This window comes from Rana temporaria, chromosome 1 (genome assembly GCF_905171775.1).
Source record: "Rana temporaria chromosome 1, aRanTem1.1, whole genome shotgun sequence".
Classification (NCBI taxonomy): Eukaryota; Metazoa; Chordata; class Amphibia; order Anura; family Ranidae; genus Rana; species Rana temporaria.
In genome coordinates this window covers 482,177,195-482,249,283 of record NC_053489.1, presented here as the reverse complement: position 1 = coordinate 482,249,283, position 72,089 = coordinate 482,177,195, and the positions used below count along the sequence as shown (strand labels likewise).

Genomic DNA, 72,089 nt, shown 5'->3' with positions numbered 1-72,089 from the left:
AAACTTGTTTTAAATTTAACCGATGGATTCCTAACCGATGGGAAAAAAACAATCGTTAGTAGGCACAACCATCGGTTAAAAATCCACGCATGCTCAGAATCAAGTCGACGCATGCTTGGAAGCATTGAACTTAATTTTTTTCAGCACGTCCTGTTTTACGTCACCGCGTTCTGACACGATCGGATTTTTAACTAAAACAGTCCATCGGTCCGTTCTCATCGGATGGACCGATCATGTGTACGCGGCATAAGTCGTGTCTACCTCCTAATATCTTAATATCAAAAAATAGCCACTAGGTCAGCAACTAGGTCTATTCAAAGATGATTTTACATAAATAATTATTAATGTTTTTATTTGATGGAATGCTAATCTATATGATTAATGCTTTTAAATTGGGCATTGAGTGTAAAAGTGTAATAAGATTTAGAGAAAAAGTCATATTTTCTGGTGGTAATGAGCAGTAAAAGCAAGATAGGCCTATATATATGGGGGCGAGAATGCCCTAACATTTCAGTGTTGTAAGTGTGCGTCATGTCCTAATGAGATTTATTCATATGCTGTATATACTAATTAAATATTTTCACTATCTAACATGGCAACAGGGCAAAAATAGTTATCCTTTAGGAATGTAAACTGTGAGTAACAAATCATATTATTTATCTTATAATGTTATATGAAACTTAGTATTTCAATGTTTTTGTCATAATAAAAAAGGTTAATATTATTTTTAATTAATAAAGCAGATATTTTGTTTGATATTAGATATTAGCTTTACCTTTTTTGTTTATTATTTATGTTTATCTGACATATGAGCTGCAGCAGTGTTTTTATTATTTCTTTATTTTTATTTTTTATATTTTATTTTTTATTTTTCAGTTTTTGTATAGTCTCAGCACTATTCACTTGTCTTTGGACCTGCGCAGTATTTTTTTGTATACATATTAGATACCCTTCCATAAAAATATAGTAAAGACATAGGTCATCGGTAAACTAGCTCAGTTTTTAAAGGGACTGAGAAGCCCCATGCAGTCTTAGGAAATTGACATTTTCCTGGTTGTAGCCTCCATCTTGACTACTTAGTCAGCCCTTAGACCTTGGAAAATATATTCATCTGGTAAAATAAGAATTACTGTTCCAAAGGTTTGTTCGAGGTCGGTGACATGCAAAGTGGTACATCTTGACCATCGGCACGAAACCCAGGCAAATAGGTTATGCAAAAAGCGAATGGGAATAGCAGCAAAAAATCTCTTTTGGAAGATACCCATTTCAGCCCCTGAGGATTTGGCTGCCCAAAGACCGGGCCATTTTTTGCGATTCGGCACTTCATCTCTTTAACTGATAATTACGTGGTCGTGTGACGTGGCACCCAAACAAAATTGACGTCCTTTTTTTCCCACAAAGAGAGCGTTCTTTTGGTGGTATTTGATCACCTTTGCGGTTTTTATTTTTTGCACTATAAACAAAAGAAGAGCGTCAATTTTGAAAAAAAAATCATATTTTTTACCTTTTGCTATATTAAATATCGCCCAAAAATATATATATAAAAAAAATCTATTTCTCAGTTTAGGCCGATATGTATTCTTTTACATATTTTTGGGTAAAAAATCACAATAAGTGTATATTGATTGGTTTGCAAGAAAGCTTCTACAAAATAGGGGATAGTTTTATGGCATTTTTATTATTATTTTTTTATTAATAATGGCGGCGATCAGTGATTTATATTGTGACTGCGATATTATTGCGGACAGATCGGACACTTTTGACACAATTTTGGGACCCTTGTCATAAATACAACGATCGGTGCTATAAAAATGCACTGATTACTGTGTAAATGACACTGGCAGAGAAGGGGTTAAACACGGAGGGGCGATGAAGGGGTTAAGTGTGTCCTAGGGAGTGATTCTAACTTTGGGGGGGGGGGGCTGGGCTACAAGTGATATGACAGTGATCACTGCTCCCGATGACAGGGAGCAGTAAATAACTGTCCTGTTACATAGGCATCTCCCAGTTCTGCCTCTCCATGACATGATCGCAGGACACCAGCGGACATCGAGTCCACGGGTCCCGCGGGCACGGTCACGGAGCATGCGGCGGGCACGCGCGTGCGCCCGTGAGGTGGCAAATTCAAAGCAACCTACAGGTATGTTGCCTAAACCATGTTGTAGCACAGTCCTTGCGATTGTGGTCTTTATGCAAATGTAAATATAATTTCTGAATTCCCACCATCATTTCTCTGTGAACCTTTCTTTGTGGCTGCTTTTTCTAACCCTGATAGATTTAATTGGTGTGTTTTTTTAATTCTTTGACAGCCCCCACAACCCTCCATGCTGATTCTAACTGTATCCTTTTTTTGCAAATACAACAATACCAAGCCCCTAGGCAAGAATACTTTTTTCTTCAACCTTCCCCACTTCCCGTACCTCTGTCCTCTGCCCTACTGACTATGAACTTATATGCAAAAAGACCTTCCTGGTTCCCTCCTGTGGGGCCTATTTAAACTCCCAGCACTGACAGGAAGTGGTTCCTCTATTGCTGACAGTACGCCACTGTCAGCTGGGCTTTCAGACTCACCTGATCTAAGCTCCAGCTTCCTGAACTGGATCTCCAGGACTCCTTGTTCGCTACAGCTCACAGCAACCAGGTCCAGGCTCCCAGGATGCTCATCCATGCCCAGCTATCTGCAACCGCAAGTACTCTGCTATAGGAACCCATTACTATGCACTGATCTCCATACTTGCCGCCTTGCTTCCAAGTTCATGTTCACTGCTATGCTATCAATTAATACGGAGTTCTGCTTAAGTCTCAAATTACAGCTCTCATGTCAATGTTCACTTCTACAGATACCAGCTCTCATGCAGGGCTGGACTGGGACAAAAATTTGGCCCTGGACTTCATCCAGACCGGCCCACTGACAGGTTTCTCAAATGTGGGTGGCCGGACAGGGAGAGGAGGTGAACGCTGCGGGGAGGGAGAGGAGGTGAGCGCTGCGGGGAGGGAGAGGAGATGAACGTTGCGGGGAGGGAGAGGATGTGAACGCTGCGGGGAGGAAGAGGAGGTGAATGCTGCGGAGAGGGAGAGGACGTGAACGCTGCGGGGAAGGAGAGGAGGTGAGCGCTGCGGGGAGGGAGAGGACGTGAACACTGCGGGGAGGGGGAGGGGGTGAGCGCTGCGGGGAGGGAGAGGAGGTGAATGTTGCGGAGAGGGAGAGGACATGAACGCTGCGGGGAAGGAGAGGAGGTGAGCGCTGCGGGGAGGGAGAGGACGTGAACACTGCGGGGAGGGAGAGGAGGTGAGCGCTGCGGAGAGGGAGAGGAGATGAACGCTGCGGGGAGGGAGAGGAGGTGAACAATGCGGAGAGAGACAGGAGGTGAACGCTGCGGAGAGAGACAGGAGGTGAACGCTGCGGGGGGAGAGGAGGGGGGAAGGAGAGGGGCTGAATGCTGCAGGGGGAGAGGAGGTGAACGCTGCAGGGAGGGAGAGGAGGTGAATGCTGCAAGGAGGGAAAGGAGATGAGCGCTGTGGGGAAGGGGAGACAGAGGAGCAGAGGGGGCGGCGGTCCGCTGTCACTGAAGCCGGCCCACTGAGCCATCGGCCCACCGGGAAACTCCCTGTAGTCCAGATGGCCAGTCCATCCCTGCTCTCATGTCAATGTTCACTGCTACAGATACCAGCTCTCATGTTAATGTTCACTGCTACAGATACCAGCTCTCATGTTAATGTTCTTTACTAACCCCTAGTGTGCAGTCCCAGTACTGCAGCTATACTTATCCTTATACCATTAATACCAAGATTTACTTTTATGTTGCTTATGCTGGAATAAGCACTATTTACTTTACTGAGGCTGTGATGATAGAACCCAAACTCTTAACTGAGTTAAGAGTGAAACCTGGGTTCGAACCTGAGAAGTCTCCGCAGTTGCGATCCATAAACCTGAATCTAGTTTGGCGTATTGTTACAGTTATATCCAGTTATATTACTATTTTTCTAGCTTTGAGGGTTGTATAACATACAGTTTAATTATTATATTTTATTTTGGTTTTCTTGAACTTATTTGTTCTGGTTGGCCATGTATATAATTCTTCTTATGCCGTTATCTGGATTTTATTGTTCATGCATAAAGTAATAGCTTTACTATTGTATCTTTTTCAATAAACAGTTTGCAAACAAAATCTCTTTTGTGATTCTTTTTGTTTTCTTTAGGGCCCCTTCATACCTTTCAGTGCAGGGCATAGTGGTAGTGCGCATGTTAACGTGTTGTGGTACCATTCATTTTGAATGGCACCCCAATGCAGAAAGGCAATGCAGCTTCAGTTCACATCCAATGAAGTCAACAACAACAGATGGTAATGCACTACTGTGTTTTATAGTGCGCTGTGTTGCCAACAATGGTGCATGTCCTTTTTTGGGACTTTTTGGTGCTCTGCCAGCATATATTTATTTGAATGAGCTGCATTAACACAATGAACATTAATGCCATGACCATATTTGGTCAATTACATCACCAACGATCACCAGTCCTTTTGTTTACATTTAGTTGCTGGATTGGGAAATGTTCTTTGTAGTGGGGCATTTATATGGGGACAAGGTGCTTTGCCTGGAGCCTAGCAAAGTACCCCCCTCATGTAAGGCATGTTGTCAGGTATGGTTCAAGAGGTGCACAATTGCTGCCCCCTCCTTCCAGGCCAGCTAGGTTGCATGCTCAGATATAGATCTGGTATGGATTTTCAGTGGATCCCACACTTAAAATATGGATTTTGGGGAAAACCTGTGTAGCAGGCATGTTGTCATGGACCAATGAAAGACTATTTTCATGCAATTTCTCCTTTTGGCCACAAGATGGAGATATGGAGATGCTGACTTGTCCTGACAGAAAACTCAGACAGAGAGGACACTGGGAAAAAGGGGACTTTCAGTAAGAGCTGGGGAGGCTGAGGTGTTTTCAGAGGGAGAGAGAATCTAGGAGCCCAGGTAAAGAAAAGGCTCTGACATGACAGTGCAGAGACAGTGAGGAGAGAACAACTGTGCCCAAGATTGTCAGCCAGAGAAAGACAGAGTTTGAGTTGTCAGAAATCCACAGCCATTTGGGGAATCTCCTAAGTCTGTAGTGAGATAACGGGGCCAGTGTGGAGAGAGGACGGAAGCTACTACAGTGTGGGGAAGCAGTTCTGGATTGTGGAGAGACAGAGCCACTTCCGGGATGCTGTCTTTGCCGTGCTGCCTGCCAGAGTTACCCTAAGCAACCTAAGTCAGTTGATGGCCTGATCAGAGGGGCAACTAAATAGTGTTACCGGGACTGGTGAGCAGGCTTTGCGGCCAATACTTGCTACCACTGCTAGTGAATAAAGTCAGTAGGAGATACTTAACCAGTGACCCCATAGCTCTAATACTGCCTGCAGCCTTACTGACGGCTGCAACATGCGCCAACATGCTTCAACGAAACTTATGATTAAGGATTGCCCCTAGTTGTAACTACCTTGAAGTGCTATCTGCAGGCCAGTTTAAAGGGGTACTATACCTCTGTCTATTCATTTGAGTGCTACTCAAAACCTAGTGTGGATTTACCCTTGTTGCATTTAAAGTTTATATGCATTGTTTATTGCTAACCTGCCCACTGAGTGTGTTCAATTTGGTTTAACTGTTACGCTATAATAGTCAATCAATAGATTAAGCGCATTTATCACTAAAGAGATGTGTGTGTGTGTATTTATTGCCATATGCCATAGCCAGGCAAAGGGTATTTCTTAGTCAACCAGGTGTACAAGGGGGGCTGAGGTTGTTCTTGGAGTCAAGGCGTAAAACAGAGAACCCAAAATTTAACCAGAGGCTCCTTCGTGGGTGGCACTAGATGAATGTCATTTTTTTGCTCTTTTCTTGAACAGCATCATTGGTTGTTATGGTGCACCATAACAGTAAATGACTGTGCATCCTAGCAATCAATGATGCCATCAGTTGTTGTGGCACAGTCAACAAATTAGTGGGGGCAGATGCACAACCCCATGGCAAAAAGTTACCATATTTATTTGTGGTTGTAATCCCCCCACTAAATGTATGACTACTTCCTGCAGCAACGGAAGCACCGTGCTCGTCTGCCGGCCGTCAGATGGTGCTGTGTCCAGTGCCCGGCAGACGAGCGCGGTGCTCGTGGATGTATGTCACCGCTAATTGCTACTAAATGTGAGTTTTTATATTGTTTTTACCAATAAATTTGTTCCCATTACAGGGTTACGCGATGTGTCTCCCAGCTCTTCCTCATTTCACTGCCACTCTTTGAGGAACTATTCACCGCTAACGTGAGGCAAGGAGACAAGGAGGGACAGGAAAGGACACGCAGGATTCTATTGCGAGCTCGGTGCTCGTGGAGATATATCCATCATTCTTTTACTCTGAGTGAGTGCTTTGGTGTTTTATCCATTTGAGCTACCAGTGGGGTTGTAGAGTTACGCTATATACCCTCCTATTGTCTCTCCACATGTGTATACCTGGAATCGGGTCCTCTAACTGCACTCTCAGGCATATCGTACCATCTGGTGTATATGTAGCTGTGGATTATTAGGCTGTCTAAGCAACAGCTGTGAGGTGAGCTGCTAAGAGCCACAAGAGGTGTTTGTTGCACACTGAAGTTTCCTCATCCTTCAACACTTGGCTTTGGGATCACTACCTAGAGACTTTTTTTTCCATTCATTCATTTACTCACTCTTAATATTTTTTGCATATTTCTGCACATGTGTGTTTTTCATGCCACTTTTTGCTTATAGATTCTTGTATATGTAAGAATTTATATATATTTTGCTTTTCACTGCATCGTGATTTATGATTCATGTTATTTTATTTCACACATCCACTTGGGTATAGATCTGAGTCATTTGGATCATCAAGTGGTCTTTTGAGGTTATTTCTTTCTTTTTTGTCCCGCATTTAGTGCACTACAGTCATATTACTCCCCTTTCCCTTGTCCCTTCCCCCTTGCCACACAGCGCAGACACCACCACCTTTTCCAGTGGATGATTGTACCTCATATGTGTGTATAATGTTTGCCATTGTGGAGTGCATTCCAGCCGTCAGATAAGCTCTCTGTTTCGCCTCTCCCACTGGGCATCTTCAGAAGCTGGGGGCGCTCATGACTGGCTCTCTTTTAACTTCTATACCCCACGCACTACACCCAAACCTCCTACTCCTCTCTTTCCCATTACTATGCATTAACGTCACATCCTGTTTCTGCCAGAAGTGTTACTGCTTTCTATGATGTTGTTGCTTTCCGTTCTTGCAGGAAGTGGCGCGGTCGCCATATTTGTCCTCTTTTCTCCTGTGTAATGTGATGTTTACATTTTGTTACACCCTTGGTAATCAGAACATTCCTCATATACGCTAACATTACAACATACAGTAATTGTTCTATAGCGCCTAAAATAACAATAAAATTGTTCTTATGTGTAGTACCTTCAATATTCACAATAATACATTAAGCATATATATATACACACATACATAAATACAAGTAAAAGCAAAAATAATAACAAGCCCATATAAAATATGCATATTCATTAAAATATCAAATACGGTATATAAAAAAATTGGTAATAAAACAGTTTATGTTTAGGTCCACGTTTAACCCTAAGGGTGCCATCATATGTAACTGATATATACATTTTGTTTCATTTTGTGAGGTGGCTTTTTTCATATTTGTACCCAACCAGTGGCTTTCTACTCTATCTATTCCACAAATTATGAATTTTGTTGGATCCCTAATGTGGTACCTTCTAAAATGATTAGAAAGGCTATGGTTGTGGAAGCCTTTTTTAATGTTGTTCTCTGGTGGTTCTACCCACCTATTGCAGTCAACACTCAGGCCGGGTACTAACGAGCAAACATGTACGATGAAACCGGTCCGTCGGACCGTTTTCACCGTACATGTCTGCCAGAGGGCTTCTGTATGATGGCTGTACTAACCATCGTACAGAAGTCCGCGCGTAAACAATACGCGGGGCGTGTCCGCGTCGTCGCCGCGACAATGACGCAGCGACGTGGGCGGGCCTGCCATTTAAAGGCTTCCACGCATGCGTCAAAGTCATTTGACGCATGCGAGGGACGGCGGGCGCTCGGACATGTACGGTAGGTCTGTACTGACGACCGTACATGTCCGAGCGGGCAGGATTCCAGCCGACGGTTTTAAAACACGTCCAGGAATATTTGTCTGCTGGGAAAAGGCCCGGCGGGCAAATGTTTGCTGGAATTCGGCCCGCTCGCGCCTACACACGACCGAACATGTATGCTGAAACTGGTCCGCGGACCAGTTTCAGCATACATGTTTGGTCGTGTGTACGGGGCCTCACACTCCAAAAGATATGTGAAGTATGTACTCCCACACGTGATGAACCTCGCTATTTCCTACATCTTCCCTGTGGTATTAGACTGAATTGCGTTGTCTTTCATTTGCCTCTCTTGCAGGTTTTACATGTTAGACCTTTTCCTCACCTGAAAACCCCCACCTGGTCCAAAAAAAGTGACAATTTTTATGGGTGGGCCAGGGATACTTTTTGAAATTGTATCCCTTAGTATAGTTGAACATCTGTACATTTATTTAGGTAATTTAGATAATTCTGTACAGAATGTTATATCCAACTCTTCATTCATTTTTTTGGGGGGGATTAATAATTCTTCTCTATCCATAGTATTAACTTATTTCAGGACTTTTTGTAAATGTGGGTGCTTATATTCTCTTTCTGCAAGCCTATTTACCAGCATATTCGATTGTTCTTCATAATCTTCCAGTCGGTCAAATTTTTCTTTTATTCTCATAAGTTGTCCTTTAGGTATGCCTGTTATCCATTTCAGATGGTGCCCAGCCACTGGATGTAGGAATATAACTCTTCATATCAGTGTTTTTAATGTAGGTTTGTGTATACCGTATTTTCCGGCGCATAAGATGACTTTTTGGATGCAAAAAAATGCATCCAAAGTCGGGGGTCGTCTTATACACTGGTGACAGTCTCCGTCTGCTGTGAGCGTCCATGATTTGAAAGCTGCGCCTTCTCCTCAGACTGTCCTGTGATAGGCGGAACTCAAATTTTCCCAGCAGTGCCTCTGTTCTGTGTTCCTCCTATCACGGATGCCTTCTCATCCTCTTATACACCGGTGACAGTCTCCGTCTGCTGTGAGCGTCCATGATTTGAAAGCTACGCCTTCTCCTCAGACTGTCCTGTGATAGGCGGAACTAAAATTTTCCCAGCAGTGCCTCTGTTCTGTGTTCCTCCTATCACGGATGCCTTCTCATCCTCGGACGAGAGGACGTCCGTGATAGGCGAAACTCTGAACAGAGGCCATGCTGGGAAAATTTGTGTTCCGCCTATCACAGGACACTGAGAAGAAGGCGCGGCTTTAAAAATCATGGACGCCCGCAGCAGACGGAGACTGTCACCGGCCTGGAAGCCAGAATCTGCAAAACGTTAGTGATGGCACAGTGGGGGAAACTGATGGCACAGTGGGGGAAAGTGATGGCACAGTGGGGGGCAAGTGATGGCACAGTGGGGGCAAGTGATGACACAGTGGGGGCAAGTGGTGGCACAGTGGGGGGCAAGTGATGGCACAGTGGGGGCAAGTAATGGCACAGTGGGGGCAAGTGATGGCACAGTGGGGGCATGTAATGTAATGGCACAGTGAGGCATGTAATGTAATGTAATGGCACAGTGAGATTTGAAAAAATCCTGTTTCTGTCAGCGGTTGTTCTAGCTACCCCTCAGCTTCCAGAAAGACTAGTAGGAAGGGTATAGTCTTATATGGCGAGTATATCCCAAAACCAAAATTTTTCCTGGAAACTTAAGGGGTCGTCTTATACGCCCAGTCGTCTTATACGTCGGCAAATATGGTACATTATTTCTCCTTGTTGAATTTTTTTTAAATCTAGATAATTCACTTTTTCTCTGCTATAACTAGCAGTGAAGGAAATATTGTATTTTGTTTATGTTGATGTGTTGGAGAAATTTATTTAGTGTTTCTTGTTCCCTGTCATACCAACAATATATCTCCTTTGAGTTTTTAATGTGTTTTACCAAAAATTTCTTCTGATTCCCACTTCGTCATGCATATGCTGGCAACCATGGGGGCATATTTGGCCCCCATGGCTACACCTTTCATTTGTTTGTATAACTGTTTGGCATGTTTAATTGGTGGCTGGCGCCGGAATGCGTTCCGCGCTGGAACGTCATCGCCCGGCGCCGCATGCGTTCCAGCCTGGAACGCGGAAGTGCCGAGCGCCATCAGCACGCTATACGGCAGACATGCCTCTTAACCTTAAATAGAACGGCGTGTTATACACACGCCATTCTATTATTGTCAGCTGTAGCTCGGCCACGCTACAAACACCGGTGCCATCACTCCCCACGCTGCATATTAACCCAGGCTGCAACTCCATGGCTATCTAGCTACTACCTTAACTGCATCCAGACTGCCATTGCTGGGGACAACCTACGAGATCTTCCTTGCTGACAAGGTACACTACGGAATCCCTTGCTGCTACACTCAAGCCCTACAAATGGATAAGTAGCAATTGTTTGCCTCTCTTATGCAATTATTTGTTGCCATCACAATTCCTATTTACTACGTGCTTGGGGTTCGGTACTGATAATCACTTGCATTCAGAAGTGCATTGGAATCTTCACGTGTATTGTATACTTTTAAACGCTAGGGTTTGGTCGCATATTGTAATACGTCCAGCCTTAGTAGCTCAATACATTCCCTTATGTGAGAGAGAGAGAGAGAGAGATGATGTAGAGAACCCCCAAACTCCTGTTCTCTGATTGGAGTGACGCCTGGGGTCCAATACTGAATTCTCACATAGGGAAGTGCATTGCTAACCGCAGTTGTGGTTCACTCCCTTTCACCAGAGCTGTTACAGAATAATAGAACCTTATCATGAACCCAGCGGAACTTGCAAACTATGTTGTCACCCTTACTCAAAAGGTAGACGCTCTAGCTCAAACTGTACAAAATCTACAAGCAGAAAATCAGGCTTGCAAGATTTAGTTGCTCAGACTGCAAATGTGCCTCGTTTCCCTCCTGAATCTAAGGTCAATCCACCTGCTCCTTTTTCTGGTGATCGAAAGACCTATAGAGAATTCATTAATGCATGTAAGTTAATGTTTGAACTTCTCCTTCGCACCTTCCCCAATGATAGGATCAAGGTGCTTACCCGTATCTCCTATTTAATTGGAGAACCTCGTGCTTGGGCAAATACCTACCTGAAAAAAGAGGATCCAATCCTAAATTCTTGTCCACAATTTTTGTCTAAAAAAAAACTATGTCTTTGCTATATGATGACTTTAATAAGCAACTCACTGCTGAAAATGCGATTAGGAATCTCAAACAAGGTAGACGACCAGTTGAGGACTGCATAGCGGAATTCCAGAGGTGGGCCATTGAGACTGAGTGCAATGATGTCACACTGCGTAACCAGGATACAGGCGCATGTGGTAACTTCATCGATTCAGGTCTTGTTTCTTCAGAAAAAAATCCACACTTGAAGAAATCATCTCCTCTTTCTGTGAGTTTTATCGATGGAGCAACTTCTGCATCTGGGCCTATCTTATACCAAACTCAACCTCTATTGACTTGTGGAGATAATCACAGTGAATTTTTGACCTATGATGTTACTTCGTCTCCTCTCTTCACTGTTGTATTGGGTCTACCATGGCTTAAGCTGCATATGCCTACCTTTCTCTGGGATCAAGGAACTGTACTTCTGCATTCACCGTACTGTAAAATGACTTGTTATCAAGTTGCTCCACTGCTTTATCTTGCTCCGCAGTATCGTGAGTTTACTGATGTATTTAGTGAGAAGAATGCGGAGACATTGACTCCTCATAGTATACATGACTGTCTCAGTGAATTATTGCCAGTTTCCCCTATACCTACAGGTAGGATTTACTCTCTTTCCCAACCTGAACTTCAACATTTAAAGAAATATTTACAGGATAACCTAAAAAAAGGGTTTTATTAAACCCTATACTTCTCCTGCCAGTGCTGGTATGTTTTTTTGTCACAAACAAAGATGGTAGTCTCAGACCTATAATAAATTATCGTGCTCTGAATAAAGTCACAGTAAAGAATCATTACCCTCTTCCACTCATTCCTGAATTGATTGAAAGATTACAGGCTTCTAGCATCTTTACTAAACTTGATCTCAGTGGTGCTTGCAATTTGATTCGTATTAAGTCAGGTGATGAATGGAAGACCGCCTTCCGCACACGTTATGGACTCTTCGAAAATACCGTTATGCCCTTTGGTTTGTGTAATGCACCAGCAACTTTCCAAAGCTTTGTCAATGATATTTTCAGAGACCTTCTCGACATATGCGTTGTCTTGTATCTGGATGACATACTTATTTACTGAGATGACTTTTTTTTTTTTTTTTTTTTTTTTCTTTTTTTTTTTCACGTCAGACTCTGCTCACATATAGCGGAGAGGCTAGCTCACGGTTCGCCCGCCCTTAGCGTCTCTCTTGCGGCTTCGCATCATTCGTGGGTTTTTTTTTTTTTCCTTTTCTTATGATTAAGTTCCTTTCCTTTTTTTTTTTTTTTTTTTTTTTTTTTTTTTTTTTGCCATTACAGGTTTAACATTTTTAAACTGTTAATTAATCTTTCCCCGCTTAACAAGTCTGACTGCATTCCTTGCTAGTATAACATTATTAGTCCCAACCCTTTTTTTTTTTTTTTTTTCCCCCCCGCCCCCCCCCCCCCCCCCCCCCCCCCCCCCCCCCCCAGATCTGTGTGCCATGTAATCTTCTTTATGCTTTCTCAGCTATCTGCTTCTATCATTCCCTGGGCAAACTTTTCTGAGGATTTGAATACTTTCCATTTTTCCCAAACCACCCTGTATTTGTCCTCTTCGCCTGTCTCTCTGCAGGCCAGATACTCCATCTCTTCTATATATTCCACCCTTTCTATCCACTCTTTAATTGATGGCCTCTTTGGATGTAGCCAATTTTTTGGGATCAGAGCCTTAGCTGCATTTAATAACACTGGGACCAGAGTTGTTCCATATTGTTTTTTTGTTTTTTCAGTTCCATGAAACAGACAGGGCAGCGGGCTACATAGAATCGTCTCCCCTGTTATTTCTACAATATATTTCAAGATTTCTTTCCAATATTCCTGGATTCTCGGGCAGTCCCACCATATATGTAGAGTTGTTCCTTTTTGTTTACAGTTTCTCCAGCATAGCTCTGAATTTCTTGGATGAATCTTACTCATTCTTGATGGGGTCAGGTGCCATCGCACCATACATTTATAGTTTGCTTCTATGGTGGTAATGTCCGCTGCATGATTGTATACTGCACCTATCATTTGTGTTTTATCAATTTTTTTACCGATATCGCTTTCCCATTTTTCTAAGAAAGGCAGTGTGTCTTGAGTCTCGAGTTCTGTTAATATCCCATATGCCTTTGATATTCCATGTGTCAGGGGCTTATCCATGCTGCATATTTTTTCTATTGGGTATAGTGTCTTATCTTCCCTAATTGGTTGTGGTAGTGTGCTCACAAAGTGTTTTAACTGCAAATACTCCCATTCACTCATATTTTGTTCCTTTTCCCCTATTTTTATCTCTTGTCTTAGTTTAATTTTCCCACGTGTAACAATATCTTTTAATTTTTTCTCCCCTAGGTGCTTTCCAAAACGTGTTCCATTTCCTGGTGGAAAAAAATTTGTGCCTGCTAATGGGGTTAATGGAGAGTTATACTCCCATTTTTCCCGTCTAAATATTGTGTCCCATATTCTAAATACGTTCCTTGTTATATTATGTGTGTTCGTGCTCAATTCCCTCATTTTCGGTGGTATCCATATATTTCTATTTAATTGTGTCCTACTTAATATTTCTTCCATACGTACCCATTTTTTTTTTGTGTATGCGTTTGTCCATTCTACCAACCTTGCTAAGTTTACAGCAAAATAATATCTTTTTATATCGGGGAGCCCCAACCCCCCTCCTTTTTTTTTCATGCTCAGCAGTGGATAGCTTAATCTAGCCTTTTTTCCTGCCCATATATATTTCAAAATTACTGTTTTAATTACTTTAAAGAAGCTTTGCGGTATTTTTATTGGGAGCATTTGAAGTTTGTATGTTATCTTTGGTAATATCATCATTTTGAACGCATTAATCTTGCCTATCCAGGAGATATGTTTTTTTGCTAGGTTTTTCAGGTCTTGGTTAATGTCGTTGATTAAGGGGACAAAATTGGCCGAATAGAGTTTTTCAACTGTAGATGTAATTTTTATACCCAGGTACGTTATAGCTTCTTTTTCCCATGTAAATGGAAACTCTTTCTGAAGTTCTTCTGCTTCTTTTTTATCTATCCCTAAATTCAAAATTACTGTTTTTATCGGGTTTATTTTAAAGTTTGAGAGTTCACCGTATCTTTTTATTTCCTTTATGACATTAGGGAGGGAGACTCTCGGTTTGGTCAAGTATAGGAGTATGTCGTCTGCATACGCCGCCACCTTGTGTTCTTCATCTCCCACCCTCACCCCTCCTATCCCCGGGTTTTCCCGGATTTTTGCTAACAACGGTTCCAGGGCTATTACATATAGGAGAGGCGAGAGCGGGCAACCCTGTCTGGTTCCGTTTTCCATGTTAAACACAGACGACATACTCCCATTGACCTTCACCCTTGCCGTCGGGTGACTATACAAGTTCTTTACCCATTTCATGAACCTTGGTCCCAGGCCTATATTTTGTAAGGTTTCCATCATAAACCCCCAGTCGACTCTGTCAAATGCTTTTTCGGCATCTAAGGACATGAGTACGACTGGGGGCTTCTTTTTTGGATCTTGTTGTAACAGTAACAGAGTCCTTATGCTATTATCTCTTCCTTCTCTGCCCGCTACAAAGCCCGCCTGATCTGGGTTTATTAATTGCGGCATTAAACTTTTTATCCTAGTTGCTAATATTTTCGCGTATACTTTCAGATCTGCATTTAACAATGCTATTGGTCGATAGCTGGAGCACAACGTTCCATCTTTTCCCGTTTTAGGGATAATAGAAATATTTGCCAATAGAGATTCTTTTCTTATTTCCTCTTCCTCTCCTATTTTGTTAAAATAGTTGCACATCTCTGGGATCAAAAGTTCTTTAAATGTTTTGTAATATTTAATCGGCAAACCATCGGGGCCTGGGCTCTTACCACACGGTGTTTCCCGGAAGGCTCTGTGTACCTCATCTTGAGTTATTGGGGCCTCTAAGGATTCAATGTCGTTTTGGGAGATTTTAGGTAATTTCACTTCTTCTAAGTATTCCCTGATTTTCCTTTTTCTCATCCTTTCTTGCTCTTGGGTTTCATTAGTTCTTATTGAATATAATGAGCTATAAAAAGTCCGGAAGGACTCCGCGATTTCGGACGTCTTATATTTCATAAGGCCATCTTGGTTTTTTATTTTTTCTATGTAGTTTTTTTTTTTTTTTTCCCTAGATATTCTAGCTAAAAGTTTCCCTGGTTTGTTCCCCCATTTATACCTCTCCTTTCTAACATTTTTAAATATGTCTCTTGTTTCAACCTTCATAAGATCTCTAAGCTGGGTCCTCTTTACAACAATTTCTTGGTATATTTCATTTTCTCCTCGCTCCTTATGCATTTGTTCCAGTTCAAATAGCTCAGTTGTTAATTTTTTCATGTTTAATTTTCTTATCTTTTTCTTCCCTGCTCCTATTGAGATTAGTTTCCCTCTGATGTATGCCTTATGGGCCTCCCATACAGTAGCTACCCTTACTTCAGGTGTGTTATTGAGGGTGAAATATTGCTCCAAATCCGTTCTCACTATGTTGTTTACCTCTATATCCTCTATAAGTTCTTCGTTTAAGTTCCATGATCCTTTTCTTTGCTCTGTCTCTTTGAATCTAATTTCCACTGTTACAGGAGCATGGTCTGAAATTGTGGTTACCCCTATTGAAGTTTTAACTACCTCTTCCAGTAACTCGTGGTCTACCATTATATAGTCCAGTCTTGAGTATGTTCCGTGGACGGGAGAAAAGTAGGTATAGTCCCTTTTATTTGGATGTGTAATCCTCCAAGGATCTATTAAACAGTAGTCATGCATTTTTTTTCTTAATATTCTAAACTGTTTAATATTTCGCCTCTGAGCCCCGGATGTACTATCCAGTTGATAGTCCATTGAGAGGTTGAAGTCTCCTGCTAGTATTATATGTCCTGATTTAAAGTCCATTAAAGCGTTCAAGATCCCCCTCAGATATTTGTATGGTTGGTTATTTGGGCAGTATATATTTGCTAACGTGTATTTTTTTCCTTGGAGTACTCCTTTTAGGAACAGATAACGACCGTCCGGGTCTACCTTCCTATCTTCTACTGTAAAAGAGATATTATTCCCTATTCCTATGGCAACCCCCTTAGCTCTTTTCTTTGGGGAGTCCCCATAATACCAAATGGGAACTGCCCGAGAATACAGTCTAACATTAGAATCCAACGTTATGTGTGTCTCTTGCAGAAAAACGATTTCAGCGGAATACCTTTCAATTTCTCTTAATACCATATGCCTTTTTTCAGGGCAACTAAGACCTCTTACATTATATGTTAAAAAATTTATGTTTGTCATATTTTTTTTTTTTTTTCCCTTTTCTGTCTTTCTCGGATATATATGTTCTATCCTGCTACATGACACACAGATCTGAGTCCCTTTCCCCCCCCCTTCCCGATCCTCCCCTCTCCCTTCCCACCCAAACTCCTCCTCCCCCTCCCTTCTCCCTCCCCCCCCCCCTCCCCTCCCCTCGTATCTTGCCCCCTTGTTCTTCATTTGGGGCTTTCTCCCCCCCACCCCCTCCCCCCCCTTCCCCCCATTCGATCCCTGACCTTCTGGTCATTTAGAGCTTTTTCTATTTGGCGCTCCTGGCGCTCTTTTGCTCCTCAGGCTGAGGTGGAGTTCTATTTTAGCCCGGTCTCCTATCTCCCTATACTGGGGAAGTGGTGAAGAAGCGCTTTCTGGGTCTCCCCCGTCCCCCTTCCCACTCCGATGGCTTACTAGGTGAAGGGGTGCTCTCCGGGTCTCCCCTCTCCCCCATCCCCTGCTAGTTGCTTACTATCTTAGCCCCTCCCGTCCCCCCCCCCGCCCTCCCCCCTCTCCCCCCCCTCTTCTCCGACAGTCGAGATCATTATTAATTTTTTGGTATTGGGATGCCTAAGCTATTACAAAATTCTGGTATTTCCTCGATGAACCTCAGTCTTGCCGAAGTCCCGTTTTTCCTCCCTATCAAACATGCTGGGAATCCCCAGTTGTACTGAATGTCTTGCTCTTGTAGGATCCCCAACAATGGTTTTAAACTTCTTCTTCTTTTTAACGTCTCTTGGGACAGGTCTTGGTAAATTTGGATATTATGTTGATCATATTCCAATGGCGACTTCCCTCTCAGGTTTCTCCAAAGTTGGTTTTTCTCTTCCCAACTTTCAAATCGCACAATAATGTCTCTTGGATAATCCTGTGATCTCTCTCTGGCTCGTCTTATCCTATGCGCTCGTTCTATTCTAAGGGGGGTCGTTATTTCTCTTTCTAATATTGGGTTACAAATTTTCCTTATTATTTCTGGCAAGTCCTCAGTTTGTGCGGTATCAGGAACTCCGCGTATTCTAATGTTCTTCCTTCTATCTCTATTCTCCTGATCTTCTACTTTATACGCCTGTTCTCGTTGATTAATTTTTAATGCTTTTATTTCATCTTCTAGTTTTTTAACTGAGGTTACATTTGAGTCGACTTTTTTCTCTACTTCTTCAACTCTTTCCAATATATGCCCCATATTTTTCTCCATTCTTTCCATTTGCGATTTGATTGATCTTTCTAGGGCAGCAAACATTCCCTCCATTTCCATTTTTGTTGGTAGGAGTGTCATATCCTGGGTTTCTTCCTTATTTCCCTGTTCTAATTCACTCTCTCCATCATGGTCAGATCTAGTCTCTAAGAATGTTTCTGAGAGTGTTTCTAAGTCGGCCAGTGTGTTGGTAGCCCCTTTTTTCTTGTCTCTCTTCTTATCTTTTTCTACCTGGCTTCCTCTACCCGTTAGTAGTTTTTCAACGGGCTGGTTATCTCCGTTTGTCCCATGTGTCACAAATTTACACATCGGGCCTGGGCTTTGACTTAACCGGGGAACCTTTGGGATTGCCCCCCCTTTCGCTCCCCTTCCCCTTGTGGTCATCTTACAACCCTCTTGGTTTTACAGTAATCTTGTTTACAACCGCTCTTTACTGTGCCCGTGTTGCGCCCACGATATGCCAACCAGAGGTTTATAGACGTTTTATAGTAATTTCGTTTTGGGCCAGGGGGGCATACCAGTCTATGTGAACCCCCTTTCTCTCTCTAATAGAGGGGAGAAAAAAAAAAAAAAAAAAAGGGGGGGGGGAGAGGACAGGGGAGAAAAAAACAGAGCTCCGAGAGGTTTTTCTGTTTTTTTTTTTTTTCTTTTTTTGAGGTTACAGAGCTGGCAGGGAGTTTTGGGGGTAATAGCCCAAGAGGATCCTACTGGGTCCGTCACTTGAATAAGTCTCGCGTCTACACAGCACTTTTCTACTGAGTTGAGCTACACATTTTATTTATTTATATATTTTTTTTTTTTTTTTTAAATAAACTCTTTTTTTATCTCAGTGTATTTCCTTCAGTGAGGTATTGCTGTGAGCAATGAGGCTTACATCCGGCTGACAGGCTTTTCGAGCGCGTTTCTCAAAAAAAAAAAAAAAAAAAAAAAAATTCCTGGGTGCCACATAAATATATATCCAATATGCCATTTAGCTGTTCAAGTTGCCTATAACATTTACTCGCGAGCACCCACTACTGCCTGTTTATTCTGTCTGGAGCTTTCTCAAAGTATAATATAAATTGATTAACCAAGTGTCCCAGCGCTCAAATATCCAAATGTCCGCGTTATCGGAATAAAAAATAGAAATGGAAAATTAACAAGGGAGGTGACCTCCGACAGACAAATATAGTTTATCCACCCTGGTAGTTATCTTACTAAGCACATGTCGCTTATGTCACCAATTTCTTATCTTCATCCCAATCTCATATGAAACATTACCACCTCTATTGCAGGTATCTCATTAATATTAGTTCATGTGAGAAGCGTTGTACTCACCGCTTTGATGAATATGGTGTGCTCACAGGTCCATTGATTTTGAAAAAACCTTGGAGAAACGATTGGTGTAACATTTTTAAATCTTACCCGCTTATTGGAGATCTTCTTGGAGCCAGCTCCTTACTTACACGCTTCTCTTTCTTTTAATTTACTTTGGGATACTTGAGCTATGAGGTGCTGGGTCTCTTTCCTGTCAACCACTGCTCCCCATGTGGGGGCCCACATGCCGCGGTCCACCGCGACTTAGTACAGCTGCACGCGCACCCCAGGGAATGGGGGGGGGGGGCCGCCGGGCGCACGAGCTGCTCTGCTCTCACGAAGGGCTCGGTTCACCTCGCTTCCCTCCCTGCAGCCCCTCCCGCTCTGTGTGTTCTGTGTGTTTGGGCTTTACGAGCGCCGTCCTCACCGCTCTGCGCTGCAAGCCTCAATCACCGCAACACAGGAAGAGCCGTACACGCCGTCCACGCTGCAGGCCAGGAGAATCTCAGGCAGCCGGGATCCGAAAGAAGGGGGTGAGTTTACAGCGCAGGGACAGCATCTCTGAGCCTGAGCCGCGGGGGGGAGGTGGTCAAGCGGGGAGAGGTCCGGGCCCCTCGCTTCCCTTCACGGCTCCACGGTCAGCGCAGGGCTGGAGAGCGAGGGCTCCCGTCTAGCAACTCCTCCACTCCGACCGCGCCATTCCTAGACTCCTCCCTCTCCGACCATCACTGTTTCTACTGAGATGACTTGATGCAACATTGTAAACATGACCTATGCGTTGTCGTGTATCTGGATGACATACTTATTTACTGAGATGACTTGATGCAACATTGGAAACATGTCAGATGGGTGCTTGCAAGACTCAGAGCTCATTCCTTATACGCCAAACTTGAGAAGTGTGTCTTTGAACAAACCACTATTTCCTTCCTTGGCTTTGTCATTTCTCCAAAAGGTATGCAGATGGATCAGTCCAAAGTGACTTGCAATTTGAATTGGCCTACACCTACTTGCAGAAAGGCCATCAGAGTTTTTTGGGCTTCACTAACTTCTACAGAAAGTTCATAAAAATGTTTTCCTTTCTGGTGAAGCCTCTTACCCAACTTACCAGCTCATTGGTAAAATTCACCTGGTCAAAAGCTGCCCAGATGGCCTTTCAACAATTAAAACATTGTTTTACTACTGCTCCAATTCTGCAACTTCCTAATTCAAATTATCACTTTGTATTGGAAGTTGATGCCTCACAAAGTGCTCTAGGCGCAATACTTTCTCAACGTTCTGCTCCCTATTCACCACTTCATCCTGTTGCATTTCTCTCAAAGACCTTAAATCCAGCTGAATGTAACTACCCTATTGGAGAAAAATAATTGCTTGCAATTAAATGCGCCTTAGAGAATTGGCGACACTTACTAGGAGGATCAACACATCCCTTAATGATTTATACTGATCATCGTAACCTACAATACCTCAAGTCTAACAAAACCCTTTCCTCTAGACAGCTACGCTGGATTCTCTTTTTTCATAGATTTGATTTTTTGATCACCTACCGGCTAGGTGCAAAAAATGGAAAAGCCAATTCTCTTTCTATTGAATGGACTTGCCCCAAAATTATTGCCACCTCCTCTCGCTGGTGTGTGAGGTGTGTCATTCAGTGCATAAGATGTTAGGCCTCTTTCCATTGAAGATTCCCCAAATGTGTGTTTTCTTTTGTTTTCCTGCCATTTGTATACCAAACCTTGTGTATAATCATCGGAGTCTCTATGACATTTTTTGTTCTTTTTCTTTTGAGTGTCTTTATCCAATTTGGTAATGTTTTCTTGTACTTTATATGTTGCATTTTTTTCTTTGTATTCTGTTGATTACTGGGTTAAGTTGTTCTTTGAGTGTTTGTATTTTTGCTTCTAGTAGTCTTAGATTGGTTTTCCTTCTAGAGATAATTAGTCCCAGAAGGTTTTTTTCACTTACATTGAAAAAAATATACCATTCATCCCTGATGTCTTGGCTATCTAATCCATCATTAGGGGCTACATCCCAATGGATCCTCTTAGGGGTAATACTATCCTTGACATATTGCTTTAATGTGGTAATATCCCACCAGGTTCTTACTTGTTTGTCCAATGTATGTTTTAATTGTTTTAAATTATAAACATCTGAGTTAGAGATATTCTGTGATCACTCTTTTATTACTAACAAAATCAAATAATTCCATTGCTGCTGGCTATAGATTGTTTAAATCGCATAAACCATAGGGCTGGTATTTTCATTATTTTATCAGACTATTTACTGTAGACTGTTCATTTGGTGAGGGGTGGTGGTGAAATATGAACCCCATCTCTAGCCATGAATATACAAAATAATTATATTTCTGTCCCACAACACACAAAGGGGGAACTTGATCTTTCTCTTGCAGTTTTATTATTGCTTACAGGTCTCCTTGCCACCACATTGTCCCTGGACAGTGAAAGGATAAAAAGCACACCGATGGGCTCATCTCAGTCAGTCTGCTCTCTCTCCTTCTATGAGCACTACAGCACAACTAATTGGCTCATTGTGCTGCTTTTTTTCTCCTCTCTGAGTTCAGGAGTACAGACTGTACAGTTGACTGCAATAGGCTAATATCAAGTTAAATGTAGGTACTTAGGGCCAGATTCACAAAGCACTTATGCCGGCGTATCTAGAGATGCGCGGCGTAATTAAAAAATGCGCCGTGCGTATCTATGCGCCGTATCCTCAAAACGACGTAAAAGGATTACATCGGCGCATCTTGGAGCGCAAAATACGCTAGACACCCCATTGATTTGCTAGTCAAATATGCAAATGAGGGAGATACATCGATCCACAAAAGTACGCATGTGCAGCGCAGGCTACGCCCTGTGCGCATCTGCTGTTTTCCCGGCGGAAAGTTACACCTTATAAAAGCTGCCTTAACTATACACCAGACGTGTGCAGGTCAGCTAAAGCAACACCATTAGGGACGAGCTGAGCACACACACTTGCAGGACAACAATCTGTATGCCAACATGCCAGGGGCATCCATGGTCATAGCTATACTAGTGAATTTAGAGGCGCGCAGAAGGAGGAGGGAACGGAGGAGGAGAAGGAGGGCACATGAGAGGATATACCGCACATGCCTAGATGTCTTTGGCATGCCTGCTTCTGAGGTGTATCGCACCTTCAGATTCAGCCCTGAAGCCATCATGGAATTAACCACAACCCTGAAAGATGACATCACCAGCCCAACACACCGCTCACAAGCACTGGAGCCACTGGTCAAGGTCATAGCAACACTGCATTTCCTGGCCACTGACTCTTTTCAGCGTACAAGTGGAGTGGTGGCTGGGATGTCACAATCCTCCATTAGCAGATGTGTGCACCAGGTTATCCCTGCAATCCTGAGACGCATGGCCAACCAAATCATCAAACCCACCCAGGAGGACCTGCGGATGAAGACAATGACAGATTTCTATAGAATTGCCAGATTCCCACGCACCGTGGGGGCCATTGATTGCACACATGTGGCACTACAGCCCCCCCATGAGACAGAGCACATGTACCGCAATCGGAAGCATTGGCATTCCAATGCTTCCGATTGCGGTACATGTGCTCTGTCATCAATGTACAGGTGATAGCCGATGCCCAATACCTCATATGGCATGTCCGTGCCAAACACCCAGGGTCCAGCCATGACAGCTACATATACCGTCACAGCCACATCCCAAGAGAATTTGAACAGAACGTGTACAAGGACAGCTGGCTGGTTGGTGAGTGACATGAGTGTCAGGCATGACTGTCCCCCCCATGATGCAGACATCACGAGGGGCACATGCATGACTAACATCCTCCTGTCTTTTCCCTTCCAGGTGACTCTGCATATGCACTTGGACCCCATCTCATGACTCCATCCCGGAACCCCCAAACCCCAGGAGAGGAAAACAACAATGCTGCACACATACGTACCCGTGGAGTGGTGGAACGCACCTTTGGCCTCCTGAAGTCCCGTTTCCGATGCCTGGATAAGTCTGGGGGTACCCTGTTGTATTCCCCAAACTTTGTGTGCCAGATCATCGGGGCATGTTGCATGCTGCACAACTTCGCAGTGAGAAGGGGCCTGGAGATTGACATATGTGATGACCTGACCCCCGAACCAGACAATCCCCCCCTGACCGAGGGTACCCTGTCTTCTGAGGGAAGAGCAGCCAGGAGACATCTCGCAGAAGGCATCTTTGCACAGTAAACCCACACATTAATCATGGCACGATGAGAATGCACGCATGCACACCACTGTGGTCCCTAGCACACACACCCCACATCCTCATCGAATTGGATTAGACCGAAGTACACCGCACGGTACTAGGGAGCAGCAACCCCCCGCCAAGGCTCCAATTATGTCACTGTACATTCATACACCATTCACATGGACCTGGGATCACTTCTCCCTGGTCCTGGGGAACCATACTCCACTAAACTGAGGGTGACACCCCTTTTCTGGCAGGAATGTCACCCCCACATTCTTACATCATTCACACACATAAAACAAATCATAATCACAGTACAAATCCCTAAAAAATAATAAAAAAATAAATCAAAAGCACATCCAAAATTACCGACGGCGTGAGCTACGCCTTGGCCGGGCAGGGGAGACTCATGGGGGGGAGCAGGGGAAGGAGGAGCCTCCCCTGGTGTCTGTCCACCTGCTGGCTTGCCCTCCAAGGCCACGGCTATTCTGGTCAGGCCCACAGTGAGGGCTGCCGTATTGGCCTGGACAGCCTGGGTATTGTCCTGGATAGCCTGGGTCAGGGCATTCACCATGAGGGCCATGCCTGCTGTGGCGGTCTGCAGGTCACAAAAGCAGGTGATGATCGCCAATGAGTTGGTGCCCACATCATTGACGGAGTCTTTTATGGAGCCCAGGCTGTCCTCCATCTGGGCCAAAGTCCGGGTGACCTGACCCAGATGGTGGGTCTGACGGGCCTGGTCCCTCTGCAGATTTGCAGGCAGAAAGTCTGCCACCCCCTGGTCTTCTGGGTGGCCTTCCTGCCTGCAGATGAGGCTTGGGGCCTGGGAGGAGGGGAGCCCCCTGGGGGGGAGCCCTGTTGGGGGAGGAGTGGGAGTGGCTCCCCCTGATGGAGGCCTGACTGCTGCCAGCCACAGGGGGAGCCTCATCCAAAAGGCGAAGTACCTCACTGGCAATGGTGACCTCCTCCTCCTCAACCTCCTCCTCCTCAACCTCCCCCCCTCATCCTCCTCCCCCTAAACCTCCTCAGGAGGTGAGGTGTGGCCACTCCCCTGCCCTGAGGACTCCTGCCTTTCTTGGGGCTCTTCAGCAGCCTGTTGTCCGGGGGATGGAGCAGACTGGCCAGATGGCCCAGCACTCTCCATACACAGGTTGGAGGATCCACACACTTGGCACATATTCCCTTCCCCTCCACACATGCTACTCGCCAGATAGAAAAAAAAACACTTACCTATCCTCACGGCCTCATCGGAGTCAAAGCCAGGCAGGCCCACCACTTGCTGGCTGTGGAAGCACTGGGCCACTGCACGCTCCTCATCAGTCCACCTGATGGTGCAAGGTGGTCCACCTCCAGTGCCCCTGGCATGCGCATTAATCTTGGCCAGCTTATCACGGACCATGCTCCTCAGATCATTGATCTTCTTTGCGATCCCAGTGACAGTCCTTGTCTCCCCCCCCCGCATTGATCTCATCAGTAATCTCCTGAAGGATCGCCTTCTTCCTGGCCGGGTGGTGTCCCGGCTCTCAGGGCCATGTAAAAATCGCCCATATCGGGTGATGGCCCTAGCAAGTATTTGCTTCTCACGAACCGAGAAGTTGAGCTTTCTCCTCTTTGTTGCCATCTCACCCAACACTCAGCACCAAACAGACACAAAAATCAGACAGAACAAACAGACACAAAAAGACACAGAACAAACATACAAACACAAAAAGACAAAGAAAAAACAAACACAAAAAGACACAGAACAAACAGAGACAAAAATCAGACAGCAAAAAACAAAAACCACAAACAGACAGCTAATACAGACTCCAAAAACCACACAGAAAAAACAGTCACAAAAAACACTCAGAAAAAAAAACACCTAATACAAACTCCTCTAACACTCTCCAATAAATCTTTACTACAACACTCCTACACAAACCAACACACAGCCACAGACAACAGAACAAAAGCACCTCGCTTTCAGGAAGGGGAACACAGGGATGTACTTTTGCAATGGAAGGGCGTATGTCTGGGCCTATTTATACACAGGGCGTATCTCACTAAGTACGCCGGGCCTAGTTCCTATCTCACTGATTGCGCCGGGCCGAGTTCTGAGCATGCCCAGTGAGGTGCATATTCATTCGCGCATGCGCAGTACGGCCGGCCCTTCATTTGCATGGGGTTACGGCTCATTTCAATGGAGCACGCCCACTTCCTTCCCACTTTCAATTACCCCGCCTTACGCCTCGAAATTTACGTTACGCTGGCGCAAATTTGGGCGCATACTGTGGATACGGTACTTGCGTCACGAAATTGAACCGGCGTAACGTAACAGAGATGCGCTACGCCGATCTAAATATTCACCGCTCTACGTGAATCTGGCCCTTACTCTTCATGCATTTAAAAAATAAAATGAATTATGCTTTATTGATTGCAGAACCAAATTAATGCGTACCTTTTATAGCTAGCCCAGGACCACAACGAATGATATAGAGGTGGTGAGCAGCAAGAGCTCGGGGGACCCCCAGTCCCAATCTCCTCTGTGCAATGTGAACCCAGAAGCACAGAGCTCTGAGAGGTCTGGTTTCAGAGCTGTCAAAATCCCGGCTACAAAACAGAGAGAGCAACAGATCAAGCACAGTCTGTACTTGATTATCTGGAACACAGAGCAGGGGAACCTGTCACCTGCACAATGTTATTACATAGGGGGCTTGTTAGCTCCCTTGTGAAATCAATAAAGTTAAGACAAAAATGTAAAAAGCTAAGACAATTGAAATATGGAAAAATAAAAAATAAAAGCTCCCCCATCACTCAATGCACACACATACAAACACATTCATATAGTACACGCTTGTATGTGAACAATTGTACCACACATATGATATATCGCCAGAGAATGCAGACAGCAATAATTCTAAGTCCTTTATTTATGGTTAACTTTAAACTAATGAGCTGCAAATGCAGTTAAAGTGTAACTTATTGATAATTTAAGTAACATAATTTGTCAACATTTCATGGGCACATAGTTACATTACACATACTGGGTAACTATTTACTTGACACTACTTCCTTTTTTATTTTGTACCAAAAATTGGTGATTAAATTGTGTTTGCGTGCCCTAAAGTTAATTTTAGTTTCTTTAGCCAAGAAAATATAGACTTAATAAACCATTGTGCAAATATTGTGAAACATTAAAAATTGCAATCACCATCTTTTATTCCATAAGTTCAGTTCATTCACAAAACCTATATTGTTCATGAGTTTTAAGTAATTTATAGAACCAAAAAAATCTAATTTTATGTGTGTGAAAATTGAAACAGGAAGGTGATTATTAATCCCAAGGAAAATTTGGAAATAGTGATCCTAGGATCCCTGCTTTTTATATTCTACTTGAAGTCTACAAATTCATGATGGGTTCAATATAAGGACTCCAGCAAATGAAGCCTTTTTAACCACTTCAGCCCTGAGCCTGTTTTTCAGACTCTGGGCCATATTCTCGTAGATCGGCGCATATTTACTCAGGTGTAGCGCATCATAGATGCGCTACGCCGGCTTAACTTGGAGAGAGCTCTCCCATATTCCCTTACCACATGCGTCCTACGTTGCGCTCGCGGAGCTGAAATGTGTCGGCGTAAGTAGGCGCAAGTGACGGTAGGAGGGATGTGGGCGTGAAGAATGCTAATGAACCGTGACCCCATGCAAATGATGTCCAGACCGAACGGAGCATGCGCCGGACGTGCCCCGCGCTCTGCGCATGCGCAAAACAACAGTTGGGCCGGCCCAGTGCATAAAAACGTCACCACATGCGCCCAACAAGTGCAAAGTTACTCCATTTTCATTCTGTTGGTGGTGTGATATTTTGGATTGTGAACTTTGCAATGCCTGGACCCAGGAAGGAAAGGAGAAAGAAAAATTTCTCCCAAGATGAGAGGGCCATCATAGTCTCTGCCATGGAGTAGACATGTGCAGTTTTTTAAGTTACGAATACGTTTTCCGTTATTTTTCGTTATTTTCGTTGATTCGGTAACCAACGAATGAACGAACGGCTTAGCTAAAATTATAACGAATAACGATATTTCCCTAGTTAACGAATATGGAAAACAACGAATATACGAAACTGTTAAATGTAAAAAAGCAGAAACAACGAAAGAAAAAATGAACGAAAACACAGAATTAACGAAAACACCGAACACCCCCCATAAAATCATAATTACGAAAAAATAAACGAAAATGCAAACTTACTATTACTAATAGTCGAATAACGAAATGAAAACAACTAAAATGCCGAACAAAGAATAAAATACGAAAATCGAATCTAACGAAAAATAACTTACGAATCTTCGTAAAACGTAAATGAAAACAACGAATTTTAATAAATAAGGTAATTTCAGTTTCGTTTCTCCTAAAATACTTCTGGACATTGACCAATAGCCACTAAGCCCTGTCCCTTCCCCTGAAGAGGTTTGTTCCTTCCCCCAATGAGCTTCTTTCTCATTATCTAGTGGCTCCTTGACCTTGTGTCTTTTTCTAGGCTAGACTGCATTTCATTCCATCCAGAGTCCAGATAGGGTGTCTTTGGGTAGGTTGCACCGGTTTTGTGGATCTTAGAGCTAATTTGTAGTTGTTATAGAGAACTTCTTAAGCATACTCTAGATTCTCATTCCTAGATTTGTAATTGTAAATATCTCTGACATATTTTAGTTTTCTCCTACGTCAGACTGCATTCTAGACAGGGTGTGTGTGGTGTTGGATTTGTGACTCAGTGACTCACTCATTGGTGACACTTAGAAATTATACATTTATACTTATTATGCAGTGCTCACTGATTACTATTCATTTTTTCTCATATTTTCTGCAGTTATTTTTTCCCCTTTTGTGAGACAGTGTAGGACTGTGTTTTATTATCTTGCCTATATATTTTTTTTACTTTAGCATAGCCACCAGTGCCATTATAGTCTAGTACTAGGCCAGCCCAGGCAGCAGCCAGTACTCTACTAAGATATAAATGGTGGTGGTAGAAGTTGATTAGTAGAGCTTTGTTGCATTTTAATCCTGACCAATTGTGTAAGGCCTGATAAATCAACAATCATACTCCGTCCTCAATACCTTTATTTTTCAGAATACATTATCATTTGTATTTTTTTCTGAAAAAAAACACAATAATAATATTTCTAATATAAAAATTTTTTGTACTTTTCCCACTTATTCTCACATTCTCACCATGAGGAAAGCAACAGAGGAAAAAGTTGAGTGTGACACAGCAACAACAACTTCTGAATATAGGCCAACTGTAACCCCAGATGTTTTTTACAAGACATGCCGGTCACGGGCAGTTCCTGCAAAGGTTGTTGCTAGTGTCCATAATTTTAGGCAGCCAAAACTTGAAATTTTACAGCTTGAGGAGGAGCAAATTGCTCAGCCTCCAGATGTAAAAACAGCACACAATATATTGGAAACAGATAATAGCAGCATCTTTTTTCATTCTCATAGTTCAGTATCTAATCCTAATCCAAGTAGGCACCTGGCAGAACAGGATGCTGCTAAAGTAGAATTACCTGAGAGTCTGACCCTTGAAGGCCTTGACCTTGAAGGAATTGATTTAGATTTTAATATAGAGGATAATGCACAACTTGTAAACCAAATTCATGAGGATATTATATCTATGAGTCCTTACTCCTCTGCCCCTGAGTCCCCTCTGTTATTTCCCGACTCCTCACCTTCAAAAAAAAAATTGCCTGCACCATTACAAACCTCTTCAGGCTTAGTTGTTTTGCCTAAATGTCTTTCATATCCAAGTAGTGCAACTGCCACCATTGTTAGTCCACCAAATTCCTCCAAAGACACGGAAGCTGCACATACCCATCAGCCAGAGGCAATTGTAAAACAATCCTCACCGGCCACTGGGAACCGCAGATCAAAAATATGGGAACATTTTGTTACTGTTGGTGACGGGCGCATGGTGAAATGCAAATTATGTGGCAGGGAAGTGAGCCGTGGGAGAGACATAGCCCATTTAACCAATGCCGGGATGAATTACCATTTCCGTGCACACCATACACCGGTGCTGCTGAGAGAAGAAAGTGGAGTTGCAGCTCCACCTAGTAAAAAGAGAGGAAGCAGCAACACTACTGCTGCCATTAACCCCAAAAGGCTCAACAAGGGGCAGGAAGATGAAGGGACTTCTTGTGTAGTTGACACATGTCGCCCCATTCCTTTACAGCAGCCCACGCTGCAACAATTTCCCAGTTTCCAATCAAGGGGTATGTCTCGTCAACAGTCCCTTAAAATCACCCGTCTGATTGGGGAACTTATAGCAGTTGGGGGAGCACCCTTTAATATAGTTGAAGGACATACATTTAAAAACCTCATGAAGGTGGTTGCACCTCACTATGTTCTCCCCTGCCGTACTACCTTTAGTAGGAAAATTGTACCCTCTTTATATAATTCCTGTGTTGGATTACTGAAAGAGGAGCTGGGCAGAGCAGCTGGCCAGTCTGTCCATTTTACTACAGACTTGTGGAGCGCTCCCAGTGGGCAACATGCCTTTTTGTCATTGACGGCTCACTGGTGGCAGCCCAAGGAGTCACAACCAAACAAACCAAAAGCAGGAATGAGAAGCACAGGTGCTAAGGCAGCAGAACCTCCTGAGCATGGGCAACGCACATTCTTGTTGCATGCTGAAGTCATGGACGACCAGCACACTGCTGTAAATATTTTACGTGCACTTCAGAAAATGGTGGCGCAGTGGCTTGGGGAGGAGTCAGGCACACGGGCAAAGATGGGCTTTATAGTCACTGATGCTGCAGCAAACATGCTCAAGGCAGTGCGAGATGGCAGATTTGTTGGCATTCGTTGCTCTGCACACGCCCTGCATCTCGTTGTGAAGTCTGCTTTGGACGATGAAAGTGAAACATCAAAATTGTCTGCTATCTTAGACAGTTGTAGAAAAATAGCAGCCCATTTTCATCGTAGTGTGAAAGACAGTCACATACTCAGACTTGAGCAGAGTAAGGCTTGCGTTCCACAGCACCGCTTGAAGGTAGATGTAGCCACCCGTTGGAACTCCACTTTGGAGATGCTCGAACGTATCATGGAACAGCAAAAGCCAATACACGCCATGTCAAATGAACATGTTATTGGTGTAGCAAGGCCAATAAGCAGGGAGGAGTGGAAAATAATTAGTCAGGTGGTGGCTGTGCTTAGCCACTTCCGAGATGTAACAGAAAAATTGAGCCTAGAGAATGCAAGTCTGGCTCAAGTAATCCCTCTCTACATCTATCTTATCACTAAGATGGATGGCTTTCTAAACAAAAGCGAGCCCTTGCCTGGCGGCATAGTTCAAGATGTAGCTGCAATTATAAAGAGACTGAGGGGACAATTGAATAGAAGGATGAACGAGCTCATAGAGGCATGCCCTGAGCTAATGCTTGCCTCTATGTGCGATCCACGCATTAAAGGAAAAATGGCAATAATTCAGAGTTCCCTTACCACCTATAGGGATCTATTAATTCAGAGGGTTTTTGACAGTCACCGAAAATTGTTTAGGCCGGCAGAGGGTGAAGAGGAAGAAGATCAGGAGGAGCCTGATAGTGACATTGTGCCACCATCACCTACTGTTATTAGTACAACCACTGCTGAGCATTCCACTAGAAGACCTGACGTTTGGAGTTTGGCATTACATACTTTAGTTGGACCCACAAAAATGCCCACCATGAAAAGAAGCATTGTGTCAGATCATGTTAAATTATACTTGTCTGAACCCCATTTGGCCTCCACTACAGATCCATTAGAGTATTGGGATGAGAAAAGGGGTATTTGGCCTGCTCTTTCTGTGGTGGCACAAGAGCTACTTTCTTGCCCCCCGACCTCTGTGCAAAGTGAGCGTGTATTTTCTATCACAGGAAATATTCTGTGCCCACAGAGGTCCCAGCTGGCCCCACAGCTGATGGAGCAGATGGCATTTCTGAAAGTCAATCTTCCAAAGCTGGGCTACCCAGAACTAAGCTTTACAACAGAATAATTCTAATTATACTACTTCTTAAGTTCTTATGTTTATCAAATCGATAAAGATATTGTTAATAATTTACCTGTTCCAAGTATAGATGGCGATGCCAAAAAATAAATACAACAAAACCAAATATAGTGCATGTCATGATATACTGTATGTACCAAAAGTAATGTTACATGAATACAATATACGATAAAGTATCAATCACAATGTAGATACAGCAAGCATGAGAAGCTGTGATCAGCCACAGTCTATATAATTCAAAGATTTATTTTTTGTTGGGTGGGCAACATTGATTACCTCAACATTTTATTTACTATTTTTTTTTATAATTTCCTGACCCCAGGCCCCCCCCCAAATAATTCAGAGGTTGTAAACATGAAAAAAGAGTTTATACTGTAAGGGTGATCCTAGCTTGTTAGGCTCTCAATCTCTAACTTTGAGATTTTAGCTTTTGAAATACAAATATTTAATAATGTGGTTGCAAGCCCACTTTAAATAAAATACAAAAATAAAATACGTGCAAGACAAAGGCAAATACCTGCATACTATATCATAATGAGCTAGTATGCATAGCATACTAGCTCATTATGTAATACCACTGATCGGCGAAAACCTCGCTGCGGTGGCCGACACAACGGCTGGCGACATGTAATCCCGCTGTTAAACGTGCAGGTTTAGCGTCTCTGGGCAATCACAGCGCAAAACCCGGAAGTAACTCCGGGCCTACATGCTGCTGCCCGATGATGTGTCGGCCACTGCAGCGGGGGCTTTGATCGCAGGTGAGTATTACATAATCAGCTTCTATGCTATGCACGCAGGTCTGCCAGTCCTGGCATGACCACCTTAAGAAAATGCACGATCGTTCTAAATTATCCCCTAAACCATGAATGGAGGTATTTCAAGCACCTACATACAGGTAAGCATTAATATAGTCTTCCAGGTAGCTAAAAGTACTATATATTTATTCATTTCTGTTGATATATCTATTTTGAATCCTGACATGCACTATGTTTGTTTTTGTTGATTTTATTATTTCCCATCACATCTTACAACTTGCAAACGTTTGAATTGAAGTAGATCTATGCATAAGGGTAATAATAATAATAATAATAATAATAATAATAATAATAATTAATAAATAATAATAGTTTTTGTTTACATTCACAAATCCAATATCTACTACCACCGTTTGCAAGAATGTTATCAACCCAAGCTGGGGTTAGTTTGTTTATTTTTCATTCGTTTTTGGAGTAATGTTTTGACTCCTTGGCTCTGAAATTAAGCCACAAAAAAAAAAAGCTACCATTCCATAAAGAAACCTACTCCACAATTCCACGGCTCGCAATACTCCCACAAACACTGGGGCTCTCCTCCTACTGTGCTCTTGCTGCAGTGCAGACTGCTGCCACCTGCCCTCAAAGAAGAAATATTACAGTTCACGTTTGGAAGACATCTCACCACACTATGGATTTAATCCTGGTTAAGTATGTTGCCTGTGGCACCCTTAAACACGTGAGTGGCTTATCAATTTTCCCCTACTCACCTTCCATCATTCCATTAATTATTTCTTCTAATTTATATCCCTCTCTCTTTTTTTGCAGTTGCAATTTACTGACGTCATGTCTCACATGCATGCCTAACATTGGACCTGGATGTGGATGAGGAGGAAGCAAATAGAAAAACACATGAGGTTTTTTCAGCACTTCATAGTAAGTATTAAGACTAAGAGTAAACCCCACTTAGGATGTTATAATGATATACTTGTATGACTTTTTTTTTTAAATAAATCACATTTATTTGTCATTGTGTGTGAGTGAGTATGGGGTTAGTCTGTGTGTTTAAGGGTCAATGTGAGTATGTCTGTGTTTTTCTGTGATTAAGTGTCTGGGTCAGTCTGGCTTTGTTTACAAGGCACTTCATTTATTGGCCAGTGTGTCTGTCAGTTAAAGTGTGTGTCGTCTTTATGGGTCAGTGTGTGTCACTGTGTATATGTATATTTTAAGTGGGTGTGAGTAAGTATATTGGTGTGTGTCATGGAATGCATAATGTGCAAAAATGTTATTTTGATGTATATATGGAATACAGTTGTGTTACTTATTTTAGGTTTTTTGACATCGAAATAATTTCTTCTATGCCATTGTCAGTGTATCACCTCCACACTTCCCAGAGCTACAAATCTAAACTCATGCTTTATCTTGGCCCTGGTATTTTGATTCCATTCTGACCACCAGGGATCTGAATGCTGCTCAGCTCCATGCAAGGTAAGAACAGGGAGACTGGGAACTGTATTATCTTTTGGAATAGTGATTAAAATTCCATTGCAGCGAAAGCAGATATTTTCTCATTAGTTTACCGATCGGCAGGGATGGACTGGCCATTGGGACTACAGGGAGTTTCCCGGTGGACCTGGGGGGGAACAAAGAAGCAGAGGGAGGACCAGAGGAGCAAGGGGGGACGACAGAGGAGCATGGGGGAGGGGACGGACAGCTGATTTAACAGCTATGGCCTGGGAGTTTCTCACTTCTGCCTAATCTTGTCCCATAAGGGGGGGGGCACCAAACTGATTCTTTGCCCCGGGTGAAATAATGTCTAGCTTCCCCAGTGGTACTGCCTAATAAAGTAGAACGGCTAGGGGCTAGTGAAGGGGGAGAGGGGGCTTGGGTGGCCGGGGGGGGGGGGTTGCGGGAGTTGTCCTGTCAAAGTGGGCCAGTCTGGATGAAGTCCAGGGCCAAATTTTTGTCCCAGTCCATCCCTGCCGATCGGGTACATTCTCTGCCTAACTCAGCTCTGCTGCATACCATTTGAAGATACAAAATTGCAAAATGCCTCCACGTGTCTTTACAAGATGTGATAGTGGGATACATGTTTTTCCCTAATGTCTACTTATATTGTCCTCCGCTACCTCCCTAGCCCCTCGGTCTATAATTTTTCACCCTGGCTATCTTATTCCAGTATCCACACTCCCACTGCTGTTAGTATCCCCCCCCCCCTGCTTCCTGTGTTGTTTTACTGTCCAGTGTCCACTAACAGTGGGGAAACATTAAAATATAAATGAATAGTTTAAGGTAGACTGTGTGGGCCAGATTCACATAGAAGAGCGGCGGCGTAACGTATCATAGATACGTTACACCGCCGCAATTTTTCATCGCAAGTACTTGCACTTGCGATGCAAACCTACGCCGGCGGCCTCCGGCGCAAGGCGGGACAATTTAAATGGGCGTGTGCCATTTAAATTAGGCGCGCTCCCGCGCCGGACCTACCGCGCATGCTCCGTTTCCGAACTCCCGTCGTGCATTGCGCGCCGTGACGTAATTTTTTCGAACGGCGACGCGCGTAGCGTAATTCCGTATTACTGGACGGCTTACGCAAACGACGTTATTTTTAAAATTTCAACTCGGGAACGACGGCCATACTTTTAGACAGCAATACGCTTGCTGACTAAAGTTAGGGCACCAAAAAAAAAAGACTAACTTTGCGACGTGAAACTGTGGGAATGGAGTTGGGTGTATAGGATTTTACTGTGTTTTTTATTTTTGTTTTTTTATTTTTTGTGGTTGAACTGGATGGACTTGTGTCTTTTTTCAACCTGACTAACTATGTAACTATGTAACTATGTAACGCGAAAAACCGCCGTCGATCGCCGTAACTCCTAATTTGCATACCCGGCGCTGGTTTACGACGCAAACTCCCCCCCAGCGGCGGCCGCGGTATTGCATCTTAAGATCCGACAGTGTAAAACAATTACAGCTGTCGGATCTTATGGCTATCTATAGCATAGATAGAACAACAGATACAACGGCGAATCAGCAGATACGCCGTCGTATCTACTCTGTGAATCTGGCCCTTAGAGTTTGAAGTTCGGAATAAAATACTATTGTGTGTGGGAAATGAATACATAATAATTTAGCAGATAATGTGATGATGTATATAAATAAATAATAATAATAATAATAATATTAGACCAAAAATAGTTTTATATTCACAAAAAAAAAAATATTTTCATAGAAATTACAAACACACATGCTGGGTAGGTGTAACTTGGCAGCATAAGAAAACGTTTCTACCAAAATCAAGGAACAGTAAAAAGATCGATTCTGCATAATAATTTGCGATGAGATGGGCAGAGGAAGGTCTAGCCTTCATTTTTCAAAACGTCTTTGTTGGTTATATGTTCATCGTAGCTCCCAGGCATTGGAGCAATGTGTCTGGAAATATCTTCAAGTAAACAAAATATACTCTGTCCAATGCCTAATTGTGTTGTTGGCTTGCCCGGGCCAAAATTATTTCAAAACTCTCAGTTTGCTGCCTGCTCAACTGATGGGTAAGCCGGGTAAGCCTTTTGACCTTTCGTTGTAGTTTTCGGTTGTCACACCTTAATTCTATAAGCTCCCTCAGAATGATCTCCTGCACAGTTGGGAAAGGCGGTACAGCAGTAGGTGGCATCAGGGCATGGGGTGGCTGAATGAATGAACCTTGTCCTCTGTGCTCCTCCTCTGGGCCGGGGGAGAAATCAGGAGTCTGGGGAATGATAGGGGTAATCTCTGGCTGAATCTCCAGCCTCTCCAAAAGAAGAACAGGAGAGTGCGGGCTGCACTGTACTCTCCTCTCAGGGTGGTATTGCTGATCTGAAATAGATAAGATAGGCAAAGTTTGATGAATGATGAAAGCGTTCATAGTAATGAATTTATTCAGATTAGACTTTTATGTAGTAGTAATATTGAATAATGGAGCAAATGAAAGATTGAGTTGGGGAGGGGGGATAAGTTGTATTAATGATTGAGAGAAAACAAAAAATCAATTTAAACTTATTTAGGTAAATCTACACATTGCATTTATATCCTAAAGTTAAAAAAATTTAAAAGGTTATTTAATAAAATAACCTTTATAGAAGTAAATAAATACAATATAAAAATTGCAGAAACAGAAAATGCCTTAAACAGAAAATCTTTTTTCTTTATTAGATAACATATTTATCAGCATATGACACGCACATTTAACTCCTGAAAAGCTTTCTGTTAAAGACGGAAGAAAGAGTGAAGATAATGTTGAAGATAAAGTTCTTAAAGGGTCCCAGTAGGTTGCAGGTAAAAAGGGCATATGTCTTCTAAATTTATTATCGTAGTATTTTTGATATCCTACTGCAAAAACCTTTGTAGCGCTTTTATACCCACTAAAAGATAAAAAAATACCTGTAAAGCAAAGGCATAATGAGCTAGTATGCACAGCATACTAGCTCATTATGAGCTAATAACCTTGTAAGTAATTTAGTGTGCCGTGCTAGGTTTGCAGGGCGAATATCTTCTAAACCATACAGGTTATAGAGATATTATGTATAGACATTATAGGCTTAACGGTAGTTTAAAAAAAAAGCGCAAAAGAGCTGTTGAACACCTTTCAATAAGGGCTACTAAATTCAAAATCATTAAAAGAACCAAAGGCAGAAAAAAAATTTCAACACGGTGGAGTTCAGCAAAAAATCTTTGTGATAGGAATGAATCTCTGACATCACAGCCACTCTCATTTATTTCCACAGTTTGCGCAGTCCTCCTTGATATATCAATCCCCCTTCAAATCACAGTGTCCCTTTCACTTTCACGTTCTAAAGGTATGAGGTGTCATTTTTGTACGAATTTTTAAATTGAACTTTTAGGTGTATTACATGAAAATGCCTATGTGTAAATAGGGTACATGATGATAATGGAGTTAGTGCTGTGTCCTGTTTCTTCCCAGATCATGCACTTACCCTGAGGAGGAGCAATGGTCCTGCCAGAAGCCGATGCTGGAGGGTCTTGAATGCAGCTTTCTGTTAAAGACGGAAGAAAGAGTGAAGAGTCAAGGTAATGTTCATGAAAAAGTCAACAGCTGTATTTACAATTTTTGCCTGAGATATGTCGTATAACTACAATATTTTCTACTATGAAATCAAATATTCAACCAAAAATGGACTGAGGAAATGTAAAATATAATCAGAAGTTGCTGATGTGTTAAAACAGATGTTACATTTCTGGCAATTTTTAAGATTAACAAAATATATGTAAAATATGCTATCAAGTATCTACATATCATTTACTACAACCCCCATATACATAGTACCAGGGCTAAATTAGCTACTAGCCAGGCCTCAAGGGTTACTAGCCAACAGTTAGTTGCCACACCCAACCCTTAGCTTGCCCCACCCCTAATTCAACCCCTAAACACGCCCTCATAAATTATCTCATTAAATGACACAAAATTGTTTTATGCAGAATAAAATATTAAAAAAAAATATTAACACCAACTTTATCCAAAACCACCAATGAAGCCTGCCTGTGCCCACCTATGTAGCCTGTGCCCACCAATGCACCCTGTGCCCACCATGCAGCCTACATGTGCTGCAGGTAAAGAGCGATAAACGCTTTCATTTCAATTGATGTTTTCCCGCTACTAAACAGCCCTGCCCCATGGCCAGGAAACTTTAATTTACAGATCGCCCGTCCTGGGATTGGACAGGATAAAAGTCCCGGAGGAGGGGATGTATGTGGCAGCAAGCGGCGGGGAACACGGCAATGTCAAATCAAAGCTGTTATCGATGTGTTCTCCTCTCTCTTCCCCCCCTGTGATCGATGAGAGAAGGACTCCCTTTCAAACTATGCTGTTGGCGGAGCTCTCACCCCTTTCTCGGCATCCCTCAAAATCTAGTCACAAAATGAAAGCAGGCAAGTTTGAATTTGGAAGGGTGCATACATACTACTACTATACCCACCTTTTGATTTAAAAATCACATTTCTTACATCAGCTTCCTCAGAAGCTGATGTAACCTTCAGAACCTTCAGAACCTGATCAGAACCTTCACATGACAGTTTCCCCTTCACAATTATGTTCTGATCTGAACCCCCTTCACAGTGGTAAATTTCACCCACCTTCACAGCACATGTGAACAGCTGTGTTCTCTGTCCCACCCTGCAACTTGACCCACCTTCACCTAACAGCCCCACGCAGCTCTGCCCCCGTCACAATTCAGCATCCACAGCTCTGACCTTGCTACCTTGCTTGGGCACACAGAACCGTAGACACAATAAATACTATAGTGGGTGGAGCAGAAGTTGCTGAAGTTATCCAGCATAATGTTGTTTGTTAGGGCCGCATAGCAACCAACCAATCACCTGCTGGTTAATTTTAAAAAGTTCTCTTCAGCTGCTCTATTGCTGCCCACTATTTTGCATTGCTATTTTTTCGGCTCACTGTGCATAACGAGCCTTCTGCTCTCGACTGTGATAGTGAAAGCTGAGTAGCCAGGGAGACAGAAACGGCACCTAATTGTCTCAACTGTGACGGTCTGCATGGCACAGTGACTTGGTCCAAGTAGTAAATAGCAGTTCATTAGATATCCTTTGTGTTGGGTACTCACCACCAGAATGTTGTTGATAGGATGTACTTGGAGTTGGAGCTGATCCTTCCAAGGATGATGTTTCTTGATCTGGAAAACATGAATGTAAAAAAATAAAAATAAAAGTCATACATGTGTAGTCATCATAAACAATAAGATAGCTTTACAAATATATTATAACTGCAATATATATAAATTATAATGATATATTTAATTTTCCTCACCACCAGCTCTATGATTTTGACCCCTGCTGCTGAATCCAGGGACATCCTCTGCCAGAAGGACATCTCTTAGCTCCGCCTCCCACTCTCGCAACTTGATAGGCTTTCCTCGGTTTTGTCCTAGTCGAAGCCTCTGCATCTTCTTTGTAACCGTTGCCCGACAATCATAGAACCTGCAAATGTACATAAACATTACAATTACATTAATAAAAAAACAAATACTTAGATTAATGTTTTTTGAAAACCACATTTCTTTTCACATTGTGATGGTTATATGTATACTGTTCAGCATGTGGCTGTGACAAATAAATTTTTTGGTTACGTTGAACTGTTACTTTTTTGTTATTGACTACAAAACTGTGTATTTTTTACACAAGAGTGAAAGAATATTTTAATATTAATTACCTGTGTCTGACGCCATTGGTGGGCCTGTGAAACTTGGAGACCGCATTCACGGAGTCCCGGACTCGTTCCCAGGCTGCTGACTTCTCAGATGCTGGCACGGATTGGCAGAAGAGTGTCACTTTTTCTTTTGATACTGCAGCAACCAATGCAGCATTCTCCTCTTTGGTATATATGGGTCCCCTTGATTTCTGTCTCTTGGTTCGCTTGTTCTGCTGCACATCTGAGTCCGCACTATCTGACATAGGAGGGGCCACATGTCTCCTTTCTTTGCCATGCTCCCGCTCCACTACACCTCCACATTCCCTTCCATGCCTCGGCTTCACTCCACACCAATCCTCCCCTCCCCGCCTCCTCTCCCCTCCATGCCTTTCCTCCACTACCCTCCTCTCCTCCCTTTCACGCCTCTTCTCTCCTCCACGCCTTTCCTCCACTACCCTCCTCTCCTCCCTTTCACGCCTCCTCTCTCCTCCACGCCTTTCCTCCACTACGCTCCTCTCCTCCACTCCACTACTCTCCTCCACGCCACTCCTCTCTTCCCCTCCATGCCTCCTCTTCTCTCCATGCCTCCTCTTCTCTCCATGCCTCCTCTTCCCTCCATGCCTACTCTCCCCTCCATGCCTCTCCTCGACTCTACTCCTCTCCTCTCCTCCACACCTGTCCTCCACTCCACTCCTCTCTTCCCCTCCACGCCTCCTCTTCCCTCCATGCCTCTTCTCCCCTCCATGCCTCTCCTCCACCACACTCATCTCATCTGCTCCACACCTCTCCTCCACTTCACTCTCAGTCACACCAACAAGTCTCACATCAACACACTGACTAACACCAACATTCTCACTCTCAGTCTCAACACTCACATGTCCATTCTCACTCCTATACATGATTTTAATTGCCCAAAAGATAGCAAACCAGTGAAACCACCACACAAAAACAAGTCGAAATTCGACAAGCCCACCTCTGCCCTGCTCTCTGTTCCTCCCTCGCCAAACCACGCACTCATACACTGTCTCAAAATGGAGTCCAGGGGCGGAGGCTATAAGCCGCGCATCGAAAACGAAAGTAAAGTATGACATTTTCGAATGGTTAAGATTTGCTGCGATGTACTTACGAAAGTACGAATGATTTACAACACACATTAGCAGCGTTAGCGGAGCAATTCTGACACATTGCGTAAAATAACGAATTAAGGCCCGATTACAAATTTACTCAAACAATCTTACGAAAGTAATAATCAGTCAGTATCAGTAAGACCGTCAAGTAGTCTATCGCAGCCAAGTTAGATTTACAAAATTACAATGAGTAGTGTGTTGAATCAACGTAAAATGTATTTTAACTGAATTACGAATGCACTAAGATCTACTAAAGCACGTTTTTACAATCGAATGAAACAAGACACGAAAATACGAATGATGATAAAACAACGAAGATCTATTTCCTACGAAAATACGAATGCGGCACGATGGTAAATATAATGTAAATACGAATCTAAAAAAACGAAAAATATACCAACGTAAAAACGAATAAACAAATAAATTCATTCAAAAAATACGAACGAAGCAGAATACAAAACATAACGAAAATACGAATCTCGATTCAACGAAAAATAAACTAACAAAAAAAAACGGAAACGGAAAAAAGAGTGTTACGAAAATACTAAAGAGTACGAATACGATAACTAACGTCTTACGAAATTACGACTCGTTACGAATCACGATAAACGAACAGAAACGAAACAGAAATAAACGAAAATTTTTGCTGTGCACATGTCTACCATGGAGAGATATGATTCTAGACTCCATGGTGCTGACAGTGGCAGCACAAGTAAAACAAAAAAGGAGGAGATCCTTAAGAGAGTGACTGCCCAGGTCAATGCCTTAGGCCATGAGGCCAGGATCCCCCAGGACATTCTTAAAAAAATGAATGACCTGCGTGGTGTGGTCAGGAACAAGATGGCCATCATTGCGAAGCATGCCAGGGGCACAGGAGGGGGGCCACCCTGTTCTACCTGGCTCACTGAAGAGGAGGAAGTGATTGCCCGCTGCCTTCGGAGGGAGCAGGTGGAGGGCCTGGAGGGCCATGACTCAAGTGAGCCACCCATGAGGACAGGTAAGTGTGTTTTATCTTCTATCTGGTGTGTTGCATGTGTGGTGGGAGTGGTGGGTTATGTGACAAGTGTGTGGGTCCACCAACATGTGAATGTTTTGTGTCATCCACAGGTGAGCAGGATGAAGCGGGGCCATCCAATGCTGCCAGTGGCCGTCACATACCATCATCCACTGAGCAGTCTGCTTCTGTGACTGACATCCTGGGAAGCCAACAGGCCTTGGTGGAGGGGAGTGGTCAGTCCTCCGCGCAGGAGGTTGTTGAGGAGGAGGTCCATGAAGAGGTGGTCCAGGAAGAGGTGGTCCAGGAAGAGGTGGTCCACAGCGAGCAGGAGGTCTTCCTTTTTTTGGAGGAGTCGCATGTGGTGGCAGGACCATCACAAAGCCACCGCATCTCCAGCCCCTCAGGGTCCTCCAACACCCTCTCCAGTCCCTCCCGTCCCATCCCCCTCATCTCCAGCCCCTCAAGGTCCTCACCCTATGCAAGGGGCCCAGCCACTCCTGTCCCCCAGGAGGGCAACCCACAGGACAAGGGGTGCGGCAGAAATGCTGCATGAGAATCTGGCCAGGCAGCAGGACCAGCAAAGCCGCCATATGGGGGAAATGGTGGTGGAGTTGAGGCGCCTGTCCGACAGCCTGGCCTCCTCGGGAGCAGTACCGGATGCTCTCCAAGATGTGGCTGGAAACAGCGCAGCCACAATCACCAGCCTGGGTGAGCTGCAGACTACAACTGCAGAACTTGTGGGGGAGGTCAGGTGCCTGCGAATGGCTGTTCAGGCCCAGACAGCTACCCAGGAGTCACTGCTCACCCGCATAGCACTGGCTTTGGAGGGCAGACAGGCAGGCAGGGAGGCACCTGGGGATGTTCCTCCACCTGGAGATGTTCCTCCACCTGATGCCCCAGCTCCCCCCAGGCAAGTGAGGGCCAGGAACCTGGGCACCAGGCGTAGCCCGCGCCGGGGCAAGTGATTGTTTATTCTTTATTTGCTCTGGTTAAGAGCTTTTTTTATTATTTGCTCTGGTTAAGAGCTTTTTTTATTATTTGCTCTGGTTAAGAGCTTTTTTTATTTTTGGGTGCTGCACACAGGCAGTGTTGCAGAGTACAGTGTGAATGGTGTGTGAATGTGGGGTGGTGACATTCCTGCCAGTAAGGGGTGTCACCCTCGGGCGCTGGTGATAAGTTCTCCCCAGGTCCGTATGAATGACGTATGAATGGACAGCAACATCATTGGGGCCTTGACGCGGCGTTGCTGCTCCTTAGTACCGTGCGGTGTACTTTGGTCTAATCCAATGTTCTGTGCATGTGGGGTGTGTGTTAGGGACCACAGTGGTGTGCATGCGTGCATTTTCTGTGTGCCATGTTTAATGTGTGTGTTTAACGTTCAAAGATTCGCTCCACGAGACATCTCCTGACTGCTGTACCATCAGCAGACGGGGAAGCCTCGGTTAGGGGGGGACATGGTGGTTGGGGGGTCAGGTCCTCACGTAGGTCAATCTGCAGGCCCTTTCTCACTGCGAAGTTGTGCAGCACGCAACATGCAGCGATGATTTGGCACACAAAGTTGGGGGAATACAGCAGGGTACCCCCAGTCTTATCCAGGCATCGAAAGCGTGACTTAAGGATGCCAAATGTTCGCTCAACCACTGCACGGGTGCGTGCGTGTGCTTCGTTATATCTTCTCTCTCCTGGTGTTTGCGGATTGCGGAATGGAGTCATCATATGAGGTCCCAGGGCATATGCAGAGTCACCTGGAAGGGAAAAGACAGGAGGATGTTAGTCATGCATGTGCCCCTCGTGATGTCTGCATCATGGGGGGGGGACAGTCATACCTGACACCCATGTCACTTACCAACCAGCCAACTGTCCCCATACACATTCTGCTCAAATTGTCTTGGGATGTCACTTTGCCGGAATATAAAGCTGTCATGGCTGGATCCGGGGTGTTTTGCACGGACGTGCCATATGAGGCCATGTGCATCCACGATCACTTGGACATTGATGGAATGCCAATGTTTTCTGTTGCGGTATATGTGCTCGGTCTCGTGGGGGGGCTGTATTGCCACATGGGTACAATCAATTGCACCCACAGTGCGTGGGAAACCATCAATTAGGCAGAAATCTCTCATTGCCTTCAGCCGCATGTCCTCCTGGGTGGGTCTGATTATGTGGTGCGACATGCGTCGGAGTATTGCGGGGACAACTTGGTGCACGCATCTACTCATGCTGGTTTGGGATATCCCAGCCACGTCTCCACTGGTTCTTTGAAAAGAGCCTGTGGCAAGAAAATGCAATGTTGACAGGACCTTCACCAGTGGCTGCACTGCATGGGATCGTTGTGTTGGGCTGCTGATGTCATTCTGCAGGGCTCTGGTAATTTCCAGGATGGCATCAGGGCTGAATCTATAAGGGTGATACACATCCAAATCAGCCATGCCAAAGAGGCTAATGCGCTGTGGGTAGATCCTCTCATGTGCCCTCCTACGTGCCCTCCTCCTTCTACGTGCCTCTTCCTCTGCACACACTAGCAGTGCTAAGACCACGCCTGCCCCTGGCATGTTGGCATACGAATGTGTTGTCCGATAATTTTGGTTGCTCAGCTCGTCCGGGATGGTGCTGCTGTATTTGCTTTTTTCAAGCTAACTTACTCAGGTCTGGAGCAAAGTTAACCGAGCTTTTATAAGGGGTAACTTTCAGCCGGACAATCGTCTTACGCGCACAGCGCGTAGCCTAAGCCGATCGCGCGTAGGTTCGGGAATCAGCGCATCTTCATCATTTGCATATTTGAATACTAATTCTATGGCAGCCTAGGATGCCATCAGCTGAAATATACGCCTACGCTGCGTAAACTTAAACTAGTTAAGACGGACGGGAGTAGCCTGATTTCTGGCGGATCTGGTTCTGTGACTACGGCGCATAGATAGGACGGCGCATCTTTACACTTACGCCGCGCATCTCCATATACGCCGGTGTAACTTGTTTGAGAATATGGCCCTCTGTGTTTACAAGTTAAAAACAATTTTTTTGCTAGAAAATTACTTAGAACCCAAAACATTATACATTTTTTCTAACACCCTAGAGAATAAAATGGCGGTAATTGCAATACTTTTTGTCACACCGTATTTGCGCAGCGCTCTTACAAGCGCTCTTTTTTTGGAAAAAAAATAACTTTTTTTAATAAAAAAATAAGACAGTAAAGTTAGCCCAATTTTTTTTATATTGTAAAAGATAATGTTACGCTGAGTAAATTGATACCCAACATGTCACGCTTCAAAATTGTGCCCGCTCGTGGAATGGCGTCAAACTTTTACTCTTAAAAATCTCCATAGGCAATATTTAAAAAACTCTACAGGTTGCATGTTTTGAGTTAGAGAGGAGGTCCAGGTCTAGAATTATTGCTCCCACTCTAACGATCGCAGCGATATCTCACATAGTTTGAACACCGTTTACATATGCGGGCGCTGCTTATGTATGCGTTCGCTTCTGCGCGCAAGCTCGTCGGGATGGGGCGCTTTAAAAAAACTTTTTCCTTATTTATTTTAGTTGATTTTATTTATTTGATTTTAAATGGGTCACTTTTATTCCTATTACAAGGAATGTAAACATCCCTTGTAATAGAAAAAAACATATTTAGGCTAAAATGCAATAAAAAAATAAAAATTAAAATTGTCATTTGAAGAAATTACAAAAATAAAATAGCCCTTTAAGAGCTATGGGCGGAAGTGAAGTTTTGACGTCGCTTCTGCCCTGCTATGATATGGAGACGTGTAGGGGCCATCTTTCCCTCACTGATCTCGTGGCGATTCCGCTGCAGAGACCCCCATTATCGTTAACCAAACCGCCTACCGAAGAGATGGATACCTTGGTAATGGCAGCAGCTGCTGCCATTACCGAGATATCTCTCTTCAAAGTGCTGACGTATATAGTCGTGCGGCGGTCGGTAAGTGGTTAAAAATGTAAGTAGATAAATTATGTTCTTCAACCCTTTGTGGTAAATCTGCCCTCTTATGTGAGGAACCTTTCTCATCCGTTGTGCTTGGACTGTTAATTTAGTGTTGTTGAAGGGCATGTTATTAGCTACACTGAACACATCTACCACCTTATTGGCTATAGTCTTGCACCTAACCAATGATTGTTTGCAGCTAAGTTGCAGCTCCAAACATTATAAAATAATGCCATCCCAGCAACCTTTCATCAGTGTGTAGCAAGTATTTTATGTGGATTACATATTTGCCACGGACATAGATTCTGGATACAACATGGTGATGCTGTTAATCTGTTTATAGATGCAAAGATTGGAATATTGAGAGGACAGTGGAGTAAGGTAATATACTGTAAATTTTCTTTATTATCGAACAAGGACTTGAATAGATTGAGCCACAGTGACTGAAAGCCTGCAGACACAGGTTGCATATCAATTACATGAATATGACATATCATGTGTGAGGACCTTGATTGTTCCTTTCGAAAGGTCCCGTATTAGATAATGTACCATGACGTGATATCATCTAGATTTGTAGACTGCACCTCATAAGTGACATTTACAGTCCTCTTTAATGCTTCAAGCTCTATGTGGAAATTATGACGCCAGTCACATAAAAAGATCAGTTGTGTATTTACAGATAAATATATGGTGACAATATTGCTATACTGCATGCTAGTGATAATCCAGCCCAACGTGATACTGAACAAGCAATTACCCAATTAATTGATATTACAGCACATATTCTGCTACTTATTTTATATGCGCTCATGTTTTGTTTTGCACTTGTTTTATTTCGCCCTTGTTTTACTGTGCCCTAATTTTTTTTAATAATGTATCTTTTTGATACCGTGCCTTTTTTCTAGTTTCCTCTTTAAACTAGGTATACAGATTAGGATTTCTCCTGTTAAACTCTCAGTTAATCAATAGATTTCCCTATCCACGCTAATCAGCATGGATGGCGGAATCTCCCCTGACAGTTATGACTCCTTTGATTTTCAGATTGAACTTTGTCAATCTGGGGCCACCCACAGCTCGAATTTAGCTGAGTAGATCAATACTAGAATAAAATTATTAGAAGTTAATGTTTGTCTTCCTGATTATGTTCATTCTGAAACCTCTCTCATCTAATGCCATTCTATTTAACAATGTGTTTTAATTTGTGTTTTACAAATATAATAAATTGTCCTTTAATTTAGGATCTCCATCTCTAGGATGCTTGGCAACCTCTACTTTTTGCTCATACTGCTTGGCACATTGTATTTAAGTAATGGTCCTTTTCAGTGGGCTACAGAACAGCAGGATTCTTTTTTTTCTCTAAGAAAACACAATTTTCACTTTAACATATTCAAAATAATGTAACTCCATTGGAGAAACCCATATCTACACAGTTCCCCTGACCTCCATTCAGAAAAAAAGGGCAAAAAAATAAAACATGAGCACATATAAAATAAGTAGCAGACACTATGTTAAATATTTTCCACTATTAAAACCTCCTTCTGACATTGCTGGCTGGGCACTCTTAACATCTACTGCCACTGCTGTAGGCCTGCCACCATGATCATCTTATACTGGGTGTGTTACAATGGCACTTTTAATTTGACAAATCTTATTTTTACATAGCCTTTTCTAAGTTGCAAAAAAATGTTTTAGCAAGAAACTCTGTGCTCTGTATTAATATTTCTGTAGGGTTACATTGTTTAAGCACCACTAACACCAAAAACCCAATATTTTGGCAACTGTTTCACATTGCAAGATTGGGAATTTTTTCTTTACAGGTGCCACTCTGTGCTCCGCACTAGAATTTCTGTAAGATCTTTTAGTACCACAAACACCTCAATATTTTGGTATATTTTTTACAGTTGCAAAGAATTTTATCTTTTTTTGGACATGAAGACCATCATCGTTCAAAATCCAACACCTTCACATCTGATAATGTAGTTGTGCACATACCCCCATGTGTGGACCTCCTAAATTACAGGAAGTCTATAACACCCTGCTGCAGGATATCTGGGATCATGTCAAAGCCACAACCATGGGGTCACCTCCTCTCTGATCAAAAACTGGAGTAAAACACCACCTCCTCTTTACTTCAATGCCTTCAGGGAAAGGAATTAATTGTTTGTTTATGCAGTTGTATGCGAAGGGTGTGAACCCCCCCCCCCCCCGTGTGAGCAAGCTCCCAATAAGGGTTTGTAATTTGTCACTGTGTAGAGATATAATTTTGTTTAGATGTTTTTGGCTGGGTTACTACTGTGTCGACCATTAATGTTTACATTACATCGTCATTCAAAATGGACACAACATAATGGGCCAGATCCACAACCAGCGGGCGCAACATAACTTTTGTGATTTAAGTTACACCACCACAAATTACACAAGTTAGTGCCCGATCCACAAAGCACTTACCTGGAAATTTTCAGCGGTGTAACTTAAATCCGTCCGGCGCAAGGCGGGCCAATTCAAATGGGGCGAGTCCCATTTAAATTAGGCGCGCTCCGCACCGGACGTACTGCGCATGCTCCCAACGCTATTTTCCCGACGTGCTTTGCGCGAAGTTACGTTGCACCGAGTTTTGTGAATCGCGACGTGTAAAAAAGAGATGCGGCGGGAAAAAAAAAAATTTAAAAAAAATTTGACAGCGACGCGGGAAAGACGGGTATACTTTTACATGGTGTACTAACTTTACACTTTGTAAAAGTAGCCCTATCTTTGCGACGGCAAACTAACACTTACGGCGACTTCACAAAGGGAAAAAGCTTTGTGGATCTCCGTAAGTGCTAATTTGCATACCCGATGCTGGATTACGACGAGAAATGCCCCCAGCGGCGGCCGCGGTACTGCATCCTAAGATCCGACAGTGTAAGTCCATTACACCTGTCGGATCTTAGGACTAGCTATGCGTAACTGATTCTATGAATCAGCCGCATAGTTAGAAACAGGGATACGACGGCGTATCAGCAGATACGCCGTCGTATCCCTTTTGTGGATCTGGCCCAAGGTTTCTTCATGGTACTTAAAATTTTAGCTTTTATTTCAAAAAACTTTATTCTTCTTAAATTTTTCTAATGACAGATGGAGTTTTCATGCTCATTCCCTCTTGAATTGTTTGCTAAGTAAAAAAAAAATAATAATAATAATAATAGCTTCCCTGCTGCTAATCTATATGATTTATAACTTTGGAACCCAAAAATATACCAGTTCAAAAGAATATTTTGGGCTGGGATTTGACATCTCTCAGCTTCTAACATTTAATTCTAGTAGAAAAAAATGTGATTCTATGCATAAGGTTCTTAAAAAATAACTTTAGATAGTACATAGTCTTTAGATGTAGACAGTCGCCTGAAAAAACTACAGTGTCATTTTATTCAGATGGTTGTATGGGAAGATACTCTTGTTCTAAAATTGTTGACTCCTAAATAAAAAATATATATATTATTTATTGCAGCACATCAGTACCATTACAGTGTAGTGTGTTTGTCTTGTTGACTGTTTCAGGATGAACCTAAAAACCTGCACTTCTATTAAAGGTTTAAGTAAAAAAGTGTTGATATTGGATGTGAATCTGTATCTCTAATGTGTACAAATTGCATATAATGCGTCTGGAAAAATAAAATTTCACTTAGTATTTCTGGCTAAAATATGCCTACTCCAAAACCACCTCACATCATAAAGAGCGTGATTCAATTCAGCTAACCATTACAATCTTTTTTTTTCATAAACTGCTTTTGAAAGAGTTCATTTAACATTTATGGTTGGAATGTGTCTATCTCTGCACCCCAAATTGTCTCTCATGAAAAAGGATGAGATTCTGTACAATTTTTAAACCTTATGTCTGAAAATATGCAGTATAACTTATATGTCTGGCTTAAATGGGTCTAATGCTTTTCTCAAAGTTTTCCTTCCATTAATAAGAGTATAATTCCCTGCAGCAAATCTGTAACATATTTATATTTTGTCTCCGAAAGTTTCATTTTATACTTGCTGTTGAAATCTGGCTGCTGTTATCATAGTAGTATATCCAAAAAATGCTTAGGGCCCATTTCACACTTGTGCGACTTGTCCTGCAACTTGGGACTGCAAAGTTGCATGACAAATTGTACACTATGATTTTCAATGGGTACCGTTCATATCTGTGTGACTGCAAGTCAAAGCAATGTCAAAGTTGTCCCTGCAGGAGTAGTGATGGGAGTGGCTCATGCCGGGACGTGAGAAACAGGCAGGAGGGCAGAGTATCCCCTCCCACTCATTTTTTTTTATTCTTTTATTTAAAATTTCACAGATAAAATACATAGTAACATTGATACAAAACATATGTACAAAACAAGATCTCATAATATTTTGTACAAAAATTTAAATACAAGAAATACAACAAAAAACTTGACAATATTTACATAATACAAAAAGGTTTTGACAATATTTACATAAAACACCCACATCCATCCCAAAACCCTTCCACGAAACCCTCCCACAAAACCCTCCCAAAAAGGTAAATAACAAAAACAAAGCATACAACAACAACAACAACAAATAACAAGAATACAACAATAATAAAGATAACAAGAAAAAAACATTTTACAAAAAAAACCTCCATCCCTCAATTAGCACAAAAATATCAAAATATATCAAAACTACCCCTACAATATACTGTCCCTCAACCCTATCCCTACACAAACAAAGATCACTCCTATACACTTTCTCCACACTGTCCCTTCACCACCACCTGCACTCACCCTGAAAGACAAAAATAAAAAGGTTAAATTACCAAAAAATAAAACAACAACAACATAATCCCGAAAAAACACACATTACAAACACCATTGTTTCCACTCATCTACTTTCCACAACCTCCGTGTATCACCCTCACCCAATTTCTTAAAATCAAAATATACATAATTAAAAATCCTTCCTCGGACCATGGCCACACACTCCTTCACCTTAACTATCTCTTGTCTAAAAATAAAAATATTCCGCACATCCCACAAACATTCCTTAACACAATTTACCACTATCTTCAACAACCTCTCCTCATTCCTCGTTAAATCACACAAACCATACAACACCATCTCATATGTTAGAACATCCACACCAGTCAATCCCTTCACCATCTTCTCCATCCTACTCCATATTTTCTTTGCATACCGACACTCCCAAAACACATGTATCACTCTCTCAATCCCCCCACACCCACTCCACAGGCACACCTTACTATCAACAAACCTTCTCCTTCTCTGAAACTCCCTAGTAGGCAAACACCCATGCACCCCCATCAATGCAATATCTTTCTGCCTATTATCCACTCCCTTACAACACACATTCTTACAGACTCTCTTACACTCACCAACTCTCAAACCACTTATTCCTTTCACTTCCTCCCTCTCTTTCAACAACTGCATAGTTTTCTTACTTTCACACCATTTATCTCGCGTCACATCTTGCAACCCATACCTCCTCATACACCTATCAATCCTCACATAAAACCAAGGCGCAAAAAAACATACAAGCTTCCTCAAATCAACCTCACACAACTTACGTTTCCGCAACACACTCCCACCAGCATATCTCACCATACATCCTGCAACATTCTCTTTCTCACTTAATCTCACACACATACTTACATACTTCACCACCAGAAACTTCTCAATACTCACCATACCTTTCCCACCATTCATTGCTCCTTTCATCACTTTCTCTCTTTTCAACTTCTCCATCCTTGAAGACCAAAAAAACGAAAAACACACTCTCACAATCTGCTTCATCACTCTATCAGGCGCCGGAAACACGTAATACAAAAATAACAAAATCGGAATCAACACAGCTTTCACAACCAACACTTTCCCTTCCAACGATAGAGTCCTTAAAGACCAGAATTTCTTCTTCACTCTTGCCAAAACATCCTGCCAACTCTCTCTCCCATACAAATCTCCATCAAACTTAACACCCAAAATCCTCAATCCTCCAGCACAAAACTTCCAACCACATTGTTCAACCGTTCCCCACACCCCAAACAACTTGCACTCACTCTTCCCCATATTCACACAAAAACCACTCACCATACAAAAAATATCAATCAATAGTTTCACCCTTCTTAACCCCATCATATCCTTGCAAACCACAGTAACATCATCCATATATCCAATCACCTTCAAAACTCTACCACCACTCCCAGGAACCTCCACCCCTCTTACACACTTATCCTTAGCCAACATCCTCAACAACGGTTCAATTACACAAACAAACAAAACAGGCGATAACGGGCATCCCTGTCTCACTCCTGACCCAATGTTTGTATCAGGAAGTAACAGAAGTACACTTACCAAGGCCAAGATGCTGAGGGCGGCTCCCTTTGCAACCTGGCGCGATCTGCCCCCTGGAGTGAGGACAGGGGGGAAGACGCACCAGGAGGCACCGGTACCGATAGGAAGGTGGTGGTCAGGTGCGTGGAACAGGACCAATCAGGTAGTAGTCCGCTGGAAGTAGCCGAGAAGCACACCGGGGAAATCCAGGAAGTCCGGGAACCAGGATCGGACGAAGCAGAGGGTAATCCGGAAAACAGGCTGTGGTCAAGGAAGCACGGAGAGGCAGGATAGTCAAAAGTTCAAGCCAAAAGGTCAAGGGCAGGTGAGATGAATCAGTCCAGTAAGCAAGCCGAGGTCAAGGTTTAGGAGAAAGCAGCAATCCGGGGAACAGAGCCGAGGTCAGGTAATCAGGAACAAACAGGATAAGTTTTCCAAGATCCAGGAATACACCAAACAAAACGCTGTGACAAGCCAGCAACTAGCCACAGGAAGGGGAGAGGTTTAAATAGCCTGCTTCAGGGCTCTGATTGGTCGGACGGACCGCGGGTCAGTGCGCGCCCGTGCACGCACCCGCAACACCGTGCACGCGCACGCCAATAGCGTGCACGCGCGGCGCTAACAGCTGCGATTGTGCCGTTCTGGAGGACAGAGAAGGATTGGTGCCCTGATAGTTTATGTCATTGGTCAGCCACCCATTCACCAACACCTTGCTTGCCATACCTCTATACAAACACTTAATTCACCCAATCAGGTATCCCCATTCTCTTTAGAACTTTAAACATAAACTCATGCGAAACTCTATCATACGCTTTTTCAAAATACACAGCCAACACAGCCACCTCCTGCTTCCTCTCCTTACATAACCATAACACATCCCTCAAACTCACCAAACTTTCCGCAATCGACCTCCCAGGCACCGCACACACTTGCTCCTCTCCCACCAATTTCTCCACCACCGCACGCCACCTATTCGCCAACACCTTCGCCACAACCTTATAATCCACATTCAACAACGATATAGGCCTCCAATTCTTCAACTCACGCTTGTCATCTTTCTTATACATCTTTCTTATACAATAAAACAATCACACTTTTCAACATTGATTCAGGCATCCTCCCATCTTCCAAAACTTTCATCACCATCTCATACACACAATCACCAATCACATCCCAAAACGTACAATAAAACTCAACCGGCAAACCATCACACCCAGGCGTCTTACCTTTCTTCATACATCCAAGACATTCATCAACTTCACCTTTACTCTCTTTCTCCCCTAACATACTTTTATCATCCAAATCCAAACACATCTCCACCTGTTCCAACACTTCCTTCTCAACTCTCGCATCCCTCTTCTTTTCCTTATACAAATCTGCATAAAACTTACAAACTTCTTCCCCCACTCTCTCCTTCCCATTCACTTCCTGTCCATTCTCATCCAACACACTTGACAACTCCACCTTCCCACCATACACCTTTTTAAAGAAAAATCGTGTACACTTCTCATCCTTCTCTTTCACCACCATCCTCGCTTGAGACATAATCTCTCTCCCTCTCCGTTCCATAAGTGCTCTCAACTTTCTTCTTGCTTCCACTAATTCACACCCCACATTCTCTCCCCATTCCCTCAATTCTTCCAAATATTCCAACCTCTTCAGCCACCATTCATACACCTCACGCTCCTTCCTTGCAATCTCACAGCCCTTTCTTACAAAAAAACCTCTTAGTCTGCACTTTCACCCACTCCCATCACTCAATCCCAGATTTTTCAACATCCCCACCACCACTTCCACCCCCACACCTATCCCCACTACGTATAATACAATTAAAATCCCCACTCACAATAACCGGATCCCTCCCCCCCCAAAAAAACGTAATTTTCTCCCACAGGTCCAGCCTTCCTTTTTTTCCCACAGGTGCATAAACACAAAACAACTTAAAACAAACACCCCCATATTCTAAAAAAAACACACAAACATCTCCCCACCTCCACCTCCACCTTCCTCAAAATCGTAATATTTTTATTCTTAAACAGAATCCCCACACCCGTATTCCTGCTTCGGCCGAAGGACCACACCGCATCCCCCAGGGTCCATTACCGGTGTGGGGGGCGTCCCTCAAATTGCAGTCTTGTAGGCAAACAAAATCGGCAGCGATTCCAGATAGAATATTGAAAATCGCTGACCGCCTACATGCCATCCCAATACTTCTGCAATTGAGGAAAGACACCCGTAAGGCCACAAAATATTAGAAAAGGATCATACTCCCGTCATGATTTTTTTTTCTTTTCCCCAGATCTGGTTCGGTGGCTTACCTCTGACCCAGCACTTACCCCTCCGGTCTTCTTCTCCTCCTTCTCCTTCCCCTTCTCCGAAGGACCGGGTCTGCAGTATCCCATCACCTCCTGCAGGCTGGACACCTGACCAGTGCTCACATAAGATGGTGCTTGTGAGGAGTCCGAGTCGACAACTGCTTCCAATGACCCGGGGTCTGGGGAGTCTGGAAAGGAGCCAATGTCCTGGGAGGAAGTAGGGGCCGCAGCTCCCTCCATCTTCCTTTTTAAGGAAGGCTGCCCCACTTCCATCCCTTCCGCCTCCGGGTCCTCGGACTCCATACCGCTCTCCTCCAACTCCCCCTCGGCCGTGAGGTTATCAGGGACACTCCTCTCGGGAAGAGAAGAGGTCCCTTCCTCCCCACGGCATCCAGAAGGGAGGGACCTGGCTCACACTCCATAGGTGGGCAGGCATCAGCCCGCACCACTACTTCCTCAGGTAGCCCTGTTGTCTGGTCTTCGGGGTTTACCGCGGCAGCCGGAGGACCACCTCTGGCCACATCTGCGTACGTCAGTGCCCTTCTCTCCACAACCGCTTCCGGAGCCTCCACCACCTTGATCTCTGCCACCACGGTTGTGGACTCTGCTTGAAGCAGTTGCGGCAAGCCAACCCGGACTAGCACTGGTCCTTGGAGTGCCCAAAGGAAAAGCAGAACAGTGGTTGGCCAGGGTACCACAGATAACCACGGTTTCGCCCAATGGAGAAGGACTGAGGGGGGTGCCGGACGCCACCGATCACTTCCTTGTCCGCCTGGAAGGTGACCCAGAATCTACGCTGCCCATTAAAGGTACCAAAAACATTTGTCAGTTTCACGCCCGCAGAAACTAACTCGCAATACCGTAGTAAAAAGGCAGCGATCTCCCCATCCTGTACAAAAGGGTTGTATATATGTACAGTGATGGGGAGCCGCACTGTCGTCTCACTTGACAGGAACATGATCCCTTCCAACATTTCATGGCCTTCCTTCTCCCCCTTCCAAAGCAGGCATGTCTGCAGATCTTCCTTCTTCCAGAAAGTAACGTCATACAATCCGGTGGTGGGGAAACACTGCACGCAAAAAATGCTTTCTCTCGGCATCCCAAAAAGCTCTTTGATCAAACGCTTCTGAACAAAGTGCAAACCTACAGCGTCACGCTTAGGCTCGGCCACTGCCAGCCTTAAAGTGTTGGGAGCGCTCGGAGGCCCAACCATCACGCCCACCAATCCCACTGCCACCACAAGGATGGTAGGGAGAGGCGATCACGACTCGTTCACTCCCGGTGGCGTTCCTCCCAATAGCAGCATGGGGTGCACCAATTAAGGAAACACCCCAAGGCCTAGAGGAACTGGCACCGGTCATTACCTAAAGGCCAAGACCAAGGCAGAAACTACACTTGGTCTTAGCCAAAAGGGGGGCTTTCATAATTGCAGCTGCCTCCCTAATGACCTGCAGAGACTCCTCCTCCAGCTGTGAAATGCGCCTCTGTCTTTTTGGGCGCATTTGGAGGGGAGGCACCTGTGATTCAGTGCTGCCACTGGGCCTGGGCACCTGCTGACTGCCACTTGGCCCAGCCTCCTCCTGTCTGCCACTCACCCCTTCCTCCTCCTGGCTGTCACATTCTGGAGCCTCCTCCTCCTCTTGGCTGAGCTCTTCCTGTGTATAAAAAAGGGACATGGTTTTCTTTTTTGCTTCATCAATCACACACATTTTAAAGCTCATGACTGTTGCATTTTTTTTTGTAAATTGAACAGACTCTCATTCTGACCCCTGCAGTTGGCATCCCTGTCACAATGATTTCTGCCCACGACTTTTTTTTTTGTTTTCAAGATTTCATTTTGATTCAAAAAACATCTCATTAAACCACCAATAATAATTTGAGGCCAAGAAATATGTTGTAAACTACTATACCTGACTGAAGATGTTCAGATCTGGCTCCTCAATCTCAAACCTCTAAATTTGGGGTGGAGTTCCCCTTAAAATCCACACCAGACCTGAAGGGCCTGGTAATTGAATTTGGGGGGACCCCCACGCTTTTTTTTTTAATGAATAAATCCTCTCTGAATTGCCGGGAGCCGACAATTCATTATAGCCGCAAGTCCGGTTTTAAATGACTTTTTTTCTTTCAGAAATGACACTTTGTGCAGGGACAGTTCTAAGTACGGGGAACATGCGCTTTTTCACATGCATACTTTACAGCCCCCCTAGGTATGAAATTTAAAGGAATATTTCACTTTTATTGTTTCACTTTTTTGCATTGATACATGTCCCCTGGGGCAGGACCCAGGTCCCCAAACACTTTTTAGGACAATAATTTGCATATTAGCCTTTAAAATTAGCACTTTAGATTTCAAATGTTGGAGTCCCATAGGCTTTAACAGGGTTCTAAAGTTCACACGAACATTTGGTGTATTCGCAAGTTCTGGTGCAAACCGAACAGGGGGGTGTTCGGCTTATCCCTACTGGTTACACATCTGAACTCAGGAGCACCTGTGTGTCCCTCAAAAATAATCTTTTTATTAGGGTCTCACACAAAGGATACTTTGGGGTGCCTCCATGTGTGTCACTTTGACAAAAAGCGTCAGTATTCCAGCTTGTGGAAACTCCGAAAAAAAAAATGTGGGGAAGTGTAGTGACATGTGTTTGTTTAACTTTCACGGCCCGAATTAAAAGTGAAAGTGGTATTTCTGAAAACGAGCGCGTACGCCGCAAGTACAGGTAAACCTCCGGGAGGTTTATTTGTGTACTGCGCATGCGTGAGCAGCAATTACGGTGTTTCACGCACGCTGCTTCACTACGTCGGCAAAATCTTGGTAAATACCAAGCGGCGTAGCTCCCTTTGCGTGGCTTGAAGCAGCGCACGTGAATTCCCGAATCGTTTTCAGCTTACGCTGACATTGAAGGGGAACTCCGCCCCAAATTTCAGACAAAAAACCAGCGTAGGTTCCCCTCCAGTGGCACATCAGGCCCTTCGGTTTGGTATGGACTGCAAGGGGGAAAACCTACGCTGAAAAAAACGCGTGGGGGTTCCCCCCAAGATCCATACCAAACCCTTATCCGAGCATGCAGTCTGGCCAGACAGGAATGGGGGAGTGTGTGCTTTGGGGCAGGGGGGCACTGCGCCCCCACCCCAAAGCACTCTTGTCCCCATGTTGATAGGGACAAGGGCCTCTTCCCGACAACCCTTGCTGTTGGTTGTCGGGGTATGCGGGCGGGGGCTTATCGGAATCTGTGAGTCTCCTTTAATAAGGTGGCCCCCAGATAACGGCCTCCCACCCTATGAGAATGAGTATGAGGCATAGGGCATGGTCACTGGGTGATGCCACCCGGCGACCCCACCCTTTGTGACATCACATTCCCATCATGCCCCGGGAATGTGATGTCACAAAGTATGGGGTCGCCGGGTGGCATCACCCGGTGACCATACCCTATGCCTATATAAGTCATTGTGCAACGCTCAGACGGCATTACAGCGGGAGAGCTCGTCATGTCAACATCGCTGGAAGAGAAGAAGGAACAAGACAGCGGAGAAGCCCCAGCCCCCGGTGGAGCCTAGGCAGAAGAGGGAACTGAGAAGACAGCAGAGAGAAGCCCGGGCGGCCCGGCAGAAGAGGGAAGAGAGAAGACCGGGCCCACGCGGGGCCTGGCAGAAGAGGGAGGAGAGAAGACAGCGGAGGAGAAGACCACACCCGTGGTGGAGCCCGGCGGAAGACAGCGGAGAAGCCCGGGGGGTGGCCCACCCCCGGCAGAAAACGACGAAGACCGGGTGCCCCCCAAATGTAAAAGAGCTTAAAGGGGGTGGGGGCCCCGGCGGAAGACAGCGGTGAAGCCCCCGGGGGGAGGGGGTGCCCCCTGCAGAAAACAAAGACTGGGTGCCTCCCCAAATGTAAAAGAGCTTAAAGGGGGAAGACCCCCCAGCTGACTAATAAATTATTTTAAAAATATGTGTAGTGTGTTTTTTTTAACTTTACATTATTCCCCCAGGTGAATGGGTAGGGGTACGATGTACCCCATACTCATTCACATAGGGTGGGGGGCCGGTATCTGGGGGCCACCTTATTAAAGGGGGATCCCAGATTCTGATAAGCCCCCCGCCCGCAGACCCCGACAACCAACAGCCAGGGTTGTCGGGAAGAGGCCCTTGTCCCCATCGACATGGGGACAAGAGTGCTTTGGGGTGGGGGCGCAGTGCCCATCCTGCCCCAAAGCACACACTCCCCCATGTTGAGGGCATGCGGTTTGGTACGGTTCAGGAGGGGGGGGCTACTCGCTCGTCCCCACCCCCATTCCTGTCCGACCAGACTGCGTGCTCGGATAAGGGTTTGGTATGGATCTTGGGGGAACCCCCACATGTTTTTTTCAGCGTAGGTTTTCCCCCTTGCAGTCCATACCAAACCGAAGGGCCTGATGTGCCACTGGAGGGGAGCCCACGCCGTTTTTTTGTTTTAAATTTGGTGTGGAGTTTCCCTTCATGATCAGCGTCCCCCGCTCGCCCCTGGTCCCTACGCGGGTGCCCGGCGGGCGCGATCATTGCCGTGCACCCGCGATCGCTCTTTACAGAGCGAGAACCGGGAGTTGTGTGTGTAAACACACAGCTCCCAGTCCTGTCAGGGGGACAAATGCCTGATCGTCTGTTCATACAATGTATGAAACGCGATCTGTCATTTCCCTAAGTCAATCCCACCCCCCTTCAGATAGAACATACCCAGGGAACATAATTAACCCCTTCCTCGCCCCCTAGTGTTAACCCCTTCCCTGCCAGTGGCATTTTTATAGTAATCAATGCATTTGTATAGCACTGGTCGCTATAAAAATGACAATGGTCCCAAAAATGTGTCAAAAGTGTCCGCAATAATGTCGCAGCACCGATAAAAATCGCTGATCGCCGCCATTACTAGTAAAAAAAAAAAAATATTACTAAAAATGCCATAAAACTATCCCCTATTTTGTAGACCCTATAACTTTTGCGCAAACCAATCAATAAACGCTTATTGCAATTTTTTTTTACCAAAAATATGTAGAAGAATACGTATCGGCCTAAACTGAAAAAGTAAAAAATATTTTTTTTTTTCAAAGTTGTCGCTCTATTTTTGTTTATAGCGCAAAAAATAAAAACCGCAGAGGTGATCAAATACAACCAAAAGAAAGCTCTATTTGTGGGGAAAAAAGGACGCCAATTTTGTTTGGGAGCCACATCGCACGACCGCGCAATTGTCTGTTAAAACATTGCAGTGCCGAATCGCAAAAAGTGGCCCGGTCATTGACCAGCAATATGGTCCGGGGCTGAAGTGGTTAAAAAATAACAAAACAGAAAAGTTATCCCAATTTTTTGTGATAACGTGACAGATGATATTACACCGAGTAAATAGATACCTAACTTGTCACGCTTTAATATTGCACACACTCATGGAATGGCGCCAAACTTCGGGACTTAAAAATCTCCATAGGCGATGCTTGTTTTTTTTCTTTTTACAGGTTACCAGTTTAGAGTTACAGAGGAGTGCTAAAATGATTGCTCTCGCTCTAATGCACGCATTAATACCTCAGATGTGTGGTTTGAAAGGCGTTTACATATGTGGGCGGGACTTATATGCGTGTTCGCTTCTGAGTGCGAGCTACTAGGGACAGGGGCGTTTAATTATTATTATTATTTTTTTCCTTTTTTTTACGTAATAATTCAATAAGACCTCACATCTGTCCATCAGGCTGGAAAGCATGAGATCGGGGGGAAAAAAACCCACGATCTCATGCTTTCAGCCGCGATTGCAGCTTTGTTTATGTTTCTGCCTCTGCATTTCTGGTGATCTGAGCATGCCCAGGGACTTAGATTTTTTGATGTTGCTTTTTGTGTGTGAACAGCACTTGGATGTCTCTGAGCATGCTCATAGAGCGTGTTTTTTGGGTTAGTAATTTAAAGACATCCTTAACAGGTGTATCCACTTATAAGTTCACCCAATGTAGAGACTGAACTTTAGTTTTGTGTTTCATGGGCTGGCCATGTGTTTTCAATTTCCTCATTAGCACACAAGCCTATGTTATATAAAGCTGGTATAGAGCAGTTTCTAGCTTCCCTGAAAAGAGGGCAGGTTGTGTGTGTGTGGGCCGGATGGCAAGAATGTCTTTGCAAAACAGATATGTTTTTGATCAAGGTTTTTTTTTGTCAATGTATGTTTTTTTTAGGGTGTTCACTTTGATATATTTGTCTGTGCTGCATTATTTTGCTAAATATTTCTCAATATGTTGCGACTAATATTTCAATCCTGTGTCTGTGGGTCTATTCTGTTATTTCCAAAGCATAAACCATATTCTGTTTACTGTCTCTATTTTTTATATTTATTTTTGTTTGTGTGTTTTTCTTTATTTTTTGCTTTCCTTGTTTTGTTGACCAATAAAATTACTTTCAAATTTTGAAGTTTGTTTTTTGTTACTTTTTCATGCTACAGATTTTGACAGCTGCAGCTGAAATAGGCCTGATTGGCCTAACAAAACAGTTGTGAGTTGTCTCGAAGCTCTTTTCCTGGTGCCTCCATGAGTGAAATGTTTGCCATGTAGTCACCAGGAAAGGAAAAATACAGAGCGGTAAGTATTATTTCCTTTTTTACTGCAGTGGTTCTCAGCCTCAGTCCTCAAGTACCCCCGACAGGACATGTTTTGTGGATTTATCTTATCAAGAATTGCTGTCCAGACTGTCTTTTAAAGCACATGTGCAAGATGAAGGAAAACCTAAAAACATGGCCTGTTGGGGGGGGGGGTGGTTTATTGGCGGACAGGCTTGAAGTGCCGATTTACAGCACTGTGCTTAAATCTAGCGATGGGCAATCCTATTCTAATTGTGGGTGTTTGAGGGAAGCCAAGTGAGTGTTAGAACCCCTGCTTGTGTTTTTTGGGTTGGGCTTTGTGTCCCTTTTCTTAAAATTGGCTTCACTTCCTGTCACAAGGCTGGACAGGAAGTGAGGTTAAAACCCTACCAATGTCTTTTCTTGGGGACACACAGGTCAATCTAACTAGTGTCCCCATTAAGCAAATTGCACGCCAGCACTGCTGTGTACACCCCAAATGATTAGTTAGTCTGGGGTTTAGTAAAGGCAAAGCCACTCCGCAGTACAAGCGTAGTCTCTTAAAATCAGAGGGGAAGCACTGATGATTTTAACATCCAATCCTGTAGAAGCAAAGTTTTATTTTTTTTTGTTATTTTTTTCCTTGCTTGTCCACTTGTAGTGCAAAGTGGATTTGCCTTTAGTAAATGGACCCCAAAGTCCAAGATCCCTAATAATTTGGGGTGTACACAGCAAAATGCTAGAGTGCAATTTACATAATGGGAAACTATTTAGATTGATCTGTGTGTCCCCAAGAAAAGACATTAATAAGGTTTTACCCTCACTTCCTGTTTGGCTATGTGACAGGAAGTGAATGAATTTGAAGTAGAAAGTGACAACATTTGTGAGGTGTCTTCACCCTATCAAGGGTGCAGACATCCCCAAAAAATGAGCAGATGATACTTATTTGCAAATGAAGAAAATTGTTCATTTAACATTGGGTGGTGTTTGTGGGGGTCCCTAACACACATTCATACATATTAGCAATGCTGTATCCTGGCCTATTGGCATGGTTATATTTTCTTAGTCCTCTCAATAAAAGTATCAGAAATTTGTGCTTTAAAGTAGAACTATAATAAACCCTTTTTTTTCTTTCATTTTGGATAGAGTGAGGGAGGGAGGGTTATAGCCCCTGTCAGTTTATTTTGTACCATCCCTGTCCAATTGCGGAGATTTGCCTTCACTTCCTGCCCCATAGCCAAACAGGAAGTGAGAGAAAAACTATGCAAATTAGGGAATCCAGTGAAAATCCAAAAAAAAGGGACAAAAAATTGCAAAAAGAAAAAATATTACGTAAAAAAAAAGAACAAAAAATAAAAATAAATAAAATGCCCCTGTCCCTAGTAGCTCGCACTCAGGCATGTAAGTCCCGCCTACATATGTAAACGCCGTTCAAACCACACATGTGAGGTATTGACGCGTGCGTTAGAGCGCAAGCAAAAATTTTAGCACTAGACCTCCTCTGTAACTCTAAACTGGTAACCTGTAAAAAAAATGGAGGTTTTTAAGTCCCGAAGTTTGGTGACATTCCATGAGTGTGTGCAATATTAAAGCGTGACAAGTTAGGTATCTATTTACTCGGTGTAACATCGTCTTTCACATTATCTCTACAAATTGGGCTAACTTTACTGCTTTGTTATTTTTTAATTCATTAAACTGTTTTTTTTTTGGAAAAAAAAAGGCATTTGAAAAATTACCGTTGGAAATAAAAAAAAGTTAATGGTCGCCACTTTATTCCCTATGGTGTCTTCTAAAAAAAAAAACAATTATGTTTGGGGGTCCTGAGTAATTTTCCAGGAACAAAATATAATTTTTACATGAAGGAGAGAAGTGTCAGAATAGGCGCGGTATGGAAGTGGTTAAAGTGAAACAATAAAAGTGAAATATTCCTTTACATTTCATAGGGGGGGAGGGGGTATAGCATGCCTGTGAAGTAGCGCATGTTTCCCGTGCTTAGAACTGTCCCTGTACAAGATGTAATTTCTGAAGGGAAAAAAAGTAATTTAAAAGTACTCATGGCTATAAAGAATACAGTCATTGCTCATAGGAAAAAAAAACGTGGGGGTCCCCCCAAATTCAATTACCAGGCCCTTCAGGTCTGGTATGGATATTAAAGGGAACCCCGTCGTCAAATAAAAAAAATGACGTGGGGTTCCCCCCAAATATCCATACCAGGCCCTTCAGGTCTGGTATGGATTTTAAGGGGAACTCCACCCCAAATAAAAAAAAAAAGGGCGTGGAGTCCCCCCAAAAATCCACACCAGACCCCTTATCCGAGCACGTAACCTGGCCGGCCACAGAAAAGAGGGGGGACAGAGTGCGGCCCCCCTCTCCTGAACCGTACCAGGCCACGTGACCTCAACATGGGGAGGGTGCTTTGGGGTCCCCCCAAAGCACCTTGTCCCCATGTTGATGGGGACAAGAGCCTCATCCCCACAACCCTGGCCGGTGGTTGTGGGGGTCTGCGGGCACGGGGCTTATCGGAATCTGGAAGACCCCTTTAACAAAGGGGACCCCCAGATCCCGCCCCCCCCTGTGTGAAATGGTAATGTGGTACATTGTACCTCTACCATTTCACCAAAAAAAGTGTAAAAAATTTAAAAAATGACAATAGCCGGTTTTTGACAATTCCTCTATTAATGTCTTCTTTCCGCGTTTCTTCTTCTTCCATCTTCCTCTTTTCTGCTTTCATTCGGGTTTCTTCCTCCATCTTCTTCTTCCTCTGCTTCTTTCTTGGGTCTTCTCGTCCACATCTTGAACGGCGTCTTCTTCCATCTTCTTCTCCTTCCGTCGGCCTTCTCATCCGCATCTTGACCGGCGTCTTCTTCCATCTTCTTCTCCTTCCGTCGGCCTTTTCGTCCGCATCTTGCTTCTTCTTCCCCGACGATGCACTCCCAATTGAAGTTCCCGCTGTGTGACACTCCCGTTCTTCAGACAGTACTTTTATCACTGAGGACACGGCGTCATCTGGTGCCCCCGCCCCCCTCTGACGCCACAGGGAAAGCCATAAGAAAGTACCCGTGTGGTACATGTGCGTCAGAGGGGGCGGGGTCACAGGAGCGTCACACTGCGGGAACTTCAATTGGAAGCGCATAGTCCGGGGAAGAAGAAGCCGCGCAAGATCCATCCGCTTGCAATTGAAGTTCCCACTGTGTGACGCTCCTGTGACCCCGCCCCCCTCTGATGCACATGGGGACTTTCCCCTGTGGCATCAGAGGGGGCGGGATCACAGGAGCATCACACAGCAGGAACTTCAATTGGAAGCGCTTCGAAGAAGAAGCAAGATGCGGACGAGAAGGCCGACAGAAGGAGAAGAAGATGGAAGAAGAAGCCGGTGTAAGATGCGGACGAGAAGACCCAAGAAAGAAGCAGAGGAAGAAGATGGAGCAAGAAACCCGAATGAAAGCAATAAAGAAGAAGATGGAAGAAGAAGAAGAAGAAGAAGAAGAAGAAGAAGAAGAAGAAGAAGAAGCGCGGAAAGAAGACATTAATAAAGGAATTGTCAAAAACCGGCTATTGTAATTTTTTACATTTTTGACACTTTTTTGGGTGAAATGGTAGAGGTACAATGTAGCCCATTACCATTTCACATAGGGGGGGCGGGATCTGGGGGTCCCCTTTGTTAAAGGGGTCTTCCAGATTCCAGATTCCGATAAGCCCCCCGCCCGCAGACCCCCACAACCACCGGCCAGGGTTGTGGGGATGAGGCCCTTGTCCCCATCAACATGTTGAGGGCATGTGGCCTGGTACGGTTCAGGAGAGGGGGGGCGCACTCTGTCCCCTCCTCTTTTCTGCGGCTGGCCAGGTTAACGTGATCGGATAAGGGGTCTGGTGTGGATTTTTGGGGGAACATCTCGCCATTTTTTTTTTACATTTGGGGTGGAGTTCCCCTTAAAATCCACACCAGACCTGAAGGGCCTGGTATGGATATTTGGGGGGAACCCCCACATCATTTTTTTTACCGCGGGGTTCCCCTTCATATCCATACCAGACCTGAAGGGCCTGGTAATTGAATTTGGGGGGACCCCCACACTTTTTTTTTTTTTTTAGGAATGAATTCTCTCAGAATTGCCGGGAGCCAACAATTCATTATAGCCGCAAGTGATTTTTTTTAATTACTTTTTTTCCTTCAGAATGTCATTTTGTGCAGGGACAGTTCTAAGTATGGGAAACATGAGCTTTTTCACAGACTTACTAGGTATGAAATTTAAAGGAAGATTTCACTTTTATTGTTGCACTTTAAGCATTATTAAATTCACTGCTCACGAAAAAATGGCCGTTTTAAAAAATAAAAAAAGCATTGATACATGTCCGCTGGGGCAGGACTCAGGTCCCCAAACACTTTTTAGGACAAAAACTAGCATTTTAACCTTTAAAATTAACACTTTTGATTTCTCCCATAGACTTCTAAAGGGAGTTCGGCGGCGGCTTTACATATTACTTGCATTGCGCTGGCTGCTACGCCGGTTCATGCACCTAATTAAGGATTCATCCGGCACACTAATTAAGCCATGAACCGGCGCAGCGCACTGTTAATATTAAATCAGCCCCAGTGTGTCAACATGTGCTATCTGCCATCACATGATATCTATGCCTGTGCTTTGTGGGTGCAACCCCTTCCTCACTACTCAAGTAGGTGAGAGGAAGGGTTTTCACCCCCAAAACACATCCATTGATCCCCCATGATGGCAGATAGCACATGTTAAAATTTGGCATGGGATCAGGATACAAATCCCAATTTTGCCGCTCAAAATGTGTGCATCTTCAAATTTTGGCTTGTTCCGGGGTGACATCACCCCATCACATGTGTTTCTAATAAGGTTGAACTTTGTAAGTTCCATTGTTTGTAGATATTTGCTTGTTTGAAAAAAGCCTGGTTTTAGGCCACAAAAAAACAAAAACATTTATTTTTCTACCTGAAAATTTTAAAAACGCACAAGTTGTGCACAGAATAAAACCCCCAAAAAATAAAATGTGTGTGGCTTCTTCTTTCTATGCTCAATAGCAGTTTGTACATTTAAAAGTGAGTGATTACTTTGACAATTGTGGTGATTTACTAAAACAGAGAAATACATTTGGCACTACAAGTGCACTAGGAGAACCAGGGAGACAGATAAAAGAAACACAAGCAAGAATGACAAAACTGTAATTTCAAAGTTCACATTTTGTGTTTATTTTTTATTTATTTTTTAAAAGAAATATGCTCTGGCATAGTGATGGTCCCCCCTACCCGTGAAGTACTCCACGTATCTATCTCGGGCATCTCGAGCAGTTCGGGGGGCCAAGCCAGTACGGCCAGTGTCCAGGCCAGTAAGGTTCTCTGATTGTCTGGCCTCAGGCCCAATGTTTGTAAGATAGGTCTCTGAATGCCTGCGCAAAAAATTGTGAAGTATGCAGCAGCAAAAAATTATAGTGTTCAGTTTGTATTCTGCAATGTGTATGGCTGTCAAGAACAGGCGGAACTGGCTGGCCATTATCCCGAAGGCATTCTTGACAACCCTCTGGGTTTTGGCCAGCCGGTAATTAAAAACCCTCCTCTCCGGGGTGAGGGTTCTCTGGGGAAACGACCTCATGAGGTGTGGTCCAAGCCCGAAAGCTTCATCCGCGACAAACACGAAAGGGAGTCCCTCCACATTGTCTTCATCCCGTGGCAGTGCCAGGCCACCAGTCTGGAGACGTTGGGCTACTCCGTCTGCGCGAATACTCCGCCGTCGGACATCCGGCCGTTCTTCCCCACGTCCACATACAAAAACTCGTACTGTGCCGACACCACCGACATCAACACAATACTATGAAAACCTTTATAGTTGAAATAGTATGACCCCGAACGGGGTGGCGGCACAATGCGGATGTGTTTCCCATCTATTGCCCCTCCGCAGTTTGGGAAGTCCCACCGCTGGGCAAATTGGGAAGCCACAGTCTGCCATTCCTGTAGCGTGGAAGGAAACTGTGGAGTCAAACAAAAAGAAAAATTTGTACTTTGGCACATAAACATTGCAATCACAATACAAAAGACATCCTTGTCCAACATCAGTATAACATTTATTTGAGTGAGTATTTCATGACAAAAATAAAATAGGCCCACTTATCAAACTCCTCACCCCTCTCATGGGCCATTAAACATTTTAAAGGGGGGGGGGGTGGGGTTCTAGCTGAGTTTGGGATCAGAAAAAAAACCCTCTAGCACTAAATTGAATGAGAAAAAATACATTGGGACACATTTTAAGGGGGGGGGGCAGAACTACAATGGAGCAGACAAAAAACAAGTTTGAAAATGACTAGGCTAGGTGTGTTTGGGCCTAGGATAGCATGCTGGAGAGGTTAGTGAAGGAAAATATGCATGTAGGCCAAAAAAGGAGCATTCAAAGCTTACAGCATGCATGGTGACAAAGGGGACATTCTCAGCATATTACAATCATGGTAATTAGGGAATGATGCAAGAAATACAAGACATTAGCATACATTAAAGACATAGATTGTGATGTTAAAGGAGAAAACTTACCTTAATATAGTCCTTCTGCATCACTTGGATGATGGCAGAACACGTCTCCGGGATGATGATCCCAAGAGGGCTCAATGTGGCAGTTTTAGTGTGCCTGTTACTTACTAAGCTACTGACAGAGCGAGGAGAGAGCAGTAGACAGGTGGTCAGTCTGCAAGTCCTGCTGTCAGAGCTGGGCTGCAATTAAGCACAAGAAGGCTTATCGGTGGGCATATGCAAGTGTGCTGGGAGCAGTCGGGCTCGCTGTCATGCAGGCTCCAATGAGGGATGGCGTGGTGCCACCAGCTGTGCAGGGTGGGTCAGGTGAGGGGGTGCCAGCAGAGGGCCCATGGAGGAGAAGGAAGAACAGATCAAGGTGAAGAACCCCCCTTCTGTGCTGCAACTACCAACAGAAATCTTCTGCCTGCCTAGGACACATATCCTCTACATACAATGACACCATCTGGAGGAGTCGCTGCAGGACAGGTAAGATCTTGGAAGACTATTGCTTCCCAAGGTATGTGTGCATGACAGTGCCCCCTCTTGGGATGCTGCCCCCCTCCTGTGACACTGCCCCCCTCCTGTGACACTGACCACCTACTGTGCAGTTCCTCCCCTCCTGTGACTCTTCCCCCCTCCTGTGATGCTGCCCCCTCCTGACCTGCTGCCCCTCTTCTGTGACACTTCCCCCTCCTATGATGCTGCCCCCTCCTGTCCCGCTGCCTGCCCCCCGTGATGCTGCCTCCCTCCTGTTCTGCTGCCCCTCTCTTGTGATGCTAATCCTCTCCTGTGATGCTGCCCCCCTCCTGTCCTGCTGCCCTCCCCCTGTCCTGCTGCCTACCTTCCGTGATGCTGCCCACCTCCTGTGATGCTTCCCAACTCCTCTTCTGCTGCCCACTTCCTGTCATGCTGCCACCCCTCTTGTCACCTTGCCCCTTTCGTGTCCCACTGCCCCCACCTGTCCCACTGGCCACCTCCTGTACCGCTCCTCTCCTTATGTGATGCTGCCCCCTCATGTCCTGCTCCCCCTCCTGTGACTCTGCCCCCTTCTGTGATATTGCCCCCATCCTGTGCTGCTGCCCCCCTCCTGTCCTGCTGAGCACACCACAATGCACTGTGTGCCGCACAGAGCATTTTAGGGCCCTAATTGGATGAAGCAATGTACCTGACTGCTGGTTTTTGCCCAATTCGGGCACAGAACACAGTCAGAGCCATGATTATACAAAGTCATGATGATTTTGCCCAATCATGGCTCAGTGCTTATAGTCCCACTTCCCATAGGAAACTTTTACAGTGTGTTGCTGGAGGGGAGATAGATAGAGCAGGGCTCAGGTTGCTACTAGCAAGTTAGTGTGTTATTGAGACTTTGCATGTAGAGTGTTAGCGTAGTGTTATGCCCTGTACACACGATCAGTTCGGACCGATGGACCGTTTTCATCGGACAAATCGATCGTGTGTGGACCCCATCAGTTTTTTCCCCATCGGTGAAAAAAAATAGAACCTGTTTTACATTTTTCGTATGGTTAAAAAAACAATAGAAAAAAACGATCGTCAGTGGGGAAATCCATCGATCAAAAATCCACGCAGGCTCAGAATCAAGTTGACGCATGCTTGGAAGCATTGAACTTAATTTTTCTCTGCTTGTCGTTGTGTTTTACGTCACTGCGTTGGACACGATCGGATTTTTAACCGATGGTGTGTAGGCAAGACTGATGAAAGTCAGCTTCATCGGATATCTGATAAAAACATCCATCGGTTCGTTTTCATCAGACGAACCGATCGTGTGTACAGGGCATTAGTGTAGTATGAGTAAAGTGTGAGTATAGTGTGTCAGTATAGTGTGGAGTATAGTGTAGTGCAGGGCTCAAAATTTCAAGTCCTGAACTACTAGCCAGGCCTCAAGGCATACACGCCACCAGTTGCCCTGCCCAACCCCTACCATGTCCGCCCCCTAATCCCACCCATATACACGCCCTCATAAATCTCATGAAATTACACTTAAATGTTTTATGCAGAATTAAGTTATAAAAATAAATATTAACAACTTTATCCGTGCCCAAAAATGCAGCCTGCCCATGTCTACCAATGCAGCATGTGTCCCCATTGCAGCCAGAGTTTCCCCACCACATTGCAGCCAGAGTTCCCCCCCACATTGCAGCCAGAGTTCCCCCCCACATTGCAGCCAGAGTTCTCCCCCCACATTGCAGCCAGAGTCCCCCCCCACATTGTAGCCAGAGTTCCCCCCCCACATTGCAGCCAAAGTCCCCCCCCCCACATTGCAGCCTACCTGTGCTGGGTAGGAAAGGAGCCGGAGCATCCAATCCTGGGAGGGGTGATCTGTCTATCAAAGTGCCCGGACAAGGGGGGGGCTGTATATGACACGCGCATCGGGGAACACAGCTATTGAATTGAACGCTGTAATGTTCCCTGCGGTTTGAACAACGCAGCAGTAGCGGCGACAGCAGCTGCAGCGGCGACTCTGCTCTCCTCTCCTTGCTCGCCCCCCTGCTCCCAGGCAGCCCACACTCGCCAGCCCTCAAAATTTACTCGCAAAATGCGAGCAGGCAAGTGTAAATTTTGAGGGCTGGTGCTGGTGTAGTGTCACTGTAGTGTGTTAGTGTAGTGCAGTGTTTAACACAGCATTACATAACATTTAGTGCTGTATACAGTGCTGTATACCCTTTTTTTGGGGGTTTCTGCATTTTTGTTTTTTTTGTAAAAATAAAGTTATTCAAAAATTCAACATAGTAAATCATAATCCATTTAAACACACATAATCCACCTACAACATGTTGCATGTTATATCTGGTATGTTTTTGGCACTGGCATTTTTTACTTTCTCCCTTTAACGGGGTAAACATGTAACCTGATATTACTGGCTATGGTGATATTAATTTAAAAATTTAAAGTCACATTTGTTTCACCCTGGATTCATACTTGCAGCCTCTGAGCAGAGGTGTTTCCTATAGCTTACTAAGAATGAACTATTTGCTAAAGTGCTGCTTCATTCATATATTTATTAATACAACGTTCTGTAAAGAGTGCATATTCAAATTCATCCCATAGGAAATAAAGACATAAGTAATAATTTGAAAGAACAATGAAACCATAACATTTAGTACCTATCTGGACATTTAAGAATATTGTATTTCATGTACTAGGAGGCAAATAAATAAGTAAAATCACATTCATTTCAGAATCAGTATTTATTTAATATGGTACAGTCTTTGGCAAATTGGTAGCATACGACCAATCTTTTTTGTAGGTCCCAAGTCTGATCTAAAATCAAGCATGCTGATCTTTTCTGCCTTACTGCATAAAAACACATCGTTATAATGTGGTTATTACCTTGAAGAGGCTCGAAGGGTCCCAATTTTGTCATAGTGTATGATATCCAATTATGTGGTAGATTTAATTATTAACAAGGACTAGGGTTGAGCGAACCCGAACTGTAAAGTTCGGGTTCGGTACGGACTTTGGGTTTTTCCCGAACCCGGACCCAAACCCGAATAGTTGGAAAAAGTCTGGGTTCGGAGTTCGGGTATGTTTTGGCGTGCTGCATGGCAGCCAATCGCCATTCGTGTTACTACTGTGACTGGGAACTGATCACAGCCATGCCTACTTATGGCATGGCTGTGATTGGCCAGTGCAGCATGTGACCCATCATGTGACGTGCCTCTATATTAGATAGAGGCACACAGCACAGATCGTCACTCTGCTTCAGTCTAGATAGGGAAAGGCTGCTGGAATCTGCTGCTTAGGGAAAGTCTAAGGCCGGGTACTCACGACCAAACATGTTCGCTGGAAAGTGTCCGACGGGCTGTTTCCGGCGTACAAGGCTGTTTTGTCTTTTGGCCCGCTGGCTTGTACACACCAGCGGACCATATTTCCCGGCGGACCAGAACGCGTGCACGTAAACCACGTTTGACGTCACTATAAAGGAAAAAAGGCCAAAGTCAATGGCGACGCCCTCTGTTCCGCTTTTGCTAGTTACGGCTTTGCTCGTGTTAGTGAAGGTTTGGTTAGAGCTGATTTGCGCTTCTCGGTCTCCGTGCTTTAGCAGGTAGTATTTTCTGGTTCAGTGCGTGTGCTTGTGGGTACGTAGTTGGCATTCGGGTACAGGCGTGCAGTTCGTTCTGCTTTGCAGCTTCGTACTGTGCGATCGTATCTGTGTGTCGTGCGTTCTTTGCAGGTACCGCTGGATTTGATTGTGCCTTCTGTTGGAGTGTGTTCTTGACTGACCAGCCGGCCGGTTTGAAGCCATGATGGAGCAGCAGCGTCAATTTTCGCGAGTTGGTGCTGTTTATGGGATGGCTGCTGGATATGTTCATTATTCCAGTACTTTGGCCAGAAACAGGGGGCGGAGGCGTTTCTGGACCAAGAATTGGTTGCGCCAGCATGACCAGTTCTCACATATGCCTCTGCTTAGGGAAATCCAGGAGAATAATCCTAATGACTATAGGAATTTTCTCCGCATGACGGACCCCGTATTCAACAGTCTGCTGGAACTTCTGTCCCCCTATATCACGAGGCAGGACACTGTGATGCGCCAAGCCATCATGGCCGAGCAGAGGCTTATTGCCACGTTGCGGTACCTGGCGACTGGGAGGAGCCTGCAGGACCTCAAGTTCTCGACAGGCATCTCTCCGCAGGCGCTTGGGGTCATCATACCGGACACGTGTGCTGCCATCATTAAAGTTCTGCAGGAGGAGTATATTAAGGTAAGTTTCCTCATTTTAACCTCACAATGTGTCTTTAATAATGTGGGCAACTAACTTTTTATTTTATTTCACAGATATGCTGTGTTTTTAACTAACGTTCCCTTTTCTCCCTATGCATTTTGATATAAGCTTTCCATGTAATTTGTATTTTGGCCTACCTGCATATTTGTACCTTACCCAATATTAACCTGTCCAGCATGCTATCTTAGGGCCAACCCCCACCTTGCCTCTTTTAATTTATTATTTTTGATTTTTAAACAGTTTAAACACCCCCCCACCCCCCTTAAAAGTGT

At 44.1% G+C, this 72,089-nt stretch overlaps 1 protein-coding gene and 1 long non-coding RNA gene across 6 annotated transcripts; one reads left to right on the top strand and one right to left on the bottom strand.

The window, feature by feature from the left end:
• The first annotated feature begins 32,441 nt into the window (after positions 1–32,441).
• On the top strand, positions 32,442–39,238 carry LOC120918319. 5 transcript variants are annotated; one of them, XR_005744366.1, is made up of 6 exons: positions 32,443–32,829; positions 32,919–33,026; positions 33,421–33,578; positions 36,279–36,401; positions 36,851–37,154; positions 38,914–39,238. It is a non-coding gene; the product is annotated as an uncharacterized LOC120918319 (long non-coding RNA). The 5 variants fall into 5 exon arrangements; XR_005744367.1 differs by having other exon boundaries at positions 32,443–33,026; positions 36,851–36,922; positions 37,048–37,154; XR_005744365.1 differs by having other exon boundaries at positions 32,443–33,026.
• LOC120918311 lies at positions 35,274–39,696 on the bottom strand. Its single transcript, XM_040329835.1, has 5 exons — positions 39,310–39,696; positions 38,908–39,077; positions 38,705–38,773; positions 37,061–37,120; positions 35,274–35,942 (listed from the first exon to the last, which is right to left on the bottom strand). Exons 1-5 carry the CDS (start codon positions 39,549–39,551, stop codon positions 35,566–35,568), a joined length of 918 nt encoding a protein of 305 aa, XP_040185769.1. The 5' UTR covers positions 39,552–39,696; the 3' UTR covers positions 35,274–35,565.
• Positions 39,697–72,089: the final 32,393 nt, after the last annotated feature.

Excerpts from the sequence above, each read along its gene's own strand:
- LOC120918311 (XM_040329835.1), bottom strand. The coding sequence starts at position 39,551 with ATGTCAGATAGTGCGGACTCAGATGTGCAGCAGAACAAGCGAACCAAG. Across the intron at positions 39,078-39,309 it reads ACCAATGGCGTCAGACACAG|GTTCTATGATTGTCGGGCAA; the intron begins GTAATTAATATT and ends GTACATTTGCAG. Across the intron at positions 35,943-37,060 it reads GACCATTGCTCCTCCTCAGG|ATCAGCAATACCACCCTGAG; the intron begins GTAAGTGCATGA and ends TATCTATTTCAG.